General features: G+C 35.2%; 2 protein-coding genes and 1 non-coding gene across 3 annotated transcripts; 1 reads left to right on the top strand and 2 right to left on the bottom strand.

Moving 5' to 3' along the window:
- Window positions 1-6,639: 6,639 nt before the first annotated feature.
- Window positions 6,640-11,141, top strand: LOC107776077 (uncharacterized). Its single transcript, XM_016595893.2, has 4 exons — window positions 6,640-6,778; window positions 6,889-7,034; window positions 10,478-10,536; window positions 10,630-11,141. Exons 2-4 carry the CDS (start codon window positions 6,906-6,908, stop codon window positions 10,964-10,966), a joined length of 525 nt encoding a protein of 174 aa, XP_016451379.1. The 5' UTR covers window positions 6,640-6,778; window positions 6,889-6,905; the 3' UTR covers window positions 10,967-11,141.
- A 4,050-nt stretch (window positions 11,142-15,191) lies between these two features.
- Window positions 15,192-21,446, bottom strand: LOC107776076 (pyrophosphate-energized vacuolar membrane proton pump). The gene is made up of 8 exons (XM_016595892.2): window positions 20,947-21,446; window positions 17,612-18,186; window positions 17,151-17,530; window positions 16,820-16,906; window positions 16,402-16,732; window positions 15,895-16,305; window positions 15,750-15,809; window positions 15,192-15,642 (listed from the first exon to the last, which is right to left on the bottom strand). Exons 1-8 carry the CDS (start codon window positions 21,197-21,199, stop codon window positions 15,436-15,438), a joined length of 2,304 nt encoding a protein of 767 aa, XP_016451378.1. The 5' UTR covers window positions 21,200-21,446; the 3' UTR covers window positions 15,192-15,435.
- Window positions 21,447-56,875: 35,429 nt separating this feature from the next.
- Window positions 56,876-56,956, bottom strand: TRNAL-AAG (transfer RNA leucine (anticodon AAG)). The gene has a single exon. It is a non-coding gene; the product is annotated as a tRNA-Leu (tRNA).
- Between the last annotated feature and the right edge of the window lie 2,909 nt (window positions 56,957-59,865).

Genomic DNA, 59,865 nt, shown 5'->3' with positions numbered 1-59,865 from the left:
TCCAGAGGATACTCTCTAAAACTTGGGGCGATAGGAATTCATCTAATCTCTTTCGTCGAAAATTTTGTTATATATATATATATATATATATAAGATTTAATATTTTTAATTTTCGCAAAAATTATGCACTCGAACAGTTCGATACATAAAATATTTTATGTTTATGTAAAATTTAAAAATCAGTCAGTGATTCATTTTATGACTCGAGTCCCTGACCTAGCGTAAAGGTCACACGAAAATAATCCTGCTGCCACTAAATTGAGTTGCACATGCATAAGAATAACCCAATAACTTTATACATTTGTAATGCTTACATTATTAAGTCACTTTTTTAGAAAATAAAGATACATGTTACAAAAAAGAGAAACACGAGATAAACTAGAGATTGAAACATCTAAATTTGTGATTATAATATACTAGAATATATCACTATTTATATACAAGAAAAATAAAAAGGGTACAAGGAAACAAAATATTTTACACACTACTAGAAATTCGGTAAAAACCGACCAAAAAAATCGACCAACGTTGGTCGGTAATAGCCAAAAATCGACCAAAACGCGACAATTTACGTGTGGACGGTATTTTTGTGGTCGGAAAGGAATACCGACCAAAGTTGGTCGGAAATTACCGATCAACTTTGGTCGGTCAATTAAATTCAAAAAAAAAAATATTGCAAAATAAACCGACCAAAGTTGGTCGGTATTTTAATTATGTAATAAAAAGATTCACCATCTGGGAATCGAACCGGGGTCTGTACTGTGGCAGGATACTATTCTACCACTAGACCATTGGTACATTTTGTTTTAAGATTGTCTTTTATTTGATTTATACTCTTTAATTGTATTTTCGCACGAAAATAACCGACCAAAGTTGGTCGGTTTTATTAAAAAGTAAAATTACCGACCAAAGTTGGTCGGTTTTTTTAAATGACCCGCCGAATTAACCGACCAATTTTGGTCGGTTTTTTTAATATTAATTTTTATTTATTTTAATTGAAAAACCGACCAAAGTTGGTCGGTTTCTTGAAACATAAATTTTGCGGGACTCAAAAATAGTTTCCCGCATTTTTGCGCCAAAGAAAACCGACCAACGTTGGTCAGTTTTATAAAAAAAAAAAATAATAAAATTATTATTGATTGTATGTTTAAATATTGTAGGTTTTTTACCTAGTTCAAGTAAGAACATATTTTATAACCTAAATTTTAGTTGATTCAAAATACTCAATATTAGGAATATGTTATAAAATAAAGACTGTAAAGTAAAGAAACCGAAGACAAGTATAGAGGGAGATTGATATTTTTATTCAACTTCAAACTGTTGTACATAATGAACTGAAAACTCCTCTATTTATAGAAGAAAGGAAGCAGCTGCGAGGCTTTTCAGGAAGCAGCTGCAAGGCTTTTCTTTAGCTGCTTGTAAGTTGTCTGCATGAGCTGCTTGCAACCTGCCTGTTTAATAAGAAGCTGCTGCAAATCATTTCATTGAGCTGCTTGCAACCTGCCTGCATCAGCTGCTTGTAGATAAACTTCAACAGGTACTTGTATATAAATTTCAACAGAGTACTAAATGGATAATCTTCTTCAGGAAGATTATCTATAGCGGGGTAATAAATGGACATCCACAATAATTATTTTCATAACACTCCCCCTTGGATGTTCATTAAAAGGTATTGTGCCTCGTTAAAACCTTACTAGGAAAAACCCAGTGGAAAAAATCCTAGTGAATGAAAAAGAGTACACATATTTAGTAATACGCATTTCTAGCTGCCTCATTAAAAACCTTATAAGGAAAACCCTGTGGGAAAAAACCTAGTAAGGAAAAAAGAGTATATCGCGTATTTTACTCCACCTGATGAAAACTTTGTTTCAAATATTTGAGTCTCCGCATTCCAATCTTGTATACCATCTTCTCAAAAGTTGAAGTTGGCAAAGATTTAGTGAATAAATCTGCCGGATTATCACTTGAACGGATTTGTTGCACATCAATGTCACCATTTTTCTAAAGATCGTGTGTGTAGAATAATTTTAGTGAAATGTGCTTCGTTCTATCTCCTTTTATAAATTCTCCATTCAATTGGGCTATGCATGCAACATTGTCTTTGTATAAAATTATGGATCTTTTATCATACTCCAAACCACATTTTTCTTGAATAAAATGAATCACTGATCTCAACCATACGCATTCCCTGCTTGTTTCATGAATAGCTATTATCTCAGCATGATTTGAAGAAGTAGCAACAATTGACTGTTTTGTGGAGCGCCATGATATGACAGTACCTCCACATGTAAACACGTACCCGGTTTGAGATCGAGCTTTATGGGGATCAGATAAATAACCTGCATCTACATAACCAACAAGATCTGCACTACCTTTGTTAGCATAAAATAAACCCATATCAAGAGTTCCCTTTAAATATCGCAAAATATGCTTAATCCTATTCCAATGTCTCCGAGTAGGAGAAGAGCTATATCTTGCTAGTAAATTAACAGAAAAATGCTATGTCAGGCCTTGTAGCATTAACAAAATACATTAGTGCACCAATTGCACTAAGATAGGGTACTTCGGGACCAAGGAGTTCCTCATCCTCTTTTGGAGGTCGGAACAAATCTTTATTCACTTCAAGTGATCGAACAACCATTGGTGTACTCAATGAGTGCGTTTCGTCCATGTAAAAGCATTTTAAGACCTTTTCTGTATAGACAGATTGATGGATAAAGATCTCGTCTGCTAAATATTTAATTTATAGACTAAGATAAAGTTTTTCCCTTTGGAGCTCTTCTCGAGTTCTTATGATATTTATGCCATTAACATAAACACACAAGTATAACAAACTATGATGTTGTTTTCTTTGTAAAATGCATGGACAAATGCCTTCATTTACATAACCTTCATTATCAATTCATTGAGGCGATTATATCACATGCGCCCAGATTGATTTAAACTGTACAAAGATCTTTGTACTCTGATTGAATGCATTTCACGATGCTTTGAACTATATTCTTCAAGCATTTTAAATCCTTCAGGGATCTTCATATAGACTTAATCAAATGAGTCATATAGGTTATGCCTTGCATTTAGACGGCATGACATCTTCAGGTGTCTGGACTACAGGTCTGATCCTCACAATTTTTATAATATTGCGAACTATATTGTATCAAATATATCGTCGACGATCGTTTTGCATCGGTTCGCAAGTGACATAACTTGTTGAGATCTTATCACTTTCTTTATTTTCAGGTACCTGAACATTTTCTAGAGTTTCATGAAATGTTATGTTGTGGGCTCTTCTAGAGCTCATTTCCTCCTCATTGTGATCATTTTGATCATTTGCTCCTATTTTTTTCAAGGATTATTACCTTTGGAATCGATCGGTTTACTACGCTTCATGCGTGCAGTAAACTTTATCCTCCAGGGACTTTAATTTTAATAGGAGCATTTGTAACTGAAATATAATATTTAATTTTGGATCAATAAATGCTTCTGGCATTTGACTTGAATTATCTTCTAAGTGAGGATCATATTAATAATAATTCGATTCATATAGCATATTTTTCAGTTGTTTATTCCATTCCCCAAATGTTAGAAAAACTAACACATATCCCCAATCTTCTTTGGGGAACATATCTTTGTGCATTGTGGTAGAGAAATTAATCATATACCGCACATAAAAAGTTATTAGATAGTAAAAATATTTGGTTTATGATCCTAGACCAATTGTGAGGGGATGACTTATCATATTTTGTTGGTCTGATGCATACAAGTGTTGTTGTATGCAATTTAGAAAATCTTAGATCAACACATGAGGCTTTGTTCTCATAAGCAATAGTTTAGCTATTAATAGGAGGTATTCAATGCTAAACTAGATTGGATATAAACCAGCATGATCAAGATGAACTATCTTGATTTCATAATCTGAAAATTATGCTTTTAATTGAGAAAGACAATTTCAAATGCCAAACTGCAGGTTGACAATAAATATACATATAACCATCTTATATATGCATCTATAAGTGGTTCACATAATAGGTGAATGGGCCCATATTCACCTTTTATATATTCCAGAATTCGGAGATTTTAGTCCCAACTTTAGCTGGTATAATCCAGTTATTATGAGAACAAGCAACACAAGAGAATTCTTGAAGAATCTTCTAGTTCTTCAGTATATGCTTCTCTGTATTCTCAAATAGCTCATTTAAAAATGGCAGATGAAAACTTCAAGTTTGTCATGGCATATGCTATCTCTAAGTAAACTTCTGGTTTACTATGGCATAAACTTTTGCATCAGTAAACTTCTGATTTACTAGGGCTACTTTTGTATCAGTAAATTTCTGATTTACTATGACTGCTTTTGCATTAGTAAACTTCTAGTATACTGTGATATATGATATAGTACAAATTTGAAGAATAAGGCGGGTAACTTCTCACATACATATTTACCCCGTATGATTGTGGAAACATGAAGATTTTCAATCTTTCAATCATTTGTAGTCTCAGTATGATAGTCATATGTATTAGTAAACTTCGGTTTATCATAACATATGTTTTGACCACAATAATGACAAATAAGTTCTTCGGGAGTCTTACATTTATTGTCCACAATCAAATATTATTCAGACACTACTTGTGTCATGTGTCTTCTAGACAAACAGTTAGCTCTTCAGGAGCTTTTGTTGTACTATCAAATATTGCTCAGACACTTTTGGTGTCATGAGAGAAAATCATAATCAAATGAACAATATAAAGCTAATTCTAAATTTATAAATGACGAAAAATAAGAATTTTAATATTTCTACCACTAACTTTGTGACAAATATCTCCTTCAAGAAGAAATATCATTATCATCTGAATATTTTGTATCAATACATCAACCACATAGTCATTGCATCTTTTAAGAAAAGATACACGAGTTGTTATTTCTTTCAGGGAACTCAATAACTAACCATAATATATTAATGTGGTTGTAGTAGAAATCATTCTACAAGAATATTTTTGCCTTAGAATTATACTTAATAAAATTATCCAAGATGTTTTACGTACAACAGGTACGTGCGGCAATGATATTTATGCCATAAAAATAATATTTATATCCTTTATTATTCTACCTCTTCAGGAGGTGAGTTGTGGTATTTCTTCATTCATTCCATGGAATGAAAATGTGCTTCAAAAATAACTTTGAATAGCTCATTATTTTGTTTAAGCACAGAAAGACACTGCTTCAAAATATTTTCCTACTTCAGGAGGAAATTTCAATTGTGTTACTTTTTCAGGAGCAAATTTAAAATACGAAATATTGAGTATATATTCTCTCAATCATATTAACTCTTCTGGAGGTGAATTGTAATATATTTACAACAAGAGCGCGTTCATATTTACGACTTTATTAGTATTATCACATTCACTTTAGGGAATCGATTAATATTTATCAAACATTATCATCCTTCAGCAAATTGAACATAATTATCTGAACGCGCATTAATCACATCAAATTGTGATGCTTCAACCTCTTTTAAAATATTTACTACTTCATGAGCAAATCGAGGCGTGCATGTAATATAGAGAATATTTCTCTAGCTTATCTTTAATTGTAACCATAGAAAGCCTAAATTATCACTTCTGGTGGTCATAGGCATATACCACTTCTGGTGGTTAACAAAATTTAGTTACAATGAGATATACGAAATATAACCACTTATGGTGGTTGTATATTTCTTGCAAACTATGCTGGAGTTTAAGTGGATCTAACAATGTTATCCACTTTGTAATCCTTTATTAAGATAATAAGGATGAAAACAAATACCCAAATAGGTACTGTATACGTAATATATAACTAAGCAAGCGATGATAAAGATATTAAAATATAAGCAAAAGGCTCAAATTAAATTACGCAAATTTGGCCACTCCAGATGTAAGTGATATCTATATCACTACTGCCAAGAAGAAAAACTCACCACCTCACGGATATAATCTGCCTTATGATGCTCGTTATGAACAAGATCTAACCACGAACATAAGAGTGTCGTCTTACATCGGAGACGAACACTGAAATAGAAATTAAATTCGAAGTAAGTGCTTAAAATGGCAGAGTCTCGTGCTGATAACGTGTTATAAAATAAAGACTGTAACGTAAAGAAACCGAAGACAAGTATAAAGGGAGATTGATATTTTTATTCAACTTCAAACTGTTGTAAATAATGAACTGAAAACTTCTCTATTTATAGAAGAAATGAAGCAACTGCGAGGATTTTCAGGAAGCAGCTGCAAGGCTGCTTGTAAGCTGCCTGCATGAGCTGCTTATAACCTGCCTGTTTAATAAGAAGCTGCTGCAAATCATTTCATTGAGCTGCTTGCAACCTGCCTGCATCAGCTGCTTGCAACCTGCCTGCATCAGCTACTTGTAGATAAATTTCAACAGAGCTAAATAGATAATCTTCTTCAGAAAAATTATCTATTGCGGGGTAATAAATGAACATCCACAATAATTATTTTCATAAATGGATCCTAAATATATGCTACGTAATATTCTATATTATTTTACTAGAATATTCCTAAATAAATGTTAACATATCTTAAAAGTACATAATATTCTGTCAAGCTCAGTTCACACATTTTCTTTCTCTTATACTTTAACCCCTAACAAAACGACAAAATCTCAAATTCACATCCCCAAAACCCTAAACACCAGTATATTCTTCAAAGTACAAAAGCCCTAATCCCCCCTTTTCAAATCTTTCTTCAAATATTCCGCTTTTGGACAGTCAAACTCAACCCTACCCTAGTAACCCCCCCACCCCCTCTACTTCTCTTTCAAGAAAGTTCTGATTTTGGAGTTTTATTTTACTTCCTTTTCCCCCATTTATAGAGTTTTGTTTGGGCTAATTTTTGTAGGGTAAGTAAAAAAGAAAATGGAGGTCAGTAATTTGAGCTCTGAAGTAGCTGCTTTTGGGAGAATGGTGATGGAGTCTGTTGTTGAAGCTGTATTTGCTGAGACCCTTTTGGCTGCTCAAAGATCTGTTGCTTCTTTGCTCATTGTGGTATATAACTACAGTCTTTTTAACTTAAAACTCTTTATTTTCTTGTAAAGTTGTGATTTTTATTGATGGGTTCTGAATTTCTACTCATTGTGGGATTATACTTGGGTATGTTGTTTGTTTTTGCTCTGTTTAACTTACACTCTTTATTTTATTTATTGAAAAATGTTTTGATTTTTAATAGTGGGGTTCTGGATTTCCTGCTCTGTTTTTTGCTTTCTTGTTCATAGTAGTATAATAGACCAAGAAATAAGAAACAACCTCTTGCATAAATGACTCCGTACAATAGACCCTTGTGGTCAGGCCCTTCCTGGACCGCGCATAGCGTGGGCTTAGTGCACCGGCTTCTCTTTTGTTCGTAGTAGTATAGCATAATTTTCCAACTTACACTTCTGTTTTCTTGTAAAGTTATGATTTTTAATTGTGGGTTTTGAATTTCTTGCTCTGTTTAACTTACACTCTTTATTTTATTGAAAAGGTTTTGATTTTTAATAGTGGGGTTTTGGATTTCTTGCTCTGTATTTTGCTGGCCTGTTCATAATGGTATATCACAATTTTCCAACTTACACTTTTGTTTTCTTTGCTATTGTTTGTTTATTGCTTCATTTTCATTGTTCTTGAGTCGAGGGTCTATCGGAAATCGCTTCTCTACCTTTGTAAGGTAGGGGAAAGATCTGGGTACACATTACCCTCCCCATATCCCACTTGTGAGATTTCACTGGATTTGTTGTTGTTGTACACTTTATGATGATCGAAGTCAGACTTGAGTATGGGACGAGAACTCGCTCATTTTGATCCCCTTGTTGACCAAGCAAGGTCGCACTGAGACTGAGAACACCAACGGAACACTCTCTTACCCCACTGACCAGCTAGTGTGCAATGACGACCGGCCCGCAAGCTACTCGATTTTTTTTCTTAGCTGCTCTGGATTCTATTCTAGATGCTACTTACTTACATGTGATGTTTTATTTCACAGGGTAGCCATGTTTTCTTGTAAAATGATTTGTAATGATGGGTTTTTGATTTCTTGCTCTGTTTTTTGGTTTTGTAGTTGTTTGAGCAGCTCTTTTGTTGATGCCCTCCCAACACACACACACTTACTGAAGATGTTTTTGTGTCATTGCTTGATTTTTCATAGTGGTATAGCACAATTTTCCAACTTAACACTTTTGTTTTCTTGTAAAGTTGTGATTTTTAATGGCGGGTTTTGGATTTCTTGCTCTGATTTATGCTTCTGTAGTTGTTTGAACAGCTATTATGTCAAATTTCATTGCATCTTGTTTATGGGATGGTTAAAGTTCGGAAATTTTTCTGTGCTTCATTAGGTTTCTTACTTAAATGTTTGTTATTGTTCTTCAAGCTGCTAACTTTAGCTATTGTATGCTAATATGTTGTGTTCTTTGAAGTAATTTTGGACTGCAGAGCTCTGTTTTTCCTCTTTTTTTGGCTGTTTGTAATGCTAATGCTCCATTTAGATGATTGAATGGCTAAAACCAATTTAGGTTACTAAGGTTAGTGTTTAGTGTCATATGCCTCTCTTTCATTTGTCTTGGTGTGACTAAGTTGGACTTGGCTCCTGGAACAAATATCTATTTTAAAACCTAAAGGCTCAGTTTTGATTAACTTAACAAGATACGTGACTATAGTTTAAGAGTAACTTTTCCCCAAAATTGAGGTTCTCCAGTTGAATTTCTGTCAAGAATCAAAACCAAGTTGCCTGTGAAAAGAAATTCTGAAGTATATGGGTGGTCTATGCGCATGGATGTGACTATTTGATAGCTCCAGTGTTATTAAAGGCAAAAAGCGCAAAAAATCTCTAACGTCCATTGGGGCATTAAGCGCAAAATACAAATAAAGCATGGGCTTTAATGAAGAAGCACACAAATGGAGAAAGAAATATAAATATGTATGTGTAGTCAAAGGCTAATAATTATAAGCATGAATAACGAATATGTGGACAAAGAAATTGAATTTTTTTTACAATAAAGTGGAATACCAATTGTTTAGTGTCGCCTCTTCAGGATTATGCTCATTGGCAAGAAAAAGTATGCCTTAGAGCCTTGATGATGACACTGAAGCGTCCGTCAAGCGAGGCGAAGAGCTCAACATGTTTTGCGTCTCGCTTCAAGGCTTAAGTGCATTTTAAGTGTGCCTTTGACAACATTGGTTAGATTAGGGTGTAACTACATAAGCTGAAGAGAGGGAGGCAAAGGGCAGTAGGAGGAATATAAAGGAATATGTCGTGTCTAAATTTGTCTAAGAAGAGTTGGGAATTTTAAAGGTTTTGGCTTTTGACTATAGTTATTAGTTAGATAGATTGTTAAATGTTAAGTTATTATATATGAGCCTTTAGATTTTTAAGTGAACTGTTGTTCCACATCCAAGCTTACATCGGATGTAACTAAACTTGAGAGGAGCCAAGTCCAACTAATTTGGCTTCGCCACCTTTTGCAAGAATGCAGTTAATAGACAGATCTATCAACCTGTTTTTCTGTGCCCTCTTTTTATAATGTGTGCTTTGGCCATCTTCCCTTTGTTTAACTAAAGCTTCTGATCTTCCAAATCTTGTGATTACAGTCGCCAAATCTTCTCCCAGAACTCTTGGAACTATATTATGTCTTTGGTTTATAGGCATGGCTTGCTCTGCCCCCTTAGTTCTTTTGGTTTCTTTCTCTGTATTGGCGTCTGCAAGCATAAGAAACATTTGAATTCTAGTGCACTATCCTTAGATAGACTCCTGCTTCAAGTGCTGACTTTAATTAAAGCTGGATGGGCAATATCTGCTTAATTTTACACAGCCTCATCGGATGAAACAATTTCCCTTGCCTAAATCTGATTTAGCATTTAACACGTTATTCCTCTCAAATGGACAAGTTATATGTGACCAATAGATTTTGTGTGCCATTTACATTAACATTAGATCACCTTCTGTTACACATTTTTTAGCGGTCAATTATGGACTTGAAGATTTAAAGCTTAGAAGTTGAGGAAATAATAGTGAAGGTATCAATACATCAACAGTATCATGAAATTTAGGAAAAATGTAGGAAAGTGCAGAATGAATGCTGTAACTATTACCAAAGTATTTAAGAGAATTAATTTTGTGTATGTATACGCTTGCAAGAAAGTCGAAATTCAAAGATGTAATCCTCTAATCCTCCTTCTTTCCCCAATGAATCTGGGAATAAATACCTTCTTCTGCCTTATTATGAAAAGTGAAACTGTCTATTGCATCAAGCGCTGTTTAATCTATATTTTCTCTCTTTTTATCAGAAAAAGTCTACGTTTTCTTGCTCGTTGCTACTCATCAATGAGCTTATTCCGTTTAGTTGCCCTGCTGTCCTTTGTGTTTTGATTGAACTCTACAATGACGGCCTAGAAACTTCTTGTTCCGCAATTTCACTCATATTTGCATAGTTCCCTTATCAATGTTGGTTATGCTTCAGGCAGAAACTATGCTCAAGGATGCTAATGCATTGCCAGAGTTGATAGGCACTGAGAAAAGGTACTCATAATTGTTAACTTTCCTGTATTCATTCATAGCATGCAGAACTGGAAGTTTCATGTGGCAAATGCCAAACTCTGATGTCATTTTTAGGTTTCCATTCGAAGAGCTCCATAAAATGGAAAAAGCTGGAATTGAGAACAAAGATGGCAGTGACACAGAGGACGATGAGGATGATGATGGAGATGCTGATGATCAGGACGACGATGATGCTGACGATGAAGACTTTTCAGGCGAAGAAGGGGGAGATGATGAGGAAGAAGGGGATCCCAAAGAGAATCCAGCGGCTAATGGCGACGAAGGCAGCGATGACGAAGACGATGAAGATGATGAAGACGATGAGGACGGGGATGATGATGATGAGGAAGAGGAAGACGAGGACGAGGACGTGGACGAGGAGGATCAACCACCTGCCAAGAAGAAAAAATGAACCACTTCCTAGTATATGTTTGTTCTGCTTTTCAACCATGTTTGAAGTATGTAGTAGTAGGAAGAGGGAGTTTTAGCTTTTCTCTAGGAATTAACCATCCTTTTGCAGAACAAATGAACTACTTTTGTCATTCTATGAGATTGTTTAGTTGTGATATATATTCCATTTAATCCAATGAGTTTTCTGGTTTCTTAGTTAAGGTAATCCAAATTAATTAGAAAATTAGATGATTTAATCTTCGTACTTCAAATTTCATTTCATTAGGGTAGACTGTCTACTTCACAACCCTTGGGATGCGGTTCTTCGCTGGACCTTGCTTGAACGCGTGATGTTTTGTACACCGTACTGCATTTTTTTACTCCACATTTTATTGACATTTCACACTATGATGCTTGCTATAACAAGTGGCCCAAAAGGAGAAGTTTTCAACATAACTTTAAAAAATAAAGGGTAGTCCGGTGCACTAAGCTCCAACTATGTACGGGGTTTGGGGAAAGACCGGACTACAAAGTTCTATTGTATGCAGTCTTACCTGTATTTCTGCAAGAGGTTGTTTTCACGGCTTGAACCCGTGACCTCCTGGTCACATGGCAACCACTTTACAGTTACGCCAGGGCTCCCCTTCTTTTTCAATATAACTTGACAGCGTAAAATTCTTTACACTGTCGGTGCATAGAACGTAAACTCTTTTTCAAAAACAAATAAGCAAAAGTTTATTCAACCGACTAAACGCCTAACAAGAAACTTCAAATTTCCAATTTTCGCTCTTTTCAATCAACCAAAACCTACATTCACTACATTTTTGCATCATAAAAAAAGAAAAGAAAAAAAAGAGCTTAATTCAACCAAATACTGTCAATTACTCAATTCCATCTTCAAATTGCAGATATTGGTGATGGTGCAGGAGAAATGCTGCAATAATAAATCAAAGTTTCACCAAAACTAGGATTAAATGGGAATATTTTAGGCCAACAATTACTATCAATGCCAGTAACTACTTCACAACAAGAAGAATCAAGCCATCCAATTCCAGTAAATGCTTTATAAACTCCTGTTACACATCCACTTATACTTTTAAGAGATGACCAACATTCAAAAACATCATCACTTGGACTTGGTGCCAATATTGGATCTAATCTGGCCATGGCTACTGAGTTTGCCATTCCTAATATAATGAAAAATGCAAATATCTTCAGAAATTTTATTGCCATGACTTAATTGTTTTTTCTTCCTTTTTACCTACTTTTGAGGATTTTATTTTTGGATGATGTTTGTGAAATGTGTGTGACAACTGACAATATAAAGGTATTTATAGGGAGATTTTGGAGTTATATAGATCATGTATACCATATTTATGAAATGTATGTTTGGCTATGCATATTTAACTTCCAAAATGCGTTTCAGTTTTAGTCAGTTGTAATTCTCATTATGACTATTTATGCAGAGATAAAAGTTAAAGAACGGGAGCCTTGGAGTAACGGTAAAGTTGTCCCAGTGCAGAGGTGGAGCCAAGATTTGAATCTTATGGGTTTAGAATTATATTCCTTTTAAGTTATTGGGTTCTAAATTAATAATTTGTACATATTTAATAAAATTTTTAAGACAAATACATGGTTTGAACAAAAGTTACTGGGTTTAGCCGAACCCGCATCCTGCACTCTACCTCTGCCCTTGTCTCCATGTGATCTATAGGTCACGGGTTCGAGCGTGAAATCAGCCACTGATGCTTGCATCATGGTAGGCTACCTACATCACACCCTTTGGGGTGCGGTCCTTATCCGGGACCTGTGTGAATTTCTGTTTCGTGCATCGAGCTGTACTTTATGCAAAGATAAAGTTAACGAAAGAGTCTCATGTTAGCTGAAAAATGTCGAACAACATTCAATCTGAAAACATGTTGAGCTTAGTTAAAATTTTAACGTTAAGAGTTATTATCTTGCGTATCGCACTGGCTTACCCTAATTAAGAACTCGTTTTATTGGCTGAAATTTCAATATATTACAATTGTAAGAACCGCAAATTGGCTTTAACTTTAACTATCGAATTTCTTCCTAAAAATGATGTTGAAAAAGGAACTTTTTAATTTATTCTAAATTAGAGATATAAATAGTTTAATTCATTCCTATTAAGCTGATTCTTTGCTATTTGAAGACATGAAATAGTGCAACTACAATAAGAAAAATTAGTTTATAATTTTATTTTTTTGAGGATGACTCGTATTAAATCGATCGAGGGTCAAGGACCGAAATTAATGATTCAACAAATTTAAAGTAATTTTCTATAGTACCCACAGAAAAATAACTCCCTCCTAAAGAAAGCAATAAATACTAATACTAATAACATCATTTTAAATATATCAATAAATGCTAACATTAAACAACCAAAAGTTAACACTCTTGTAACAGTTTCAATATGTCACTATTTCTTGTTAATTTGCATATAAATACCTCAACCCCAACTCCAAAATCTTTCACACTCACAAACCAAAGTTCATACAACAACATTACAATATAAACATCGAGTGCAAGTAAATTTATCTTTTTTCCAATGGCGAGCCCGAAAACCCTATATTCAACTATGCTAATAATTTTATCCATGTCAATTGTGAGTACACCTTGCTTTGGTCAATTTCTTGGATTATTACCAAATTTTGGAGGAATAGGTCCTGATTCAATTACAAAATGCTTAACATCAGTTAATGATGTTCCTAATTGTATTGAAGAAATAATTACATCTTTTTTGAGTATTCAACTTCATTTGCTTGGTCCTCAGTGTTGCAAAGCTGCTTTGGATATTGATGATGGTTGTTGGCCTAAGATTTTTCCTTTTAATCCATTTTTCCCTCCTGCTATTAAGAGTTTTTGTTCTGCTGAAGCTCAAATACCGCCTCCGCCACTTTTATAATAAGCTTTTGAGATAGTGGAAATAATATGTTTGATATTTACTTTCTAAGTTATGTCAAACCAAAATAAAAGGGATGGAGGGATAGTGGTGATTGTTTTTTTTAAATACGTTATTTTAAAATGGGAAGTATATTAGTCATCGGAGTTATCAAGGGTCGTGATGGATGGATGTGATCTCTCCACCTTTAACTAGAGACCCCTGGTTCGAGTCTTGAGAATTAAAAAATTCTGGTAAGAAGCGTTTTCCTCTTGGATGAACCTTATTGACGTGAATTTGGATTAGTCGGAAGTTCTGAATACACAAGGGTTGTTAAAAATAAAAATAAAGAGTAGTCTTTTGAGTTAAGCAATTCTTATTGTATTGGTTTTTCTTTTTCTTTTGCAGTAATGGTTGAATAAAGTTGGGTTATCTTTTTCATTAATCTCTCTCAGTTCTCTGTATCATTCAGTATACGTGAAAACTGATACTTATTTCGAAATAATTTCTATCATATAAACCAAATTAACCATAACATATGCAAAATATACATTATACTAGCAAGTCAATGGACATAAGAAACACAACAATCTCCACATTTTACTACGGTCATCTTTTACACACTAAAGTTGAAATTAGCTACCAACTTCATCGCTTATAATTAATAAATCTTTTTGATAATATGTTGCTAAATAGGATTAGCAACGAATTTTAGGGTCTTTTATTTACCTTTTACAATTGTTTTCTTAATGAAAATGAATTAAAATAATGTTGGATTAAGATTTTTTGCTATTTGTTTGTTTTAATCATTTCTCAAACTAAAAAAACTTGCAAGTTGTTCTTCAAACAGTTGTAAGTCCTTCACATTTTCTTTTACTTGAATTCTGAATCTGGTTCATATAATTTAAGTGGACTTAAACCTAGCCTGTTGCTTGAGCAGTCTATAAAACTGATATCGCCTAGCCTGTTACTTGAGCAGAAGACGGACACAAGCAAAGGGAGAGAGGGAGAAAATGATATTTTGGATTTAACTTATAGTATATAATGATAACGTAAAGAATTTTTACACTAAAATGTGAAAGTATCGAACCTTATTTTGTCAAATTATTAGTTTACGAACGACTACATGTAGTTATCTTTTAAGTGACCTAATAATGTAAAAATTCTTTTACACGAAAGTATAGAATTTAAACTCTTTTTATTTATGCATTATCAACGCCTGTAAGAATATTAAGAGCATTAGGCCGTTCACAGCATGCATGAAAAAATAAAAATATGCAATGTTTTAGGTCGAGGGGAACCAAAAAAGACCTCCAAAAAAACCACAAATGAAAAGCTAACAAAATTTTCAATAGTTCTCTTTAGTATATAGAATCATTTACTCTAGGGAAAACAATGTTGATGTTCTCAACTCTGCAAGACATTTCGCCATTATCATCAGTTCTCCTCCACTTACCTACATTCTAGTGACCATCAACACCAAAAAATGATTGAAATAAAGTAAGAAGAAGGGTAAAAGGAGGAGAGATATAGATCTTTGAGAGGGACTACTATCGGCATGTTCCAATTATAATTCATTCCTTTTTATCTTAAAAGATCTTGAAGAGAAGACCACCGTGAGTGGCGAAGAAGGGAGCGAACACGAGGGATTCGACAGCCATCAGCTTGATGAGAATGTTCAATGATGGTCCAGATGTGTCCTTGAGAGGGTCACCAACAGTGTCACCAATGACAGCAGCCTTGTGTGGATCAGATCCCTTGGGGCCAAGAGTTCTCGCATGTTCTGAAGCTCCAGCCTAATATCACAAAACCAACACGAATAAATGAGTTAACAAATTAAGTTTCTCAAGCATACTCAAGGAACTCAATGTGAATGTAAAACGTCCAGCTCAAGTTTATCTACCTCGATGTACTTCTTGGCGTTATCCCAGGCTCCACCGGTGTTTGATGCAGAAATGGCAATCTACCAATCGAAGATGATCCAGGATTAGAGAGACAAAGAGAAAGACCATTTGAAGCTTTTAGCACATTTCAGCTAAAACATTTACCTGTACGCCAGAGACGAGAGATCCTGCAAGCACACCAGACAGGGTTTCGACGCCAAATAATATGCCTACAATCAATGGTGTAAGCATGACAAGAGCACCAGGTGGGATCATTTCCTTGATTGATGCATCCGTGGAGATCTTGACACAGGTGGCATAATCGGGCTTTGCGGTTCCTTCCATGAGACCGGGGATGGTGTTGAATTGCCTGCGCACTTCCTCAACCATCTTAAGGGCAGCACTTCCCACGCTCTTCATTGTCATGGCAGAGAACCAATAAGGAAGCATTGCGCCAACAAGTAAGCCAATGAATACTTTCGGTGTCAAGACATCTACTGTGGAAATTCCTGCCCGGCTCACAAATGCACCAAAGAGTGCTAGAGACACAAGAGCAGCAGATCCAATGGCGAATCCCTGTTACCATAATAGAAAGCTCGTCAACAATGAGTCAGTGAAGTGACCTAAATAGACCTAACAACATTCAGTGAAGTATGAGAGTATTTGACTTACCTTTCCAATAGCGGCAGTGGTGTTACCTGCAGCATCAAGGGCATCCGTTCTCTCTCTGATTCTGTGGCTCATCCCAGCCATCTCAGCAATTCCTCCTGCATTGTCACTGATGGGACCATAGGCATCAATTGCCAAACCAGTAGCTATGGTGCTCAGCATTCCAAGAGCAGCGACTGCAATGCCATACATTGCAGCAAAACTGAAGCTAACAAAGATACTGACTGCTATGGCAAAAATTGGAATGATCACTGATTTGTAGCCCAATGCAAGACCAAAAATAACATTTGTGGCAGCACCAGTGCGACAGGAATCAGCAACATCTTGCACAGGGCTGAAAATAAATGAAACAAAACTCATATTTCTGATAGGCAAGAATCAAAGAAGCACCAAAACAGAACGCAGCTAGAGACCCAAGTACCTGTAAGCATTGCTGGTGTAGTACTCGGTGACGAACCCAATAATAAGTCCAGCCCACAGACCAACTCCAACGCATAAGAACAACTGCCTGCAAGTTTAAATCAGTTTTGCGTGCCAGTTAGCCTTGATAAATGTTTATGAAAGACCGAAAGGAAGGATAGGCAGGAGAAATGAATCTTCATCCATTAGTTTGTCACACTGGAGTTCCTTTACCTAAATATTGACTTCATGCTTACAACTTCAAAGACAATGAAAAGAAATATTACGAAGCAATGTATACGCAATGCAATTATTTCAAAGTTATAGAAGCACAGGTCAGCATTTAGACTTACCAGCTCTGAACTTCTTTCTGAATTCCAAAATTGAATATTGTGAAGGTAGATGGAAGGGCAATCCAAGAAACAAGAGCAATTCCAAATGTCATAAGAACAGTTGAGATGACAAGTTGCTTCTTCAATGCTGGCTCAATTTCTTTTACAGCCTTGACTTCAAAGAAATCAGTTGCAAATAAGGTGGTAAGCAAACACACAAGGATGCCCACGGAACTGACAAGAAGAGGATATAGCATGGCAGTCAACTCATGGTTGACGCCAAAAGAGGAGATAGAAGCAACAACAAGGGCAGCACACGATGACTCTGCATAAGATCCAAATAGATCCGATCCCATCCCAGCAATATCTCCAACATTGTCACCGACATTGTCAGCAATAACCTGAGCACATATTTAACGTTAAAACTAACCAGGAAAAAGCATAAATAGATCATGACATTTTAAATGATACAATAAGCCTACCGCTGGATTTCTAGGATCATCTTCAGGGATGTTTCTCTCCACCTTGCCCACAAGATCAGCTCCAACATCTGCCGCTTTAGTGTATATACCTCCACCAACTCTACCAAAAAGGGCCATCGATGATCCACCAAGCCCATAACCAGTTATTGCCTCAAATAGTCCTTCCCAGTCATCACCGTAATATAACTTGAATAGGTTGATGGCAATGAACAAAACCAGAAGACCATTTGCAGCAAGAAGGAAGCCCATCACAGCACCAGATCTGAATGCAACGATAAAAGCCTTACCAACACCCTTTCTAGCCTCCAAGGTAGTCCTTGCATTTGCATATGTTGCAATCTTCATTCCAAGAAACCCAGAAACCACAGAAGTTACACCACCAAGCAAGAAGGATATGGTGCTGAAAACAGCAGTGGCAAGAGCAGGCTTGCACATTTTGGAGCTGTCATATGTACAAGCCTGGCTCTTTGTGCTGAAACCCTCAACAGAGCCGAGGAATAGGAAGATCAGAATTGCAAAAGCAACCATGAAAACACCAACATACTGGTATTCCGTAAAGAGGAATGAGGTTGCACCTGCGGCGTAGATTGATTCCACAATTAGGAAAGCTATTATCAGGAAAAGTTTAACTATCTAGGCACTCTAAGAGAAATTCATGCATTTATATGCCAAAAGAAATATTAATGCAACACATCAGACTCTAAAGCAATAAACTGGAACAAATCCAGCAATACAATGTTAGTAAGAGCAAAAGGGAGAACTTCTTTGAACATTGAAAATTCAATTGAAGCCTGTTATATGCTTCAGATTCGAAATGCCAATCACCAAACTACACTACTTGTATGCCACATTATTTTTTGATACAGCATTTTTAATATGCCATTTTAAAGGAAGCATACATAACATGTTGAGGTCAGAGTCCCCATTTTTTTCTGGGTGCAAAAAATAAGGACATCAGTAGAAGTGAATGGGCAAAGCAAAATGCAATCTCATTGCAAGAATCTCAGAATTCCTCTAGTTCCTTTTATTCTTATCATTATTTTTAATTATATGTTCTAAGACCCCCTCTGGATGCTCTAAGGAAACTGCCAAAGAAACATCATCTCCATCAGCGAATTTCGGTCCCTCTAGTTGCTGAAAAAATTACTTTGTGCAACGAAGTTGTTCAAAGTTCTCATATCTTACTTTAATAAATCTCTAACTAGACGAAAGATTCAATTCAGCAGCCTTGACACTAAGTTGACTTCTAGAGTAGAGACACGTGACTATAGCACAACACTGAGGTAACACGGATTCTCTGGTCTGCCTTCTCTGAAGTATCACTAGGATAGTGCTTGGCAGCTGCCAGGAATTATTTAATAGTGAATTAAAGGTTGCTTAGACAGTACTAACTGCAATTAGTCAATACTCCTATAAAATAAAAAAGTGGTATGCTCATAATCATAGCAACTAATGAAGTTAAATGCTGAACGTGACAAGTAAATCACAGGGAAAGTATACCAACAAATACCGGAAGCATCCAAGTTTCTACCTTTACTCACACATATTATGTGTATAGGATGAAGATCTTTTATACTACAGTCAGACCTCTCTATAATTGCATCCTTATATAACAGCACTTCACTGTAAAAGCCAAGTTTTTCCGGAACTAAATTTCATGTTATGTTATAATATATGTTTTCTATAACAATAATTCGCTATGACATCCAAAAATATCTAGAACAAACGAGACTGTTATAGACAAGTTTGACTGTACCAGTGTTCTTCAACCTATGATAGCATGTTATTACCATTTTTACCAGATATGCTATTAACATTTATCAAGAGATTTACCCCTGATCGTGTAAATATTTTTACACTTCACTGTATTTTTATCAAGAGATTTACCAGATATGCACTTCACTGTATTTTTTCCATATATATATATATGACTGTGGACAAATTATTTATACAATCACCTCGTAATTATGATTAAAAATCTGTAATAGGCAATAAATTCATAGCGTAGTTTTTTTTTAAACTATCAATACATATAACTTAAATCCTATACGCATATACATGCAGTGGCGAACACACGTGGTGGCAAGCGGGTTCAACCGAACCCACTTCATTAAAAAATAATATTGTGTATATGTATAAATTAGGATTAAAACTGCATAAATTTTGTATATATATTTTATTTGAACCCACTTGACAACTACTATTTTACGACTAAAGTTATGTATTTGTAAGATTGAACCCGCTTGCACAAAATTTTGGGTCCACCATTGTATACATGTGCATGTAGAGCAGGGGCGACCTCACCCTGAAGCACTTGTTTTAGGCCACAAAATTTTAAGGGCCCCAAAATTACTATTTTTCTATATATAGTAGTATATTATTTATATAATTATCTCTTATTATTGATAAATTTATTTCTTTATTGTTATATTAATTTTTAATAACTCGATTTCTTCCTCTATCAATCTTATTTTACTTTTTTACTTAATTATATTTCTCTATTCATTAGTTGGTCACGTAACTATATCTAATAATCTAACTTATTATTTATTTTTCTTACATAAATTATACTCTCTCCGTCTCAATTTATATGAAAGTGTTTGACTGGACATGGAGTTTATGAAATAAAGAAAGGATTTTGAAACTTGTAATCTTAAATAAATCATAGAAATTTGTGGGCTAGAAATCATCTCATTAATGGTAAAAAGAAAAATCTAAAGTTGAATTGTTATCAAATATAGAAAGGGACTTACTAAAAAAAAAAGGAGTCACTTAAGTTGGGACGGAGGAAGTATGTTTTATGGGTTCTCCCATTTCAGTTGTGATGCAATCAACGTTAAATTCATTTAATTTTCTGTACTTGATAAAACTAAGTTCTCATTTTTTTTAATTCCACATTCTCACTTGTCTAATTTTTAAAAAAACGATGTTCATTAAATAATATATATATATATATATATATATATATATATATATATATATATATATATATATATATATAAAGTCTGTATTTAAGACTTTGCTTTAGGCCTCAGATGATGTTGGGCCGCCCCAACGGTTGAATCAGTTTCCAAGGTATCGGTCCCGGGTTCAACTGAACCCACTACTTTTGGTGGGTAGCTTTATGTGTAAAAATTCATTAATATTGTAATATATAGCAATATGAACCCATAACTTTAAAAATACAAGCCATAAAACTTAAATCCTAGATCCGTCTTTTCCGTACATGGAGTAGAAGAGTGTTTATGTACGTGCAATATGTAATTACATGAACGAGCGTCTGTAAATACAATTTCAATAAAAAGAAGCAATAATATTTTTAAAGAAATAATTACCTTCAGAGATGGCATTTTGAATTTCAGCACACTTATTCACAACGCTATGATCATTAATACCTTCTTCTTCTTCAATTAACGCTTCAGCATATGATCCATTCTTACCGTCACCGGAAGACGACGATAATTTATCCGTCGAAACTATAACTTTCGACACAATTACCCATTGCACGAGCGCAAAACCGATTCCGATGAGCGCACACACCGGAATCAGAATTTCCGTTCCGAGATCTGGCAAAATTGTTGCTCCCATCACCGACACCTAGAGAGAGAAAGTATGTGTGTGCTGTGTGTGTGTGAGAGAGAGAATGAGAAGAGTGAGAGAGAGAGGTGGGAATGTGAAACGTGTGAAGGAAGGAATAAATAGAGGGGAATTGAGAGAAGATGAAGAGATGGTGAGATTTATACGGTGGGTTTTGTGGTGAGACTGTTGTTTGGCCGGTATTTTATGTATGGTTTTTATAGTTTATTATAGTTGCACCAGTAATACGGTAAGGTATACAGAAAAGGAAAAAGATTATATTATATACATATATACAAAATAATAAATACGCACACGTGTATTTTATAAGGTTTTAAATGAAACAATGACAATAATAGTACCTTATGTTAAGATAGAGGTATAAATTTATTCAGAGGCGGATTCGGGATTCAAATTTTAAGATTTTTAATATGGAACCCATTATATTTTTAACGTTATGAGTTCAAATATATTATTTTTACAATTTTAATAAATTTTTACACATAAATTTCTACTCAGCGTCGAAAGTTATGAGTTCAATTGAACCCATAACTACCACACTGCATCCGCCTCTGAATTTATTGGTTTTTTTTTACTTTTAGCTCGTGCCACAAATTATTTATATTTGTTAGCCGAAAAATTTATATAGTTTTGGTATATAACATACAAAATGTATATATATATATAAAATATATACAAACAATATATTTTTTTTCAACTATTATTTTCAGAGCGGCTATCCAGTGTCATTTTTCTAAATTAGTTAGAAGTGGATACTTTTGGATTTTGTTAAATATTTAATAAACTTTGACTGTTTGATTTAACAAAATTTATGAAAAGAAAGGATTTAACCATATACACCAGGAAATTACTGTAAATTTCAAACTTGCTAGACTAAGAACTACACCAAACACTAGAAATAGATTACCCATGAATAGACAAAAAAAGCAATAATTTCACCTCTAAATATGAGTTTCCCGTTAAATTTGTGTTTGTCATAGTTTCAAAATCCAAATGTATCCACTTCTAATTAATTTAGGAAAAATGACATTATATAGCCGCTCTAAAAATAATAGTTGAAAGTATATATATATATATATATATATATATATATTGTATATATATATTGTATATATTTTGTATATGTATACATTTTATATGTTATATACAAAACTTATACAAATTTTTCGGCTGCCGAATATAAATAATTTGTGGTACGAGCTAAAAATGAAAAAAACCCAGTTTCCGTTAAATTTGTGTTTGTCATAGTTTCAAGCATATCTAACAACTAGAATTTGTTAAATATTTAATTAAAAGACTAGAAGTGTTCATTTGACATACTTAGAGAACCAAAACTGCAAATATGTGTATTAAAAGGGCTATTATATTTTATAAGGTTTTATTCTTTAGTCCATTAATATGTATTTTTTTTCTTAATTCGTTCCGTAATAAAAATGTCTGGTTTAGTGTATAGTGAATCTGAGTAGATCTGTTTCCATATAGAAGTTAGATTGTAAATTCTAGAAAGGTAAGAAAATTTAATGGACTTCTATATATCCTTTTCTTGTTTTCAGTTTTTAATGATAGACTTATAACTATATTTTTTCGAAAATTATGTAATGTTTAAAAGTTTAGTTTTATAACAAACTCCTTTATTCTTCATATTTTTGTTGCAAATTCTTTGTTAACAACGTGAGAAATGAAATACTTGAAATTTATTTTTACATGACTCTTGAATTTAAATCTCTAGCCTCACCTAATTGACCTTCAAAATTAGAACATATAAATTAAACAAGTGCGAATTTAAAGCTCTTTAATTGTAATAATAGATTTTGAACGGTTATTTTTAATACAGAAAACGGAAATTGTGATTGATAAGGTTTACGATTGATTCGTAGAGCTTTTTTACAACATTAGAACTAAGATGAAACACCATTATTTAAAATTAATCACACCTTTTCCTCACAAATAATTGTTTTAATAAGTATAAATGGGTAACAGAAAAAGGTAAATCACCTATTATAACAGATTAAATATATAAAAATAGCATATAAAAAACTTTACATCAACTTTTTTTTTTTGCTAATAAAACTTTACATCATTGAAAATATAAGTTAACTCCTAAGTATAATCATTCTACATTAGTAAATCACGTCCCACTAATTATTGTCATTTCCCTTTCTTTCTTTGGCACAATTTATCACCTCATGGTTGTGGGATGGAACATTACAACCGTTATATTGCATAACTTCAAATTGGTAGTAGATTTTTCTTCTAAAAAATTAACTTTGGCAAAGAAAAACACAAAATTATACTACATATTATACTTTTGTTTTTGGGAATTCACTTAGTTCTTTCAACCGCACTCTTAAAGAAAAACATTGGAAAACAAATATAATTATAGGGTTTTCCTTTAATGGGTCCAACGTTACATAAATTCGGATTAATTAAGTCATTAAATTTTGAATACGAGATGGTTACACTAGATAAATATCATAAACATAGACGGTCAAAAAGGTGCGTCTCATGTACTTTTAGCAAAGAAACAAAAATGGGCACCACATATAAATGCAGTAGTCAGTATCAACAAGTAACAACCATTTAGAAATCATATTCTTCACTTTTTTTTTTTCTTTTCACAACACATTCAAATATTTATTATACACGTACAAATATATCTATTGTCTACAACTTCTTGAAGAGTCTCTCATTTTCTTTTCTTGTTTCATTTGGCAGACTCTTTTGTCATCACATATAATCACATTCCTAAGATTGGTCTACTACGTTTTTGGGGGCGAGCCTGGGGCGAAGCGTACCAAAAACGCTCCGAGGCGATAGTATGGGGCGAAAGTCTCAAGAGGTATACGCCCACTAATTCGGGACGTACGCCCGGACTTTGAGACACGTTTTTGTATTGAGCCGTAAGCCCCCAAAGACTTTTTCAAATTAAAACAAAAATTGTTGAATTCCATATAATACTCAAATTCTCAAAAGTCAGCAGCTTGTAATTACTCAAAAGTTTTAAAAAAGAACTCATGAAATGTATCAAATTTAATAGTCAAGACCTTTTTATTGATAAAAGACCTAATTTATGATCTTTCCCTATTCTTTATCTTGTTCGCTAGTCTGCTAATATCTCCCAAAACACTACAAAAAACTGAAATTAGCTACGAACGTCGTCGCTAATCTGCCGCTAAAACTCTCGTAGCTAGCAGAATATTTTGATAATCCGTTGCTAATCCGTTGCTAAATGAGATTAACAACGAATTTTTCTGTTTAGCAACAGAATTTGTCTGTCGCTAAAACCTAATTTTTTAGTAGTGAAACAACGAATATTCAATTTTTTTTTTTACAAATACAAAGAGAACTCCATTCTCCTTCATAGCAACAAATTTAAATTTCAAATTGCAGGTTAGTCATCCTATTTGTTCCTCCATGTAGAAAATTTTATTCTTTTCGACTCAAGTTACATGTGCTTGTAAGTAGCGTATAATAAATTATTTTGACTAGTTTTTTGGGGATGGAGTATATATATATATATATATATATATATATATATATATATATATATATATATATGTCACATATTTATAGTTTTCTTTAATTTTTATATAATTTTACATGTTTATAAATATTTACTGTAATTATATTATCTTATAAAATATTAAAAATTAAATACACATGGGACTTACGCCCCGTGCCTCAGGGCTTACGCCTCGTTGAGACATATGTAAAACGCCTCACCTTACGCCCACGCCTTTTAAAACACTGGTCTACACACGCACGGTTGAAAAGTGAAACAATCAAATCCGACAATCACATATATTAAGATACCGATTTCGTGTCATTGACATAGGCATGCACGATCGACCTCGTGCCAGAGTGTCCTGCTACGATCGAGCTCTAGCCATAGTGGTATAGACATGCCACGACCGATCTCGGGCCATAGTGGCCTGCCACGACCGATCTCGGGCCATAGTGACATGCTACGATCAAGCTCGAGCCATAGTGGCATAGACATACCACGATTGACCTCGTGCCACAGTGGCCTGCCACGACCGATCTCGGGCCATAGTGGCGTACCATGACTTGATGACCTACGTTATAAACATAGGGCACAAATAAGTTTTGTAATTTGGTCTTTGTCCGTGATCTCATATCTATAGTTGATAGGACGGTAGCCTAATAATGTAAAGGAGGTTACAATATTACCCTACTGTTTATCCAAAACTTACAACTCAAGTTTTGCAAAGAGATGAATACATATGACATTTAAGAAAGATAATTGATTAATTTGGAAGGCTGCTGACATTTCATGATCCAAACTGAAGGTCCACAAACTTCCTTACTGGAAAATAGTCAAATTCCAATGGCAGTATTTTTTGTCTTTAAACCTTTATTATTCAAAATTACGTTACAATTGTAAAAAGAACATTAAAATGTAGTGTAATATTGTATGTAGCAATGTGGTTTTGTTGGCACAATAACTACCACCAAAGATTGTGGTGAAGTGATAATTTGTATTACTGCAGTGGCTTAGGTACATAAAATGGAGTGTTCAATTGAACGCCCTTTATCGAAAAATTATACTGATTATATAGAAAATTATACTATGTATATATGTAATAATTACTTTTTATTAATATGTATGAAACCTTGAACATCCTTTGCAAAATTTCTGACTTCGCCACTGGTACTCTTCAATATAATTCTTAATCAAATATCTCGGATGCAAGATCTGAATATCATGAAGTCACTTTTGGTGGGAGCCCTTTACCTAAAAATAAAATATTTCAGCACGAATTTGAATTAGCCGGAGCCAGAACAGAGACCGAACATCAGGTGGAAAATAAAAGAAAGATACAATAGACTAGTTGGGTGAGTTAACGTTGGGAATGTGCAATCAATGGCTGGTCAGTAGTCACTGTGGGGTTCTCTACATATTTCATCTACTAATCTACATCCATTCTTACTGGTCACAAAAAAATACGGATTTATGATTTGAATTTTATGAGTTTGAATTCAAAATTCAATCACAATTCATTCATTTTGCTACATTCAAAATTTATTATTTATACTTATTTCGTAATTGTTTTCACTAAATATACAGTCTTATCCAAATTTAGCAGGGACAGAAATATTTATGAGATATAGAAGATAATTGGTGTGCTCATACTATGGAGAAAATAGATCAAAATAAGTGATTATCGAAGAAATAATAATACTAATCATGTAGTACTTAGAAATGTGAAAATGACAAGGATTAATCTATATATCTATATATTAAATTAAAAACACGAAGGTCCTTAGTGAAATGTCGTTCGCCTTGTTTACCCTTTTAACATAAAGTTCACACTGGACAAAATAGTCATTAATTATTTTTCTAATATTTGGACTTTTCACATTAATTTAAAGTTTGACTATGAAATCTTTCCTTATTTGAGTTAGGTAAAAACTCCTGATACTTAGTAGAAATTATATATAAAATTCTTTCCTTATTTAAATTAATTTTTTTAAAAGAATTATTAGTTGAGTTTTTCGATATCTTCTAAAACAATAGTAATTAGATGGCTTTAGTCGTTATCCAAGTTTTGAGAATTGTTTTTGAATGGGAAACAAAACGTGTAGGCTTGTCAAAGAAATAAAAAATAATAATACTATAATAGTTATTTTATTTACTTAAACAACATAATAGGTAGCATTTCAAAAATATTGTGAATTTCTGAAAATAATTACAACTCCTATGTTGCCTGTGCTTTTTAAATTAAGCAAGAAAATAATAAAGTTCTAGACAATTTTTTTATTAATTTGACCCAAAAATAAAAATACATAATTAAAATAGATAGTTATTTGCATCTAAAAAATAATAAATAATACGCAATTGGTACTTTATTATTTTAGCTAAAACTATTTTTATCTAGCTAATGTTTTTATAAATTTGATCCGAAAAGATAAAATATACAATTGGATCAAATAGACATTATATCTAAAGACGAAATTAAAAATACAAAATTGGATAAAGTATACATTTGTATATTAACATGAAGCAAGAAAAATACATAATTATATTGTAATAAATAAAGAATTATATTAACGATTGAAAAATATTACATCTTATCAAAGTTAATTTTTCAATTTTTTTCACTTTCACTAAGGAGAGTGTATGTATCTACTCTCTTTACCACGTTAACGTCTAGGAGTAACAACAATCAAATAGTCAACTTCGGGGGTATTTAAGATTACAATTTGTTTAGGGATGTAACTGATTTCGTGCAAAGTTTAGAGGATTTTTTTAACATAATCTCCATATTTTTGGCTCATAAATTAACATGGTCCTTCTAGAATCCATAAACGGTAATTAATCTATTACAATCTTAGACTCTTACTTCCATAAAGGAAAATATCGGATGCATAGTTATGTGCTTGGACAACGAAAGACAACTCACTCCAAAATGAAGAAATAGTAGATTAATCAAAATGTAGCAGTTAAATAATACCTTTTGCAATAACAATTTATTATTTTCTAATATGTTGAAAATAATTGATATGATATTTTTTATTGATCATAGAAATAGAACAATTATATTTTGGTCTTGAGAGTTTCTTTCTTCGTTGAAGTTAGCTAATTAGGATCAATAATTTTTAGAAACTTAATCTTTTGTTAATTTTTATTTTATAACTCAAACACAAATTTTATTATAATATTTATGTAATTTTCTAAAATTTTGTATTCGTTGAGATAGGGCACACGCGCAACGCGCGTATCCTAAAATTAATCTTATAAATAAAGGAAACGACGATATAAGAGTTTGACGGAGCATTTCTTTATGGGGCGGGTCAAATAAATGGGGCGAGTATATTATACCCATATGTATGAAGTGAAATCAGAAGCCACATGACCCAATAAAATGTTGCCAACGCATTAAAAGTGGAGCCCACATCTGCTGCCGTTAAAAGGAGGGATAATTTTAGGTATATACCATATGTATTAAGTGAAATCAGAAGCCACCCAATAAAATATTTCCAACGCATTAAAAGTGGGGCCCACATCTGCTGCCGTTAAAAGGAGGGGTAGTTTTAGGTATAAAAATAACGTTGTGTGCTTTTTCGAACGAATAGATGGACGAAAGGTATTTGTAAACTATTTAGTAAACACTAGGGTATTTTAGGCCCTTTTCCGAATTCAGGATTCTTCTTTGGAATTGTGCCCACATGCAGGGGCAGCCCAAGAAGATTGGTGGCCTATAGCCAATTTTTAATTTGGGGGCTTTCAGAAGGAAAACAAAATTATCATAACATCGATGATTCATTCCGATGTTCCTACACATAGAAAAATATAATTTAGCACAATTGTCGCATAATAACTCATTTAAACCAACAAAATATAGGGCGGGTAATGTGCTAAAAGTATAGAATTTTGGCCTAACATCAGCTGTTAATAGTTTCTTTTATAAATAATTTAGGCTCTCCTAAGATATTATTGATCTTAGATAATAGAACCAAATTCATATAGATACCTCACTAATGATGTCACTCGTAAAATTTAAATAATGAAAAGTTTTATATTCGCGATAAGGGTTTAGGGGGAGTGATTCTCTTTCTGCATTTTTTGCTTAAATAGTTACATCACTACTAAATTAAAAGTTATCTTGAATTTTTATAAAATATTTTAGTTTTTATTTTAACATGCCCAGTATATTTAGACCCTGTTTCTAAAGATTGTTGTGAGATGTATTTGATCCAATTTACCTTAATTAAATATATTGATTCGAGTCCTGTGGTTAAAAAAAATCCTGTTAAAACGTGTTTTCTCTTTTGCTAGGTCTTATGCGGTACGAATTTAGATTAGTCGGGGTCTCAATACAAATACGAGTAGAAAAACAAAAGAAAAATTTGGAGCCCACAGAATTTGGGGCCTAAAACCTTTGATTTTTATTGGCTTGACTCTTGGGTCGCCCCTGCCCACATGTTACAGCCTTATTTGGCTGTTTAGTTTATACACATCTAGGATTTGCTGCTGCCATCTTTTTATTCTTTAGTATTTCTTCTTCCTCTAAACTAAGAAAAATCTTGTCTGATTTTATGAAAAAGAATAAAACAGAAGACAATGATGCAATAAAAATAATAATAGATCATATTCAAGATTCAATAATTTTGACTTGTCAGTTTTGTATATTTTGCTTACCAAATTGAAGGTTTATGTGAATATTTTATCATGGGGTTGAAAAATCTAAAAAGTGCTTTAATTTGGTTTTCCAGTTTTAATATAGTCTATAATTTAATTAATTTAGTCTTCTAGATGAAGAGAAAATTCTTATCGTCAACAAGGTCCCATTATTTGTTCTATCTCATACGATAAAGTAAATTTATGTTGTAAATTTGATCATTTGTTGTTATTATTTTTTTTTTATTTTTCATCTTGTGTTCGTCGGTATTCATTTAATACCCTGATTAATTCAATAAAGGGAAAAGCGTTTCCTATCATATATTTTTCATTGGTAAAGGCAAAAGGTCCAATTAATCCGGACCGTTTATTGTTGTTATTCCTGCTCCCAGTTATTTCTAGGCAGAAAGCCAGAAATACTATATTTTAGTTCTAGATCCCTCTAACTTAGCAATCACGCAAATATTCATCCAAATTTTGGAGGAGAATATCAACATTCTTATGTGAAGGTACAAGAGGGGGTGGGGTGGGGGGTGGGGGTGGTAAATTGTGGTCTATTAAAATAATAGTCGACTAACGATGATTTTAGTTGACTAGATTAAGAGCAGAATGTAAGATAACAGTAAATGTAAAGAGAATAATACACGACGATTTTATACTGGTTCGGTACCGGTGTGGTACTTACATCCAATTTTTCTTGGGTCACAAGGGTTCCCTTTAGATTTTGAAAGTATTACAATACAGATGGTTTTGATTCGTTCACCACCAACGAAGTATAGCAACAATGAATTCTGAATAATGACACAACTCTTTTGTATTCTAATTCTTCCTATCTTTTGAGACACTGATAAACTGAGGATTACAGTGTTTAGGCTAAGAAGTAGAGAGACTTAGAAAACAATGTGTGTAGTTGCACAAGTCTTCCATTTGATCTTAGCAGACTTCTTACAGGAGAGAAGAGAGCCGTTGAGCCGTGACCGAAAATAGAGGCACGAGATCTTCAAAGAGATTTGACCCAAGGGGTGCCTCTTCGAATCTTGCTCTTGGGAGGAACCGGATTCGATCGTGACTTTCCTTGTCACACGCTTATATTGAGGAGACATTCAAGCCTACGATTGAGCTTAATTAAGGATACTGAATATTTGCTGGAAATAGCTCCTTGATTTGTAATCTGATTTCCTTTGATTGAGGCCGAATGAATGTGCTAAAATTTGATTCCTTCTTCTTGTCCATTAATTCAGCAATCACATCTTTGGACAACTTCTCATTAGTATTCTTTCCTTTTGATGATTTCGATTCCTGCAAACCAAGGTAAGTGAACATTGTCATCATTGAAACTTTGGAATATAACTTAATAATCTCCCCCTTTTTGATGATGATAATCAAGAGAGTAAACATTAATTATGAGACTTCCCTTTTTATTTCACCCTCTAAGTTGCTCCCCCTGAGTTGATGTCATCTCCCCCTGAATGAGTGTTGTCTCCTCCTGAGTGGTTTACTTCTCTACACTGTTCTCCCCCTTTGACATCAATCAAAAAGGAAAGAAAAACACACAATACAAGTAATATAGAAAGTAATATACATAATAACTAGTGAGGTAGTGCAGCAAAAGTAGTGCCTTCAGCAGAGGCATAATTTGTACAAACCCAAGCAAAAGAAAGTTTGTTTAAAACCATCACCAAGCAAGCAAAAGCATAAAAAAATATTGTTTGTAACGCCCTCATACAGAATCGCATTAACTTCTTCCCAGGAAGTATTTGAGTGTGTTTATCACTTTATAATCTGCAAATAAGTGTATTAGTTGTGAGAAAAATATTACAAATGAGTTTTGTTTTTGTTGAATTACATATATAATTTTTTTTTTCTGTTATTGCGCCTTTTTTTACTAAAACCTACATGCAAGTTGTGCTTTGTGCTTAAAACCTCAATATACCTGGAGCGTTGTTTAGTGCTTTTCGTCTTTGACAATACTGAACCAGTGATTGCACGGTCTACTATATGTACATATATGTCTAAAAGTTTGATAAACTCTAAGTCTCTAACTATATATGCGTACAGGGGCGGAGCCAGCATGTCGCATACGGGTTCGGCTAAACCCAATAGCTTTGGTTCAAACTTTCTATTTATCTTAAAAAATTCACTGAATATATAAAAGTTATTAGTTTGAAACCCAGTAACTTAAAAAGATTAGAACAACGAACCCATAAGCTTTAAATCTTGGCTCCGCCTCTGTATGCGTATATATATCAAGAATCATTTAACTTTTCAATGCTTCCGTCCTCTGTAAATATATTTATATTGTGTTCTAAGTCTAGAATTCAAATAGACAAATCGAGGCATGTTAACTTGATGTAGATTATACTGATTATATCCATACTTAGCAGAGCAATGAGTATAAAGTGTTATTAGAGAGCTGATTTATTACTATCTCTTTCAATTATTATTTTCTTTTTCATTTTGCTTTGAGAGACTAGTTTTGTTTTGATTTGTTTTATTTTCAAAATATATCTGTTTTTAGACAGAAACATGTCTTTTGAAAAACAAAATAATTCTTTTTCAGAATTATTACACCCCCTGATCCATTTTTTATGATAATTTTTTTCTTTTTAGTTTGTTCTAAAAAGAATAATACACTTCTGAAGTTGAAAACTCTTTACTTTAATTTTTCTACTTTATTCTTATTGACGTGCTCTTATAGTCAATAATCTTCTTTTTTAATCAAATGTTGTACTCAGTCGAATACTTTCGTACAAAAAGGGAAACCGCTTCGCACCAAGATGTTAAGGGCTTCATCTTCCTTCCCTTGAATTTAGTTCCAAAAGCCTTAGCAAATTTTACAACCATATGACCAAGACCACCCAATCTCATGCCTATGCCAAACAATTTGAGGAAGGATTTAAGCTTTATGCACAAACAGTATTAAAAATGGCGAACTATTTCAAAATATAGAAATGCCGAAAACGAAGAAGGCCAATTTGCTCTTAAACAGAGTTAGTCCGCTGATAAGAAAATTCTGTTAGATTCGGCCAAGAGTAGCTTTGAAAAACTTCTGGTTTACGAAGAAAATAAGCACCTTGAACCAAATTCAGAACTTGTCTCTGTATGGCAGGAAGCTTCCTTGTTCAATATAACCGTTACAAACTAGCCATTTAAAAATATATTTAAATAAAAAAAGAAGCACGACATCGCCTAGAAGTTGTTCGACTTACCTTCTGACTTGCCTCTTGGAACTCTCACCTAAGTTTAAATAGTAGAAATGACACCCGATAGCCACTCTAAAGGGTTGTTATTTAAGATTTAGTCAGTGCGTCCTAAATTTCAGTTTTTCAATTCAAATTTCCAGGACAAGAATGTCCAGAATTGTCCTGAAGTTAAGATCTTTAGTTTAAAATTTCAGGACAAAATAAGTACTGTCTAATCTCTAAATAGCATACTGAGAATGGTTATTTGTGCACTTTTCCCGTTTAAATGTATACGGATCCCAGTTCAATACATCCATGTGAGTCTTCATGGCCATTTTTGCTGCTTTCTTTGCAGCTGATACTGCATAACTTGCAACTTTGACAACTTTCCAGGATATTTCATTTGCTTCCATGAATTCCAGACATTCATGCAACATACAGACAATGTCTTGATCTGAACAGCAATCTGAATTATGGAGTTCCTTAATCAAGATCTGGTTATCAGAAAAAATTACGATTGGAGAATCTATGACGAGGGACCATTTCACTGCATGCTCAAAGGCATGTCATTCCAGTCCATTCTTGCCCCTCTTTCCAAGCTCCCTTAACCGGTGGCGGATCTAGAATTTTCATCAATAAGTGTTAAAATATAAATAATTACATATATCGAAAAGTAAAAGGGGAGTCAACCTATAGTAAATATACATAAAATAAAATAAAAATTATCTAGCAAAATAGTATAATTTTCCAGCGAAGGGGTGTCGCCTTGCTTCAATGTGGCTCCGCCACTGCCCTTAACCTCCATTACTAGTACATCGCCGTCCAGCTGTACATCAGAATCAATGTTGAAATTGAGATCAACGATTGTTCCTCTATGCACCTCATAGAGCTGTCTTATTACTATGCCTACAGAATACGGAAACCTTGAGTGCTCTTTAATGGCAGTGGAAATGACTTCTGAGGGAACAAAAACAGCTCTTTCTTGCACTAACTTGTTTATGTGCTTCCAGATCACCCATATGACAGATAACGAAAAACTGAAATCTTCATTTTTAGGAGCTGACAAAGTCCAGGTAACTAAATACTCTTAAAATTTAACTGGGGTTTAGGCCCAATCTTGATCCTTACCAGACTAGCTGAGAGTATTTACAGTTCAAGAATACGTGGGTCAAGTCTTCAGCAAAGGATAAGCATCTAGGGCTAGTTGATGGAAATGGCAATTCATAGAAAATAAGTGTTCCATAAAAATATCTTATTTCCCCTGGAACTGACAATTCTTTCAACCTCTCAATACACAACTCGACATCCTCTTCACGCAAATGCTTAAATCTGATAGACTGCCAAGCCCATTCCAACCTCATATACCAGATTTCCACTATCCATGTCATTCCAGTCCATTCCTGTCCCTCTTTGCAAGCTTCCTTAACCGGTGGCGGATCTAGAATTTTCATCAAGAAATGTTAAAATATAAATAATTACATATATCGAAAAGTAAAAAGGGAGTCAACCTATAGTAAATATACATAAAATAAAAAAATATTATCTAGCAAAATAGTATAATTTTCCGGCGAAAGGGTGTCGCCTTGCTTCAATGTGGCTCCGCCACTGCCCTTAACCTCCATTACTAGTACGTCGCCGTCCAGCTGTACATCATAATCAATGTTGAAAGCATTGAGATCAACGATTGTTCCTCTATGCACCTCATAGAGCTCTCTTATTGCTATGCCTACAGAATACAGAAACCTTGAGTGCTCTTTAATGGCAGTGGAAATGACTTCTGAGGAAACAAAAACAACTCTTTCTTGCACTAACTTGTTTATGTGCTTCCAGATCACCCATATGACAGCTAACGAAAAACTGAAATCTTCATTTTTAGGAGCTGACAAAGTCCAGGTAACTAACTACTCTTGAAATTTAACTGGGGTTTAGGCCCAATCTTGATCCTTCCCAGACTAGCTGAGAGTATTTACAGTTCAAGAATACGTGGGTCAAGTCTTCAGGAAAGGATAAGCATCTAGGGCAAGTAGATAGAAATGGCAATTCATAGAAAATAAGTGTTCCATAAAAATATCTTATTTCCCCTGGAACTGACAATTCTTTCAACCTCTAAATACACAACTCGACATCCTCTTCACGCAAATACTTAAATCTGATAGACTGCCAAGACCATTCCAACCTCATATACCAGATTTCCACTATCCATGTCATTCCAGTCCATTCCTGTCCCTTTTTCCAAGCTCCCTTAACCGGTGGCGGATCCAGAATTTTTATCAAGGAGTGTTAAAATATAAATAATTACATATATCGAAAAGTAAAGGGGAGTCAACCTATAGTAAATATACATAAAATAAAAAAAATTATCTAGCAAAATAGTATAATTTTCCGGCGAAGGGGTATCACCTTGCTTCAATGTGGCTCCGCCACTGCCCTTAACCTCCATTACTAGTACGTCGCCGTCCAGCTGTACATCAGAATCAACGTTGAAAGCATTGAGATCAACGATTGTTCCTCTATGCACCTCATAGAGCTCTCTTATTGCTATGGCTACAGAATACGGAAACCTTGAGTGCTCTTTAATGGAAGTGGAAATGACTTCTGAGGTAACAAAAACTGGTCTTTCTTGCACTAACTTGTTTCTGTGCTTCCAGATCACCCATATGACAGCTAACGAAAAACTGAAATCTTCATTTTTAGGAGCTGACAAAGTCCAGGTAACTAACTACTCTTGAAATTTAACTGGGGTTTAGGCCCAATCTTGATCCTTACCAAACTAGCTGAGAGTATTTACAGTTCAAGAATACGTGGGTCAAGTCTTCAGCAAAGGATAAGCATCTAGGGCAAGTTGATAGAAATGGCAATTCATAGAAAATAAGTGTTCCATAAAAAAATCTTATTTCCCATGGAACTGACAATTCTTTCAACGTCTCAATACACAACTAGACATCCTCTTCACGCAAATGCTTAAATCTGATAGACTGCCTAGCTTATTCCAACCTTATATACCAGATTTCCACTATCCATGTCATTCCATTCCATTCCTGTCCCTCTTTCCAAGCTCCCTTAACCGGTGGCGGATCTAGAATTTTTATCAAGGAGTATTAAAATATTAATAATTACATATATCGAAAAGTAAAAGCGGAGTCAACCTATAGTAAATATACATAAAATAAAAAAAACTTATCTAGCAAAATAGTGTAATTTTTCTTCGAAGGGGTATCACCTTGCTTCAATGTGGCCACTTCCCTTAACCTCCATTACTAGTACGTCGCCGTCCAGCTATACATCAGAATCAACGTTGAAAGCATTGAGATCAACGATTGTTCCTCTATGCACCTCATAGAGCTCTCGTATTGCTATGCCTACAGAATACGAAAACCTTGAGTGCTCTTTAATGGCAGTGGAAATGACTTCTGAGGTAACAAAAACAGCTCTTTCTTGCACTAACTTGTTTCTGTGCTTCCAGATTACCCATATGACAGCTAACGAAAAACTAAAATCTTCATTTTTAGGAGCTGACAAAGTCCAGGTAACTAACTACTCTTGAAATTTAACTGGGGTTTAGGCCCAATCTTGATCCTTCCCAGACTAGCTGAGAGTATTTACATTTCAAGAATACGTGGGTCAAGTCTTCAGCAAAAGATAAGCATCTAGGGCAAGTTGATAGAAATGGATATTCATAGAAAATAAGTGTTCCATAAAAATATCTTATTTCCCCTAGAACTGACAATTCTTTCAACCTCTAAATACACAACTCGACATCCTCTTCACGCAAATGCTTAAATCTGATAGACTGCCAAGCCCATTCCAACCTCATATACGAGATTTCCACTATCCATGTCATTCTAGTCCATTCCTGTCCCTCTTTCCAAGCTCTCTTAACCGGTGGCGGATCTAGAATTTTCATCAAGGTGTGTTAAAATATAAATAATTACATATATCAAAAAGTAAAAGGGGAGTCAACCTATAGTAAATATACATAAAATAAAATAAAATTATCTAGCAAAATAGTATAATTTTCCGGCGAAGGAGTGTCGCCTTGCTTCAATGTGGTTCCGCCACTGCCCTTAACCTCCATTACTAGTATGTCGCCGTCCAGTTGTACATCAGAATCAACGTTGAAAGCATTAAGACCAACGATTGTTCCTCTATGCACCTCATAGAGCTCTCTTATTGCTATGCCTACAGAATACGGAAACCTTGAGTGCTCTTTAATGGCAGTGGAAATGACTTCTGAGGGAACAAAAACAGCTCTTTCTTGCACTAACTTATTTCTGTGCTTCCAGATCACCCATATGACAGCTAACAAAAAACTGAAATATTCATTTTTAGGAGCTGACAAAGTCCAGGTAACTAACTACTCTTGAAATTTAACTGGGGTTTAGGCCCAATCTTGATCCTTCCCAGACTAGCTGATAGTATTTACTGTTCAAGAATACGTGGGTCAAGTCTTCAGCAAAGGATAAGCATCTAGGGCAAGTTAATAGAAATGGCAATTCATAGAAAATAAGTGTTCCATAAAAATATCTTATTTCCCCTGGAACTGACAATTCTTTCAACCTCTCAATACACAACTCTACATCCTCTTCACGCAAATGCTTAAATCTTATAGACTGCCAAGCCCATTCCAACCTCATATACCAGATTTCCACTATCCATGTCATTCCAGTCCATTCCTGTCCCTCTTTCCAAGCTCTCTTAACCGGTGGCGAATCTAGAATTTTCATCAAGGAGTGTTAAAATATAAATAATTACATATATCGAAAAGTAAAAGGGGAGTCAACCTATAGTAAATATACATATAATAAAATAAAATTACCTAGTAAAATAGTATAAATGTGGCTCCGCCACTGCCCTTAACCTCCATTACTAGTACGTCGCCGTCCAGCTGTACATCAGAATCAACGTTGAAAGCATTGAGATCAACGATTGTTCCTCTATGCACCTCATAGAGCTCTCTTATTGCTATGCCTACAGAATACGGAAACCTTGAGTGCTCTTTAATGGCAGTGAAAATGACTTCTGAGGTAACAAAAATAGCTCTTTCTTGCACTAACTTGTTTCTGTGCTTCCAGATCACCCATATGACAGCTAACGAAAAATTGAAATCTTCATTTTTAGGAGCTGACAAAGTCCAGGTAACTAACTACTCTTGAAATTTAACTGGGATTTAGGCCCAATCTTGATCCTTCCCAGACTAGCTGAGAGTATTTACAGTTCAAGAATACGTGGGTCAAGTCTTCAGCAAAGGATAAGCATCTAGGGCAAGTTGATAGAAATGGCAATTCATAAAAAATAAGTGTTCCATAAAAATTTCTTATTTCCCCTGGAACTGACAATTCTTTCAACCTCTCAATACACAACTCGGCATCCTCTTCGCGCAAATGCTTAAATCAAATAGACTGCCAAGCCTCCTGTCCCTCTTTCCAAGCTCCCTTAACCGGTGGCGGATCTAAAATTTTCATCAAGGAGTGTTAAAATATATATAATTACATATATCAAAAAGTAAAAGGGAAGTCAACCTATAGTAAATATACATAAAATAAAATAAAATTATCTAGCAAAATAGTATAATTTTTCGGCGAAGGGGTGTCGCCTTGCTTCTATGTGGCTCCGCGAATGCCCTTAACCTCCATTACTAGTACGTCGCCGTCCAGTTGTACATAAGAATCAACGTTGAAAGTATAGAGATCAACGATTGTTCCTCTATGCACCTCATAGAGCTCTCTTATTGCTATGCCTACAGAATACGGAAACCTTGAGTGCTCTTTAATGGCTGTGAAAATGACTTCTGAGGTAACAAAAACAGCTCTTTCTTGCACTAACTTGTTTCTGTGCTTCCAGATCACCCATATGACAAGTAACAAAACACTGAAATCTTCATTTTTAGGAGCTGACAAAGTCCAGGTAACTAACTACTCTTGAAATTTAACTGGGGTTTAGGCCCAATCTTGATCCTTCCTAGATTAGCTGAGATTATTTACAATTCAAGAATACGTGGGTCAAGTCTTCACCAAAGGATAAGCATCTAGGTCAAGTTGATAGAATTGGCAATTCATAGAAAATAAGTGTTCCATAAAAATATCTTATTTCCCCTGAAAGTGACAATTCTTTCAACCTCTAAATACACAACTCGACATCCTCTTCACGCAAATGCTTAAATCTGATAGACTGTCAAGACCATTCCAACCTCATATACCAGATTTCCACTATCCATGTCATTCCATTCCATTCCTGTCCCTCTTTCCAAGCTCCCTTAACCGGTGGCGGATCTAGAATTTTCATCAAGGAATGTTAAAATATAAATAATTACATATATCGAAAAGTAAAAGGGGAGTCAACCTATAGTAAATATACATAAAATAAAAAAATATTATCTAGCAAAATAGTATAATTTTCCGGCGAAAGGGTGTCGCCTTGCTTCAATGTGGCTCCGCCACTGCCCTTAACCTCCATTACTAGTATGTCGCCATCCAGCTGTACATCATAATCAATGTTGAAAGCATTGAGATCAACGATTGTTCCTCTATGCACCTCATAGAGCTCTCTTATTACTATGCCTACAGAATACAGAAACCTTGAGTGCTCTTTAATGGCAGTGGAAATGACTTCTGAGGAAACAAAAACAACTCTTTCTTGCACTAACTTGTTTATGTGCTTCCAGATCACCCATATGATAGCTAACGAAAAACTGAAATCTTCATTTTTAGGAGCTGACAAAGTCCAGGTAACTAACTACTCTTGAAATTTAACTGGGGTTTAGGCCCAATCTTGATCCTTCCCAGACTAGCTGAGAGTATTTACAGTTCAAGAATACGTGGGTCAAGTCTTCAGCAAAGGATAAACATCTAGGGCAAGTTGATAGAAATGGATATTCATAGAAAATAAGTGTTCCATAAAAATATCTTATTTTCCCTGGAACTGACAATTCTTTCAACCTCTCAATACACAACTCGACATCCTCTTCACGCAAATGCTTAAATCTGTTAGACTGCCAAGCCCATTCCAACCTCATATACGAGATTTCCACTATCCATGTCATTCTAGTCCATTCCTGTCCCTCTTTCCAAGCTCTCTTAACCGGTGGCGGATCTAGAATTTTCATCAAGGTGTGTTAAAATATAAATAATTACATATATCGAAAAGTAAAAGGGGAGTCAACCTATAGTAAATATACATAAAATAAAATAAAATTATCTAGCAAAATAGTATAATTTTCCGGCGAAGGAGTGTCGCCTTGCTTCAATGTGGTTCCGCCACTACCCTTAACCTCCATTACTAGTACGTCGCCGTCCAGTTGTACATCAGAATCAACGTTGAAAGCATTGAGATCAATGATTGTTCCTCTATGCACCTCATAGAGCTCTCTTATTGCTATGCCTACAGAATACGAAAACCTTGAGTGCTCTTTAATGGCAGTGGAAATGACTTCTGAGGGAACAAAAATAGCTCTTTCTTGTATTAACTTGTTTCTGTGCTTCCAGATCACCCATATGACAGCTAACGAAAAACTGAAATATTCATTTTTAGGAGCTGACAAAGTCCAGGTAACTAACTACTCTTGAAATTTAACTGGGGTTTAGGCCCAATCTTGATCCTTCCCAGACTAGCTGATAGTATTTACAGTTCAAGAATACCTGGGTCAAGTCTTCAGCAAAGGATAAGCATCTAGGGCAAGTTAATAGAAATGGCAATTCATAGAAAATAAGTGTTCCATAAAAATATCTTATTTCCCCTGGAACTGACAATTATTTCAACCTCTCAATACACAACTCTACATCCTCTTCACGCAAATGCTTAAATCTTATAGACTGCCAAGCCCATTCCAACCTCATATACCAGATTTCCACTATCCATGTCATTCCAGTCCATTCCTGTCCCTCTTTCCAAGCTCTCTTAACCGGTGGCGGATCTAGAATTTTCATCAAGGAGTGTTAAAATATAAATAATTACATATATCGAAAAGTAAAAGGGGAGTCAACCTATAGTAAATATACATATAATAAAATAAAATTATCTAGCAAAATAGTATAATTTTCCGGCGAAGGGGTATCACCTTGCTTCAATGTGGCTCCGCCACTGCCCTTAACCTCCATTACTAGTACGTCGCCGTCCAGCTGTACATCAGAATCAACGTTGAAAGCATTGAGATCAACGATTGTTCCTCTATGCACCTCATAGAGCTCTCTTATTGCTATGCCTACAGAATACAGAAACCTTGAGTGCTCTTTAATGGCAGTGGAAATGACTTCTGAGGAAACAAAAACAACTCTTTCTTGCACTAACTTGTTTATGTGCTTCCAGATCACCCATATGACAGCTAACGAAAAACTGAAATCTTCATTTTTAGGAGCTGACAAAGTCCAGGTAACTAACTACTCTTGAAATTTAACTGGGGTTTAGACCCAATCTTGATCCTTCCCAGACTAGCTGAGAGTATTTACAGTTCAAGAATACGTGGGTCAAGTCTTCAGGAAAGGATAAGCATCTAGGGCAAGTTGATAGAAATGGCAATTCATAGAAAATAAGTGTTCCATAAAAATATCTTATTTCCCTGGAACTGACAATTCTTTCAACCTCTAAATACACAACTCGACATCCTCTTCACGCAAATGCTTAAATCTGATAGACTGCCAAGCCTCCTGTCCCTCTTTCCAAGCTCCCTTAACCGGTGGCGGATCTAAAATTTTCATCAAGGAGTATTAAAATATAAATAATTACATATATCGAAAAGTAAAAAGGAAGTCAACCTATAGTAAATATACATAAAATAAAATAAAATTATCTAGCAAAATAGTGTAATTTTCCGGCGAAGGGGTGTCGCCTTGCTTCAATGTGGCTCCGCCACTACCCTTAACCTCCATTACTAGTACGTCGCCGTCCAGCTGTACATAAGAATCAACGTTGAAAGTATTGAGATCAACGATTGTTCCTCTATGCACCTCATAGAGCTCTCTTATTGCTATGCCTACAGAATACGGAAACCTTGAGTGCTCTTTAATGGCTGTGAAAATGACTTCTGAGGTAACAAAAACAGCTCTTTCTTGCACTAACTTGTTTCTGTGCTTCCAGATCACCCATATGACAAGTAACGAAACACTGAAATCTTCATTTTTAGGAGCTGACAAAGTCCAGGTAACTAACTACTCTTGAAATTTAACTGGGGTTTAGGCCCAATCTTGATCCTTCCCAGATTAGCTGAGATTATTTACAATTCAAGAATACGTGGGTCAAGTCTTCACCAAAGGATAAGCATCTAGGTCAAGTTGATAGAATTGGCAATTCATAGAAAATAAGTGTTCCATAAAAATAACTTATTTCCCCTGTAAGTGACAATTCTTTCAACCTCTCAATACACAACTCGACATCCTCTTCACGCAAATGCTTAAATCTGATAGACTGCCAAGCCCATTCCAACCTCATCGCCTCAATATCATTAGCATATACCAGACGAACTCCCCAATTTGATGACACAGGGCAATCTAGAGATGCCTCAAATCTACAATAGTCATTTGGATTATCTATCAACATTGTCCCCTTACCTTTACCATTAAAATGTACCTTTTTCAGGTCCAATTGTAAGAAAATAAAGCAGTCATGACTGCCATATGCTACTACATTTGACACTTGCAAATGAACTATTTTTCTAGGAGTTCGTTGATCCATAGCAGCACGTTCTGGCACCAATTTTGTAGTGATTGTTGTACCCCGGAACAAACCGAATGCAAAATCCCTTTTACGGTTTTTCGGTGATTCATCATTTAAGAAAGGAAGCTGACAATAGATAGCAAATCCCATAAACTTATTATTATACCAGTGTTTCTTCAGGTTGAAGGAAATCCCCGTTGAACATGTCTTACGATACTCGAACCACCTAGGAACCTTAGCACTTGGATCACTTCTAGGGAAGACAATACCAAATCTTCCCCCTCTGCGCTGGTCGTCAAAAACCAACTACAACAATATTAATGTTACACGATTAGTTCATTTTTTAAACATCTACAGATACAAGATTACATCCTTTTATAACTATGGTGTCCGGGCAAGCTTGCATCCACAGCCTCGCCTCGACTAATTCCACAAGGTACCTGCTATCTCCAACCAGTACAGGTACCCGGTAACTCTGTCCACCAAGGATTGGACAGATGGGAAGAAATCAACTAGTATTTTTGCCTCCACTGAGATTTAAATCTGAGATCTCATGGTTCTCAAACCACTTAATTGACCACAGGCCACACCCTACAACGAACAAAATCGCATCCTTGCATGCTTAGAATCTCAGAAAGTTTATAGGGAAAGACAGAAGGAGAAGCATACCTTACGCTGCACTGTTGACAAAAATTGAAGGAGAATCTCTTCTAGCATGTCTGCCATGTTCTTCCTTAAGACAGTTTCTCATATGCGCAGCAGAACTTTCCCTGCGTGAAGCACACCACATCTCTTGCAACTTCTGATTAGCGAATGAGACCAAGTACAACTCTTTGTACATGGTTGGTAGTGTTGGAATGCTTTCCAAAGCAAAGCGATCATCTAGAAACAGTTTCATTATACCTGGAGGAAGCTCTGGCAGCTCTGTAAGCTTTTCACAATAGGTTATGTCAAGGTGTTGAAGACGGTTAAGTAGCACAATGCTTTTAGGTAAAAAGGTGAAGTTATTTCTGCTCAGATTCAACTCTAGTAGTGAGGCCAAGCATCCAAGATCCTCAGGAATACTCCCATCAAATAAATTGCAAGCACTAAGATCCAGTCTTGTAAGTATGCAAAAGACTGATAAAATACTGGGCAGCTGAAATTTCAAATCAAGTTGGGCAAAACATCCCCAACTGCATAAATCGCTCACATGAAAAACCTTGGGTACTTTTCGAAAAGATAGAAACTTCAGTTTCCTCAAACATGTGTGCACTAAATTGATGTTTCACTTGCATCAAGCCTCTCCAAGTTCACTAGTTCACAAATATCTTCTGGCAAGTTCTTTAGTTTGGTACAGCGATTGAGGTACAGAAACTTCAAACTTTTCAACCTGCACATGCTGCTAGGAAGCGCTTCAATGTTACTGCAGCCACTCAAATCTAGATAGCTCAGGAATGAATACATTAATTCAAGTACCCCAAAGTTTGGCTGCTTGAATTCTGTTAAACGATTCACATTTTGCTGAATTTCTGGAACTTTTCTCAAACTCTGACAACCAGCAAAATTTAGAACTTCAAGAGACCCGGATTGAAACTTAGAGGGAAGCCTTTCAAGTTATTCACAACCTTCCACATCTAAAATGGTAAGCTTTTTGAGGGCTCCAACAGATGGGTGGACCTCTACCAGCCGAACACAGCGACATAGGATTAGCCTTTCCAAATCTGGAGAACCAGAAAGGTCTGAAATTTGGATTAATTTTCGAGAATCACTCAAATCAAGAATGCTCAACCTGTTTAAACGCTGTTTTGAACAATTAAGCAAATACAAGTATACATTAAATTCATGTCTTTTGTATGCGCAATTACAGTTTTTGTAACTTAGATCATAGAAGAAAATAAGTCTTAACTATATATTCGCAGAGGACTCAAAGACTTAAAATCATACCTTTGACCCCTTCCGAGGTTAACCAAGTAACTGCATTGCATAATAAGCCCCACCAACTTTGGTGGTTCGAAATTTTCTGGCAATGATGGTGAAGGATAATATGACCAATTAAACCAGCATAAGCTGTTTGGAAGAAACTTAATGGGGTCATGAGAGCAAAAATACATGACGTTCTTGTGAGACGATGATATAAATATTCTTAGTCTCTTCATATGTCTGAAGACTTCATTGCTCAGGTGAATGGTATTCTCCTCTGAGTTGGACATCAACGGAATTAGTATGACTTCTATTGCTTCTCCGCCCCGGGAGGATTCAAATATTGCATTAACACAGCGCAAAGGACAAGTCATGCTTTTATACTTGCACATGATAATTGAGTTTAATGCTTTCAAAAATGAATCTGATCAAACAATGATTTCTATTTTCTAACAAAATGTGGGAACTAATTTTATCCATCCTTTGAAATAGACATTTGTATCACTTTCATGAAAAAGACCAGACGTGGGACTATCCTGACCCGACCGATCGTTTTGAGTATTACAACCCTGTTTCCCCATTTACTGCTCAATTTATGCTTCATAATTGTTTTATGACTTACCGGATTAATTGGTTCGGGTCCGGTGAGGTTTTGGAATGAATTGGAATACTTAGTTCCAAGGTTTAAAGCTTAAGTTGAAATAGTGATCGGATGTCGACTTATGTGTAAACGACCCCGGAATGGAGTTTTGATGGTTCCAATAGCTCCTTATGGTGATTTTGGACTTAGTAGCGTGTCCGAAAAATTATTTGGAAGTCCGTAGTGAAATTTGGCTTGAAATGGCGAAAATTGAATTTTCGGAAAGTTTGACCGGGGAGTTGACTTTTTGATATCGGGGTCGGAATCAAGTTCTGAAATTTTTTATAGCTCCATTATGTCATTTATGACTTGTGTGCAAAATTTGAAGTCATTCCGGATTGATTTGATGTATTTCGGCACAAGAAATAGAATTTGAAAGTTCAAAGTTCATAGATTTTGATTTGAGGTGCGATTCGTCGTTTTGATGTGATTTGAGGCCTCAAGTAGGTCCGTGTTATGTGATGAAACTTGTTCGTATATTTGAACAGGATCCCGAGTGGCTCGGTGAGTTTTGAGCGATGTCAGGGAATTTCAGCACTCTAATATTCTTCTGCAACTTTCGAAAAAGTGCGGACCGCACAATTTTGTGTGCGGCCGCACTCCAGAGGAAAAGTGCGGACCGCACAATTTTGTGTGCGGCCGCACTTCAGGGGTTTTGCAGGTTCGATGGCTCGATTTCGGAAGATTATATCTTTTGATCCACAAGGAATTTGGAGATGATTCAAAAACGAATGTTGTAGCCCTTCGTGTCTAGTAGAGAAAGTTATGGCCAATTTACTGAAGCCTGGTAGTGGAGAGTTTGTAAAGTGTGGCCGCACAATTTTTGTGCGACCGCAGAACTTGAAAATGTGCAGACCGCACATTGGGAGGTCAGAGGGTGTACTATATAACTGAGGCCTAGGGTATTATTTCATTTTTGGACCTAGAGAGCTCGGTGTGTGACGATTTTTCGTGGGTTTTTCAAGAAATTCATCGGGGTAAGTGATTCTAACTCAGATTTGGTTAATATACATGAATATATCATTGTTTTCATCATTTAATCAGTATTTTGAGATGAAAATTTGGGAGAAATTGTAGAAATTTCATAAAATGAATTTTTGAGATTTGAATACCGATTCGGAGTCAGATTTGAGTGAAATTAGTATGGTTGAACTCGTAATTGAATGGGTTATCGGATTTTATGAGTTTCGTCGGATTCCGAGACATGGGCCCCATGGGCGATTTTTGAGTTAAATTTCGAACTTTTTTGGAAAATTAGGATTTTTATATGGAATAAATTCCTATGATTTTTATTGACTGAATTAAATTAATTGTGACTAGATACGAGGCTTTCGGAGGCAAATTTGCGAGGCAAAGGCATAGCGGAGTAAAGAATTACACGGTTTGAGATAAGTAACACTTCTAAACTTGGTTCTAAGGGTATGAATCCCCGAATTGGTGTTATATAAGTTGTTTGGAAATGACGCACACGATAGTTGACGAGCGTGTGGACGTGTACCGTTGAAATTGTGACTTGAATAAATTCTGTGGGGTTGAAAAATTAAAGAATCACGGTAATATGTGAACATTTCCCCACGTGTTAGAGAAATTGAGATGAGGCTCTTATTAAAAATCATGTTTAGGCTACGTGCCGATATTTTGGAACTCATGGGGTCGTGTTGCCGTTGAATTAATTGTTTAAAAATTGTACATTTCACACTCAGTCATATTCATCCATTGTGAGGATATTTATGGGATCAAACTGCGCGCCGCAGCAGGCCATGTGGCTTTATATATATTATTATTATTATGGGATCGAGCTGCATGCCGCAGTAGGCCTTATAGGCTTATTTGTTCTGGATCGGGGTTGCCCGCCTGCAGCAAGCCTTATTGGCTTTATTATTATATGGATCGGGGTTGCTCGCCTGCATCAGGCCTTATAGGCTTATTTATTATACGGATCGGGACTGCCCGCCTGCAGTAGGCCATATTGGCTTTATATTACGCTTGGGCTGAAGGAGCCCTTCCGGAGTCTGTACACACCCCCAGTGAGCGTAGATGGTTATATATATATTCGGGATGGACTTCCCAGGGCATGAACTTGCCTTATTTATTTATACTGTGATGAATTTTCCCTAGACATGGATCTTGTCTGTATCATGTACATGTGGGGGTAAATTACCCAAGGGCTGGATTGGCCTTATACGGTACTGAGGGACTGACTGTCAGTCAATGTGAATATATATACGGGATGGAATATTCCTGGGCTGGATTGGCCATAGACAGTACCGAGTGACCGAATGATTTGTGACCAGTAGTACAGGAAGTCTTTCCACTAAGTTGTCACATTCCTCATATCATGCAATATTGATCTATTTTGATTGTACTGAGTTTAAGTGTTGAACTTGAAATCATGTCTACATTTTTGTACCATTATTTATGTATTGGATTGTACATGCATAGCTCGTCACTACTTTCAGCCCAGAGGTTAGTCTTGTTACTTATTGAGCTGGTTGTACTCATACTACACTCTGCACCTCGTGTGCAGATCCAGGTGCCTCCGAATACGACGGCTGCTAGATTTCGGAGTTATTTCTGTTGAAAACTATCAAGATAACTGCTTGACGTCCGCAGACTTGATTCCCCTCCTATTTAGTTATTGTACTGTTCTATACTTCAGACAGTGATTTTTATCAGTCAGACTTTGTATTCATTTAGATGCTCATGTACTCAGTGACACCGAATTTTTGGAGTGTTTATATTTGTATTTGTGAGATTTCTTCCGTTGAATTTAATTATTATGTTTTCAAATTTAAAAGATATGGTGGTTCATTGGGATTGTCAGCTTGTCTAGTATTGAGTTAGGCGTCATCACGACATGTGAGATTTTGGGTCGTGACACCTGTTATGAGCAGGCAAGAGCAACAACAACAACAAAAATAAAGTAAAATCCCACAAGTGAAGTCTGGGAAGGGTAGAGTGTACGGAGACCTTACCTCTACCCCGGAGAGTAGAGAGGCTATTTATGAAAGACCCTTGGCTCAAGAAGACGAAAATAGACAATAGATCCGTAACAGCACCAAAGCCTGAGCAGGCAAGAGCATAATATTGTACAATTGTGATGGCTTAAATTTATTAAATTTATCAGGATAAATTGCTACCGTATTTTCACTTAAAATGTCAGCAATATCCTCATGAAGCCATATCCGGCGCCTTGGGTATTCTTGCACTGCAATACGTCGGCCCATTTCTCGAATCAAATCATGTATCTCAATCCTACCAAATGATGATACAAAAAGGAGGGACTTCTCAACCAGGACATCAATAATTATTTCAGTGAACAGTTCTTTCAGAGTAGCAGCATCTGATGTTACAAATGAACATGCTAAGTCTAGGAAAACTTGCTTCACTTTATCCCCTAGCCCATCATAACTTATCTTAAGCTTTGAAATGATTTCATCATTTGGAATATTTTGCAGTGTATCCAGTGCACTCCTCCACTGCTTTATGTTCCGTCCACGAAGGAAGGAACCCAAGACTTTAAGCGCCAGGGGAAGGCCACCAGCGTACTGTACAACTCGGTGAGAAAACAGCTCAAAACCATTGACCGGGGATGTCTTTCTAAAAGCATGCCAACTAAATAGTCGAGTAGCTTCAGCTATAGCAAGTAAACTAACTCTATAGTGAAAAATCTTTCACTTCACCAGGAACCTCGCTAACCTTCTCGGCCATTTAGTCTAACCATAAGGATCCCCTCCTGCTTACTCACCCACCGTGAGGCAAAAAGGATTGTAATTACCATAGTTGTTAGAACGAGATAACTTTAGCTAACATGTGTATTAACGAGTAGACTAGACAGTGGCGTACGCAGGATTTTACATAAGCGGTGTCATAATTTGAAGAAATGGACAAATGAATAAATGACTATAATGACAAGTAGTGTCATTTTCTATACGTATCCCCAATATTTTTATTTTTCTTATAAATATCTAGTGAAAAATTTCGACCAAGCGGTGTCCCGGTGACACCCCATGGTATAAGGTGCATACGCCCCTGCGAATAGATGGCTAGGTTTTTGCGGTTAAATAAATTCATGAGATACACAAAGTAATTGGTACATTAATATTTTTGCTTCCTAGACCAAGATTAGAGAAGTCTACGAATGAAAGTTGTCTGTGAAATCGATGCACCTCGTTCTAGTGTTTCATCATCTTTGAAAGTATTGATTCCAGCCCGACATAATTCTCTGTGAAGGTGGGCTACAAAGGTCTTACGCGTGTCTTCTCCTCTAAAACTCAAGAACACATCATAATCCCACTGTTCAGAAGGTGGTAATGAACTATAAGAGGTAGATGGCATCTTTAACCAAGTGAAGTGGAAATAGGATAACTTTTCTATCCTCTATAACCTGCTGTTGCACTTCCTCAACAATTTACTGAAAGCTGCCTTCTGAAGAGTTGAATGACTCCAGGAATCACTAAACAAAACAATAAACAGATTATTCCAAAAACTATTTCTATTGGTCAAGTGGTGAAACAGAATATTAAGACAACTCAATCAGATTTAATGACATTCCAAGTTACTTCATTATCCTTTATCTGTTTTGTGATAACCAAGACATCTCTGAGGGCCAATGGCACACTGTTTGAAACTCTGGTGGATGATGAACCGCCCCTCTATGCATTTATCTGCGACACGGTTCGAAATCGTGACATGCGCCTAACCCTCACATAACAAGTCGCGCTCTTACCGCTAGATTAAAGCCCTAGGGGCCCAAGTTGCTTCATTATCTTCGAATAGAACACGTCAACAATGTTCACTCTGGTTAGTCATATTCTATTCAATGCACTGACAAATGATAACAAATCTGAAGCCTACTACTAGCCAACGAAAGATCAATGAAAGCTGCACTATTCATGGGGGCGGATCTAGTAAAGGAGTTATGGGTTCACTCAAACCCAGTAGCTTTGAACTTAGACAAGCTACTTAGACCTTGTTTGTGTTAAAAGACCCAGTTAAGTACAAATAACATATTTCGAACCAGATAAATTAGACGGGATGTGGTGGAATTCCAAATCCGAATTCATAAAATTCAAATAGTGGATCCACATATGATTATTCCTCTCCCCGCCTTATACCTAACAAAACTCCTCACAACATGTGGCAGAGCCACACGCAAAGTTATACTACGTCAATAGGGTAAAAACACTTGTAAATATTTAATATTGCGAATAATTGAATCCCCTTGACATGAGAGAAATACAGGTTAAAATAATAGGTGTGACATTTTGTTTTTTCTTTAGTGCCTTGTAACAATTCCTGGCTCCGCCACTGCTCACAACAGTCCACCATCCAACTAAACAATAATTCATACAACATTTCACCCAATCCTATTGGGGGAAAGCCCACTGAGAAGTTGTAACTATTCGACCGGTCGTTTTGAGTATTACAATCCCGTTCCCCCATTTACTGCTCAATTTATGCTTTACAGTCATTTTAAGACTTACCGGATTAGTTGGTTTGGGTCCGGAGAGAATTCGGAGTGAAATGAGACTCTTAGTCTCATAATTAAAAATTTTAAGTTAGAAAAGTTGAACGGATGTAGACTTATATGTAAACGACCTCGGAATAGAGTTTTAATGATTTCAATAGTTTCGTATGGTGATTTTGGACTTAGGAGTGTGTTCGAAAATCTTTTTGGAAGCCCGTAGCTAAATTAGGCTTGAAATGACTAAAATAGAAATTTAAGTTTAGAAGTTTGACCGGGGAGTTGACTTTTTGATATCAGGGTCGGAATCCGATTCTGAAAATTAGAATAGATTCGTTATGTCAATTATGACTTGTGTGCAAAATTTGAGGTCAATCGGACGTGATTAGGTTCCTGTGTCGTTTATAGAAATTGAAAGTTTCAAAATTCATTAGGCTTGAATCTATGTGTGATTCATATTTTTAGTATTGTTTGATGTGATTTGAGACCTCGAGCAGGTTCGTGTTATGTATTGGGACTGGTTGGTACGATTGGACGGGGTCCCGGGGGCCTCGGGTTTGATTCGGGGTAGTTTCGGATCAAGTTTGGGTGTTTTGATGCTGCTGGTTGCTGGTTCTGGTATTGTTCTTCGCGTTCGCAAGGAGCCTCTCGCGTTCGCGCAGAAGGATTTTGCTGTTGGGACTTTGTTCTTCGCGTTCGCGAAGAGGTTCTCGCGTTCGCGAAGAAGGAATTTTTGTTGTCCGTTATCTGACTTTGAAGGCTCGTATCTCGCAATCTATAAGAAATTTAGAGATGATCTAAAAATTAAAGTTGTAGACCTTTGTGTCTAGTTTTCAGAAAGTTAAACCATTTATCATTTAGAGTTGTGTACAAAAAGTTATGGTAAATATACTACAGGCTATCTGGGAAGAGTTTAAAAATCTCTGTTGCACAAGGCTGATTTTTTGGAAGCATATATCTCGTAATCTGTAAGGAATTGGGAGATGATTAACAAATAAAAATTATAGGCCTTGGTGTCTAGTTTTCAGAAAGTTAAACAATTCATCATTTGGAGTTTTGTACAAAGAGATATGACCATTATACTAGAGGCTGTCTGAGAAGGGTTTGAAAATGGTTGTTGGAGAATTTGTTCATCGCAAACGCGAGGGGAGGGTCGCGAACGCGAAGAACAAACCCCTGGGCAGCAGAATAAAGTCCAAATTCATCTCATTCTTCCATTTTGGACCAAGGAAGCTCGGGTGAGGCGATTTTTCAAGAGTGTTTCAAGGAAAACATTGGGGTAAGAATTCCTAACTTGATTTTGGTTAAATTACATGAATCTATTGTTGTTTTTATCATTAAATTAGTGAATTGAGTTAAAAAATTTAGAAAAACCTCTTGGTTTAATTTGAAGATTTGGAGGTCGAGTTGATGTCGGATTTTGGTAAAATTAGTATGGTTAGACTCGTGGTTGAATGGGCTTACGGATTTTGTAACTTTTGTCGGGTTCCGAGATGTGGGGCCCACGGGCGATTTTTGAGCTAAATTTTGGATTTCGATGGAAAATTAATATTTTTTATGAAATTAATTCCAATAAATTTTATTGACTAATCGAATTATTTGTGGCTAGATTCGAGGCGTTTGGAGGCCAATTCACGAGGAAAAGACATTGCAGAATAAAGAATTACACGGCTTGAGGTAAGTAATAGTTATAAATCTGGTCTTGTGGGTATGAAACCCCGGACTTTGTATCATGTGATTATTTTGGAGGTGACACACATGCTTAGTGACAGGCATGTGGGCGTGTACCGAGGGGATTGTGACTTGGTCCGTCCCGTGGAAACTGTAAAGTTGAATAACTTGTTGTTAGCTATGTGCTCTCAATGTGTTGTGGAAATTTGACTGTAAGTCATGTTAGAAACCATGTTTAGGCTATATGTTGGTACTGTTGGGACCCACAGAGATCGTGTACATGTTGAACTATCTGCTTAATTGCTGTTTTGTACTCAGTCACAGTTTACTTGATTATTTTATTCCAGTCTCTATTGTTCATTATTGATGCAACATATCATTATTGTTTGGGCTGATTTTATGATTGTTGAGAGCCCGAGAGACTGGAGAGATTTATGACTGAGCGAGGCCGAGGGCCTGATTGTGAGATATTATACTATAGCACTTGAGTTGTCCGTGCGGATCTAGATATTATACTATAGCACGTGAGTTGTCCGTGCAGCACGTGTGTTGTCCGTGCAGCACGTGAGTTGTCTGTGCGGATCCCGATATTATACTATAGCACGTGAGTTATCCGTGCAGATCCAGATATTGATACTATAGCACGTGAGTTATCCGTATGGATTATAGTGTTTGGACTGTAGGAGCCCCTTCGGAGTCTGTACACCCCTAGTGAGTGCGGGTACCCATTGGGTGTGAGTGCTGAGGGATGAGAGCCGAGTAGTTGAGCTGTAGTGACGAGTTGACTGTTGCCCTGAGAGGCTGTACTTGCTTTTCATTTGTTGTTGCACTTAGTTGCTATCTGTCATTGTTGTGAAATACTCTGAAAGGTTTTATATTCGGATTACATGAACTTGAATTGTATAAAACTGATTTGACTTAAACTGTTGGATTTGAAAGCATGTCTATTCTTTGCTGGAAGTACTGAAAGTGAACTATAACTGTGTAGCTTGTCACTATCTTCAGTTCCTTATTTATTATTGTTACTTGCTGAGTTGGTTGTACTCATACTACACCCTCTACTTTGTGTGCAGATCCAAGTATTTCCGGACATAGCGAGTGTTGATTCTTTCGCACAGTTTATTTTCCGGAGATTCAGAGGTAGCTATCGTGTTTCGCAGACCTTGCCTCTCTTTCCCTATCTCCTTATTTATAGTATTTGGTCTCAGACTGTTATGGACCATATTTTTCAGACTTGTATTCATATTAGATGATCATGTACTTAGTGACACCAGGTTTTGGGAGTGCTTGTATTGGTATTTGCGAGATTTGTGAGTTGTGTTTAGATATCATATTTTCAAACTTAAAAGAAATTGTGGGTTATTGAGATTGTCGGCTTGCCTAGTATCGAGATAGGTGCTATCACGACATGTTAGAATTTTGGATCGTGACAGAAGTAGACCCCTAAGTCCAATTTTCAATATTCAGAAAATAAACATGATTAATATAGCTGAAAAGAAAAATTAAGAACGTGAGCTTGAAAAGTGCAAAAAATTGCAAAAGGGCCTTTTTTTTCTTTCTCTTTATGGTATTTGCTATAAAACTGAAGGCAGGTTCAAGGAATCTTGAACACATTTTAGCATCATTTGAACCATTCTCATGGTAGGAAATGAAACTGAAAGTAAACCCAACTCCCATTTCACCGGAGAAAATACAACAACAATATACTCAGTATATATTTATTGTGTAGGGTTTGGAGAGGGTAATGTGTACGCATACTTTATCCCTACCGGGGGTGAATGTGGCATTTTGGCTAAGGGTTCAACTAAACCCAAAACTTTCGATATGAAGTATGAATTCATATGTACAAAAATTATTAAAATTTTAACAAATATTAGATTTGAACCCATAATTTTAACAATACAATAAGCGCAATCCTAAAAATCTTAAAGTTGAACCCATTAAATTTAAATCTTGGATCCGCTCTGATCCCTACTTTCTGTAGGTAGAGATGTTGTTTTCGATAGAATCTTGGTTCAAGAAAAAATATAATGAAGAAGCCATATTTAAAATAATGAAGACAAAAACAATAACAACACCAAAACAACACGCAATAAAAAAATCGAAACAAGGGAAAACTGCAGGGAAAAACAACAGGTAACAGGAAAAGATACTAATAATTAGAAAATTAAAACACAACTGATTCACCTTAAAAAGAAGAGAGAGGGGGAGGTTGACTAATTTATTTTTCCCGAATTGCTTCCCTACTCCACGGAGTTTCATCCACATATATGGGTAGAATTAGATTATCTATATCTATCGATGTATCTACATCTATCTATCTATATTATTATCGGTTTACAAAAATAACTTTATAATATTAAACATAATAACTCATAATAAAAGGATATAACTAAAATTTATAGATATTAGCCTTATAATCCTATTAGTTTTAGGACATAATACTACACGTTAGGAATCCTATTAGTATAATTACTTTCCGTCTAATTCATATAAAATTGAACAAGTATATCTTTAGTCATGTAATCTTTAGTCATGTACTTCTTAATAATTCCTATTACTAATTTAATTTGAAAACATATAATAATATCCTATTACTAGTTTAATTTGAGAATGTATTATATTGTCCAAATCCATTTAGAAAAAAGGAGAGCTTATATTATTATATAAGCATAAATACAATATTAATATACCAAAATAACCCTAAAATATTAAACGGAAGAACTCATAGGGAAAGGACATAATTGCAATAACTTATTTTTTGAATTACAATACCTTCTATGCTAATTTTTAATATTTAAGATTTTAAAATTAATAAAATTTTGTTTATTAAATTCTTATTAAAAATATGTAGGAAGATTTAATAAAATTAATTTCATAAGAATCCTCCGTATTGGCAATACATTGTCACTCCATAATGTCCAATACCAAAAAAAAAGTAATATTAAATGGACTGCATAAAGAGTTGAAATTGAGAAAAATAAATATCCCAACAATAATATATTTTTATATTATATTTAAACTTTTTTTCTGCGCAAATAATATGGGTATTATTAAAAAATACCCAATTATTAACAACAACTAAGAAAATATTTAAGAGTATAAATGTGTGAGAAAAAAAAATTGGTTGATAAGAGTCAATACCACTAATGATTCTACAGACGTAAAGATCTAAAAATAAAATGTCATATCAATCTTTTACTCTTTGAAAATAAAATTTATGATGGATAAAATTATAATTAAGATTAGATATTCGAAACAAGAGATGAACTAATATTAAGATCTGAATCAACATAGAATAAATTATTTTTATGTTAAAATCAAATAATTAAATTATTTTAGCAAGAGAAACCAATTTAATTATTTTTTAAATTCATCATATGAGTAAAATTCTTATTCAAGTTCTTTAAAAAAGTCTTAGAGTACATAAATTTATTCCATAAAAAGATCGTTAAAACAAAAAGTAAAAATGTTAGTATATTATTAAGAATCAAAATGCTATACAAATGTTTGAGGAAGCACAATCAAAGCTAAATCCTAAACAAGAACAAGCTTTCAAGACTATATTATAAAGAGTCGATTCTGTTATAACAGAATTATTCTTTGTAGATGCCTCTGGCGGAATCGAAATAATATTTCTATGTCATGCATTACTTACAAATATCATATCAAAAGGCATGACACTGTTAGCAATAATAGCAAGCGGTATACTAGCAACGATTCTATTGTGAGGCCACCCACTTCAGATTTGATATACTTCTTCGAACAATTTAAATAACCATCACAAATATAACAAAGCAGAGCAGTTGTGCTAAATTTATAAGGAAAGCAAAATTGATAATATGGGATAAAGCACTTATGGCTAAGTATCAAACGATCGAAATAATTGCATGGAGTTTTAGAGATATAATGGATATTAATGAATCATTTGGTGAAAAATTAATAGTTTGGGAGGTAATTTATGTCAAGTACCAGCAATTCCAAAATTGACAAAAGCAGAGCCTGTAAAAGCTAGCTTGCCAAAATTATACATCTGGTCTCAAATGAAAAAGATTCAACTGACAAGAAATATAAAGTAAGAACAGATCCAGTATTCAGTATCTTGCTTCGTGTCGGAAACAAAGACGAGCATCCAATAAAAGATAATTTGGTTCTTCATGAACCCTTGGTTATCAATCTCAATGGTAATAGTAGTGCATTTAATAAGAGACATATTTTTATCATTAGATTAAAATACAATTTATGCAATTCCCATGATACAATTAAAAAGATATCTTAGCTGACAGAAATAAATATGCTGATTAATTAAATAAAAGGTTGATTGCAAAATTTTATAGTAAAAATAAAATATTTTTCTGTTTTTGACTCAACAGAAAATGATACCAATAACTACTACTAAGAAGAATACTTAAATACTTTAATACCAAATGACCTTCTACCATACATGTTTGTTATCAAGTTTATTATTTCTTATGTATGTTACTGTCAACGCATATATAATAGACTAAGTTAAAATTGATCTTCCATTGTATATAAGTTGATTTTGAAGAAAAATATGCTTGTCATGCTACTGAAAAACTTAGATACGTCGAATAGCTTATGTAATTGCACCCATATGGTATATAGAAGTTTTGACAATAACATCATACATGCAAAAATTATGATACTGGTCAATGTGCTTCTAGGTATATTCTTATCCCTGAATTCAACTTTCGTCTTCCGAAACTAAGAAATATCCTTTTAAATTTGTGTGAAAATAATTTTTAGTATGTTTATGTTTTGCAAATATAATAAATAAAGTACAAGGACAAACATCCTAAAAATTAGGCTATATTTGCCGCAATATGTTTCTTACACGAACAACTGGATGTTGCACTTTCAAGAAGGGATATCAAGATCGACAATAAGAGTTCTGGTTATGACATAGCAACCAAATCATTAGGAGGAGACATACACAAAAAAATATTATCCACAAAGAAGTATTCGTTAAGATACTGTATTACGCTTTAAGTTGTAATGTTGAGAGTGGGATTTGAACCCACGCCCTTTCGGACCAGAACCTTAATCTGGCGCCTTAGACCAACTCGGCCATCTCGACAGCTTAGGTACTAGTTTTTAATAAAAATCGTAATAGAATGCGACTTATAAAATGTATTGGTTTAATGCGACTTACAAAGCGCATTTATCAACTGCGACTTCACTAATAGTTTTTCAAATCAAGTGCTCTTCATTTCCGCTATCAGAAATTGCAACTACTGAGCAACTGACACGTCTCTCCTCTTTTTCTTCCCATCTCTTTTCTGTGAATTTATTTGCCGTACAACTCATCTACGTCTCAGATTTTTACTTATAATTGTAATGAACATGTGTGTGTGTTGTAAACTTGTAATGAACATGTGGGGAGGAGAGAGAATAGCTGATCTCAATAAGTCTCGTCTTCACTTAAATATCAGGATTTTTAAGCATTGGTCCTTGAGGATTTTTTGTTTATTTAAAAAAAATTGTAAAGAGAAGAAGAACAATAACATACAGCATACCCAGTATATTCCCACTACAACGAGAAGCGTGGGAAAAATAGTGTGTATGCAGACTTTACCCCTACTTAGTAATGGCAATGGGGCGAGGCGGGTCGGGTTGGAGCTTAACTCGCAAAAAATTCAACCCGTTCCGTCCCGCAAAGATCCGTTCCGCCCCGCATTTTTTTTTATTAGTTTTATTTCTGTCAAAAAAAATAAGTTTAATATTTCACTTTTTAAGTTTCTTGAATCCCTCATATGGATCCAAATATTATATTTCTATTTTCAGAGATTATAATATAAAATAAATAGATTGAAACGCATAAAAACTAAAAAATAAAATGAATTGAAAAGCATAAAAACTAGAAAATAAATGAATTGAAAAGCATAACATCGGTGTATCGTGTACCTAAATTTACGTATTAACTTGATAAATTTCCATATAACAAATATGCATCATAATTTTTTTATAACTAGTTTATAACTATAATATATAAGCTCATATTTTTTTATAACTAGTTTACTATAACAGTAGTGGACGAAGTCCTTGGAACAAACAGGTGGACGAAGTCCTTGGAACGAACAGGTAAATGTTTTGTATGTTAAACGCATAGTCATATTTTCCAGCCACACTATATTTTTTGCTTGCCTTATTTTGTACGATCTATAGTGTTTTCATGGAATAAAACCGCAACCGCCCCGCCTCGCCCTGCATTAGTCTTTGAAAAAACAATTTCAACCCATCCTGCTCCCGCCCCGCCCCGCCCCGTCCCATTGCCATCCCTACCCCTACCTCAAGGAGGTGGAGATATCATTCAACCTTCAAAATATTGAGCTTGCAATGTGTTCAAGGTATCCCCGTCACTATTATGAGCACCACTATTCTCGCAGAGGTCGAATGTTGGCCCAAGTGAAGTTTGTTTTGATGATTGACAAAGGAACTCAAGTATGAACCAGGTCCATACACAGCGTACACAGACACATGCAGATTCGAGCACAAGGCATGCACGTGTAACATATAAGTTTAAGTGGTTATATCTGATATCTCCTGAACGAAAATATTGCATAAGTGATAAGGAGAAAGATTCTTTACTCGAATAGAACTGTATCCTAGATAAAGGAAGAGTTAGAAGTTGAAAATAACTAGAACTCTTCCACCAAGGAAGAGTAAAGCATTAGACTTCTAGTTATTTCCTATTCTACTAACTCTATATATTGCAGGATGTTCTCATTTTACAGGTACGCACAAACGCTGAAGTTAAACGAGAGTTGAGAGCAAAATAGCAAGGCATTTTGTAAGCAATTCCTGTGTGATTCAAGTGTGCGAACATGAAGTTATATGAACCAGATAGAAGAACCAGTTCTAAGTGTTTGTCTTTTATTCTAGTTCAATTGTAGTAGGACTTTTGAGTTGTACCTTTCAGCTTCCTTTAGAAGCATTTGTACTAGGTACTCTAAGTGTAGTGTTCAAATTAGAGTTAACTTGAAATTGTCGCAACAGTCTGAGACTTGTTGCCACAAAGGGTTAGAGGTAATCCTTAAGTTTACAAAGCATTTTGTAAATACTATTTTTGGCTCAGTGATTTAGTGAAGTGTTGGAAAAAATCCTACTGGGTAGTAAGTCGTGATTTTTTCATCTTTTGAGTCAGGTATTTTCCAACGTAAAAATACTTGTGTTCTTTACTTTATGCATTTATTATTTGGGCAACAGTAGGATAAAGAACACATAGAAGAACCAGATCCTTCTATAATCTGTGCACGCAAAAAATTAGACACCACACAAATTACCCCCATTTTGTGTGGTATTGAAGTATAAAATATTAATTAGTAACAGAGCAAGTTATCCTTGAAGAGGCTAACACCTTAGGATAAGATCAAGATAAGTGCACCACCTGAAAATTGAGAAGGGCAATCCACTGCTAGGCCACCACTCTTTAATGGGCAGTACTACTCTTAGTGGAAGAACAGAATGAGAGATCACATTCAAGGAGAAAACTATGAGCTATGAAAGATTGTCACTGATGGTCCACTGGCAACCTTGAAGAAAAATGCTGAAGGAGTAGATGTGCCAAAAACAAGAGCGAATTACAATGCTGAGGACTTGAAGAAGTGGGAGAATAATGCTAAAGCCAAGACATGGCTTGTTTGTGGGCTTGGTCCAAATGAGTACAACAAAATTCAAGGTTGTTCCACTGCTAAAAAAATTTGGGACACACTGCAAGTGGCCCATGAAGGAACGACTCAGGTAAAGAGATCCAGAGGAACTCTACTGTATTCTCAGTATGAGAACTTCGTTATGAAGGATGGGGAAACCATTCTGGAGATGTACACAAGGTTCACTACAGTGACAAATGAACTAAAATATCTTGGAAGGATTATCCCTGAAGAAGAGAGGGTTGAGAAGATACTTACTAGAGTCTTGCCAATCACTTGGGAAAGCAAGATCACTACCATCCAGGAGTCAAAGAATATTGCCACTCTCCCACTAGAT

The sequence above is a fragment of the Nicotiana tabacum genome, chromosome 21, assembly GCF_000715075.1.
Source record: "Nicotiana tabacum cultivar K326 chromosome 21, ASM71507v2, whole genome shotgun sequence".
Lineage (NCBI taxonomy): Eukaryota > Viridiplantae > Streptophyta > Magnoliopsida > Solanales > Solanaceae > Nicotiana > Nicotiana tabacum.
This window is presented reverse-complemented; position numbering and strand designations above follow the sequence as displayed.

Coding starts and splice junctions, on each gene's coding strand:
- LOC107776077 (XM_016595893.2), top strand. CDS start 6,906: ATGGAGGTCAGTAATTTGAGCTCTGAAGTAGCTGCTTTTGGGAGAATG. Junction 7,035..10,477: donor TTGCTTCTTTGCTCATTGTG/GTATATAACTAC, acceptor GTTATGCTTCAG/GCAGAAACTATGCTCAAGGA. Junction 10,537..10,629: donor TTGATAGGCACTGAGAAAAG/GTACTCATAATT, acceptor TGTCATTTTTAG/GTTTCCATTCGAAGAGCTCC.
- LOC107776076 (XM_016595892.2), bottom strand. CDS start 21,199: ATGGGAGCAACAATTTTGCCAGATCTCGGAACGGAAATTCTGATTCCG. Junction 18,187..20,946: donor TCAAAATGCCATCTCTGAAG/GTAATTATTTCT, acceptor TCTACGCCGCAG/GTGCAACCTCATTCCTCTTT. Junction 15,810..15,894: donor CTCTCGTCTCTGGCGTACAG/GTAAATGTTTTA, acceptor TTCGATTGGTAG/ATTGCCATTTCTGCATCAAA.